At 40.0% G+C, this 72,089-nt stretch overlaps 2 protein-coding genes across 2 annotated transcripts; one reads left to right on the forward strand and one right to left on the reverse strand.

Moving 5' to 3' along the window:
- The first annotated feature begins 6,924 nt into the window (after positions 1–6,924).
- On the forward strand, positions 6,925–42,171 carry LOC128945479 (atrial natriuretic peptide receptor 2-like). The gene is made up of 23 exons (XM_054289248.1): positions 6,925–6,978; positions 7,982–8,078; positions 10,886–11,018; positions 13,413–13,536; positions 15,519–15,623; positions 16,205–16,307; positions 17,850–17,995; positions 20,576–20,648; positions 22,866–23,013; positions 24,412–24,498; positions 24,769–24,912; positions 25,628–25,749; positions 27,355–27,496; positions 30,386–30,420; positions 31,373–31,467; positions 32,453–32,566; positions 33,419–33,512; positions 34,294–34,381; positions 35,143–35,282; positions 38,036–38,188; positions 39,035–39,133; positions 41,366–41,457; positions 42,022–42,171. Exons 1-23 carry the CDS (start codon positions 6,925–6,927, stop codon positions 42,169–42,171), a joined length of 2,538 nt encoding a protein of 845 aa, XP_054145223.1.
- A 9,823-nt stretch (positions 42,172–51,994) lies between these two features.
- On the reverse strand, positions 51,995–52,844 carry TMEM215 (transmembrane protein 215). The gene has a single exon (XM_054288549.1). It carries the CDS (start codon positions 52,833–52,835, stop codon positions 52,113–52,115), a length of 723 nt encoding a protein of 240 aa, XP_054144524.1. The 5' UTR covers positions 52,836–52,844; the 3' UTR covers positions 51,995–52,112.
- Between the last annotated feature and the right edge of the window lie 19,245 nt (positions 52,845–72,089).

Raw genomic sequence — 72,089 nt, forward strand, 5'->3', positions numbered from 1 at the left:
TCAAGTTTCCATTCTGGAATTAGCACATCACTGGGAAAAGCAAAGACAAGTGCCAGGGATTTCAGTAAAAGTGAGTCTGAGCCCTAAATCAGATGGTAGTTGCATGTGGCTATAAAGGATACCTTATTTTATTCCCAACAGGCATATCACATCAGGTATTTGGGTTTCAAATCAAACCAGTTTTATTTTCTATCTTTTCCTTTCAGTGACCATTTTAGCCACTATTTCTTGGGTCAAAGCTACAATGCAAATGGTAGATTGATCTCTGTGTAAAGAAGTTCTTGACTGCCCAGTGTTTTCTGACAGAAGAAAGACATATCTGACTTCAGCAGCAAAAGTACTGTACCCAAAGAACCAGAGAATCCTGAACTGTGGAGAAATCTTTTCAGGTTCAGTAGCATATCAAAATCTTCTTCTCCCACTAGATTACTTCTGTCAACTAGTCAGTCACAAAACATTCTACAAAGTGGCATTATGCCAAACGAAGTTTGCTCTATTTGAGGCACAGATTAGAAAAGCTCATTGAGACAAAGTCTCCATCAGCAGAAAGACTGTGATGTTAAAGAAAGACTGATTTTTATGTTTCTCTGTGACTGACATTTATTTTAATTGCAGAATGAGAACACTTGCAGGGTAGTGATCCCAGGCTGCATTTGCAATCACTTATTTGCACACAATACTCTGAGGACAAAGTGTTAATTTTACAGGTGAAATATCTGTTCTGCTTTTTTTTTTGTGGGTTTTTTTTGTTGCTGGTTTCGTTGGTTTTTTTTTTCAAGTTTTTGGGTTTTTTTGTTTGATCTGCCTTTATTGCTGTATTGGGTAACAGAAAATAGGATGATCCTTTTTTCGTGTGAAGAAATGCAAAAATGCAAGAATACATTTCTGTAATGCATCTTGATACATAGTAACTGACAGAAATCAGAGCCATGGAGATTTTGAGCCTGTAAAAAGGATACAGAACGATCTGACTGTTCTTTGTGTAGCTGGGATAAGTACTGAACTGAAATTACAGCAAGATAGAAGCTGATGGGGCTATAGTGAAACCCTTCTATCAAGGAAGTGTACTGACGCCTCGGATGACGCCACAAAGGAAGGGATAGGGGCTCCATTTCCAATGGTTATTAAAAACAGGTTAGGCAAACATTTCTACAGCACGGCATATGCAGAAATTATCATGACTTGAGGAAAGTAAATAATTTGGATCTCTTTTTCTTTTTTGGATTGGTTGAAAGAGATGATCAATAAGGCTAAGTTCCTAAGAGATGATCAATGAGTTCCTTCAATTAAGAGACACCCTATCTCAGGGATTTCTCAGTGTCTCTTAGGAATTCCTGATTGTATGACATCCTGGAAACACGGAAGCAATTGTGGCTTATGAGGGCATCTTCCTGGGTGAGAGAAGGACTGTGTGTAATGTCCATAGTGCAATGCTAATAGTCCATAAAAGTGTGAGCTTCAGAAAATCATTGAAGAGTTCTGGAAAAAGGAATGACTAATACAGTGAGAGGTGAGGAGGACAGGAAAAACTCATTCAGGGAAAAGGCAGATTTCAGTTGAATGCCCCTACTACCAGTGGAATGCCCAGTGTATCTTAGGACTGTGATGCAGGCCAAGAACAGAATTGTCCCTCAGCTGCTGTATGTCACTATTACCCAGGTCCTCCAGCAGATCTTCAGAGCAGCCAGTTTCTGTTCTTAAGCACTGCAGACATCTGTAATGTTTCTGCCTGTGTGGGAGGACTGAAAGATGGGAGGAATTTGAGAACATCAGTAATGTTCTGCTCAGCTGAAAAATTCAAATTACTCTGTGCTGAACTGGGACCCACTCTTCTTAAGCCTCCCAGGCAGTCATCCTGATAAATTGAAATTGATTCTCACATTCTCAGACTTGCTGAATGCCCTTTGAACAACGACAGCATTGACATGCTATGTTACAGTAACAGAAACACAAAGATTTGTTCAGGAAAATCCCTTCTGCAGAAATTTGTATCTCGTTATGTAATTAGGCTAGATTTTCTTAAGTTTAACGCTTTGAAAATAAAATTCTTGGTGGCTTTTCTGGGAACTGAGAGTGCCTTTTTTCTTATCCAGTCTCCTTAGAGGCTTTCAGTGATATATTACATCAAATAACTAGCATCAGCAATATTTTCAGTTAATGAGATAATCACTGCTACCTGTTAAATTTTTACCTGTGAGTTTTTTTCCTTGCAGGATTCTAGATTATCATTGTTCTGTCTTGTCTTTAAAAGAAGAAAAATTACATGTTGTTTTACATCATGAAAATTCTTGAATGTTGGGTTTTTTTCCACAGTGGTTCATGTACTGGTCGGTCATCTAAACAGACAATAGTCTTATTCTTAAGGAAAAATGTTTCTTCGTCAAGTCTGTGACTTATGCTAGGTGACAGTATTCATAGAACCTGGAGGAAGTACACAAGATACTTTTCATTTCAAGTTTTGATGTATTTTATAACATTTTTGAAATAAATTAAACTTTAGGCTTGTTTAGTGACACAGATCAAATCCAAAGTAGAGCAGCACAACAAGCCTTCCTGTGATGCGTCACGAATTAGAGTGAACCTGAGGAATGCATCTATAAAAGCATTCATTTGTTCAGTATTCCCAGTAACCTGAGAGTGCAGGGAAAATTACCTGCCATCTTCACCAATTAATATCACTTACTTTTTTGAGGTTTCTCTGAGTTTCTGAGGTATGTACAACATTGTGGGTGGTCATCAGAATAAGCAGTTTCTTTGCTGTAATTTTCACTGGCTGTAGTTATCTTTTTTATCTGTTTTGCTTGCATACTGCCTCCCTGGTCTGTTCCTTTGTGTATGTATGTAACTGCTACTTCTGCTATAAGAAAACTGTCATAAAAGATTGATCACCTAACATTAACCTTTCAGATCCTTGAAAACCAATATGTCATCACTTTTTTCTTTAAGGTATGATTACAATTTTTTTTACTTGAGACCTCTTTCTTTGAAATTATCTCAAGCTTTCAATATTTGTAAAAATGTATTAGAGAAATGAAGAGGTACTACAGAGAGTGATGGTGTGTGTGCAAGACTCAGGATCTTGCTTACTGCTCTCCAGCATTTCTTCAAACCCACACTTGATTACCTGTTAAGATGTCCCAGCAGATTGAGGTCACTCAGTACCTCTGAAGCTACTAATCCCCTGTGCAGTTTATTAAAATGTTTAGTCTTTTAATTAAATTATCTGTAATTCTGGAGAAAATCAGGTGTTATTTTTTTTTTAAATCTGCTAATCCAGGCTCAGATGAGGTGTAAATCTCACTGAACCGTATGAGCTCACATGTGTGTTACTTGAATAAGTGCTTGCCGCAAGGATTATGAGAAAAAGAAAAACGCTGGGAGGAAAAACCCACTGAATCTTTTTAAGGTAATGCATAATAATAACAATCATCATCATCATCATAGCAGTTGTAACCAGATCAGGCTTCTGATCCAGTTGTCCAGTTCAGTTCATAAGCAGAAGAAATCTTGGAAGACCAACGCCCTGAGAAGAGAACAAGAAGCCCATACTGAAAGGCTTCTCGTGGCACATATAGCTGTCTGCTTCAATGTGGATTTAAAAGACAAAAGTCAACACCCTTTGTCTGTAGGGCTGCATTACACAGGTCAGCAAAACCCCTTCTCTACAGGCTGAAATGCATAAACAAATTATTAGGGTGACCCAGTGAAAGTGTGATCGCTTGTTGTGCTGTGGTACTGTGACCACATGTCTTGTGGCTGCACGGTGCATCCCTCTGCTCTTGGGAAGGGGTTGAAGGCCACCATCTGCTGCCTCTGAACTCCCTGGTAAAAGCCTGAAATTGAACAGTTCTGTGCTGCACTGTGGCTCTGTACTCCATTTGCAGCAGTTGGTCCATCAAGAGAGGACTTCTCTTGCACCAGACCATGCAGTGTGGGTGCGTCGAGAGGAGGATTTCCTTAAATCAGACTGGGTGTAGGAGGAAGCTGTCCTTGAGCCAGACCTGCCGCTGTGCTGCAAGGAAACCACTAGAGAGCAGCGTCAGAGTGCTCTGGCCATACCCGGCAAACGCCGCGGGCAGGGGAACCTGTGCTGGTCCCAGTGAGAAAGGCGCTCGGACTCCGTGTCGTTTAAAATTATTTTGGAGCTTTCTGTAAAATGAGAATGGCATGGATAATCATCCCTTAGACGCTAGGAGCCTGGAGCGATGTAGCATTGAGCAGGGTGCCAACCCTTGCACAGGATGAATATACTCTGCATAAGTGGAGTTTTATATACTGAGAACTAAGCTTTAGCTACTGATTTCCGAAATCACAGTACAGCCCTCATCAAATGGTGTCTTTGGAATGCCATAATTTTGAAATGTCAAATAAGCCCTTGTAGTGGCTTCTGAGGTTTTGTTTGGGAGTTTTTGGTTGTTTGTTTTTGGTTTTTTTTGATTTGGAGGTTTTGGGGGATTGTTCACTTTTTTGTTTTGTTTGTTTGCAGTTTTAGGAGTTTTTTTGGTGGGGGGGGGTTGGTGGTATTTTGTTTTGGCTTTTTTGGAGTGGGTTGGTTTTTTTGTTTGTTTCTTTGTTTCTTTGCACTTTTTTCTTTTGTTTTGGTAACTCAGTATCCGTGTTTTGCTTCCAAGACAAGAATCATCTGGAAAATTTGAATGTCAGAATAAAGAAATATTTTCAAGGATATCTGAATCTTTCATCACACAAATTTTTGACTTACTGCTGAAAATTACTATCCTAAAATACTTGAAAGAACACAAGAGGTAACTTTTGTTCAGCAGTATTGTATCCATTGTTATTATTTGCTACAAATATTAAAAATTTGTATGTAAGTTATATGATTATTGAAACATTAACAAGAAAACATGTTTTTAATAATATCTAAAATTTTCTTGGTCATAAATTTTTGAAATGTCTTTATTTTGCCTCTGTTTCTTTCATAGTAGAAGTTATTGTTGTGTTAATTACTAAAATGGAAATAATGTAGCTTAAGGGACTGCCGGAGTACAGTCAACATAATAGAAATACATCTGTAAACATAAAGTGATTTGATAATTTAATTTCAATCAGTAGAAATTACCTGGGGTTTTCCTTTTTTTCAGATTAAGTGATCCTTTGATGAGAAGAAGCCAAATAACTCAGTGTAATTGCACTAATCAAATCATAGAATTCACTTAATCTGTGCTAGAATGGGTCTGGCTATGATTATAAACTCATCTGTGATCATAAACTTATCTGTAATAATAAACTCTGTGATAGAATGTTAAGATATAAACACAAATTATGTATGTGCATATAACTTACAAACAGTAAAAGGGGCAAATGTAAAGCAATTACTATTAAGATGAGTACTTCACTTTATTAAAATGTATTTCTGATTTCTTTTATATCCAGAGAGTTGTGGATAGAGCTGAAGAATATATTGCTCGCTGAGCTGTCAGCCCTTTTTACAAAGGTTTATGTATTTGTATTGTACTGGTTTTATTTTTAAAATTTTCGATGCTTCTCCACTTTAATGCAGAAATGGTATGTGCATCTCAGGTAGCTGGGATAAATTGTTAAATCAGACAATTACCAGACATTCCTGTCTGTCCATCTTTAATCCAAGTCTCTCAAGTATTTGTGGCCGTTCTCCAGGAGTTCTGAATGAGGTGATTGACAAGTAGCTCTAAATGTAATGTATGATATTTACAGTCCTTGAGAATCATGATATCAATGTCATCTGAATATTTGTCAGTCCAATTACAGAAAATAGGATCAGTTGGGCAGTCTTTTGGCTTCTATAGTATCTAACAAGTTATAATCCTTAGCTTCCCTGCCAGCAAATTCCTTATCAAGCAAAGACATCCTAAAACACAGGGCCAATAAAACCTCTCCAAGATGTTATATAAGTGGGCTGTTTTAAGTAGATAAATGTGCCAAAAAAAATTCTAAAAGACTTCCACATAGTGAAGCCTATCACAGCACAGGAAGACAAAGCACACATGAGATTTAGCATCTCACAACAAACATAAAATTTCAACCTGAAACATATAGTTTATACAAATAGCTCTTTAATGAGTGAAGCCAAACAGATTTTTTAATTAATCTACAGCTCTTTCAAGATTATCTGGGCACACATTGCAGTTTTTCTCCTGCCATTTTCATGCAAGAAATAGTGAAGTTCAAGCAGTTTGACTAAGATTCTCAATATCCCATTGGGCTGAGAGACAGAATTCAAGAGGGAATATAGAGAAATATTCTGGAAAGCTGAATCACAACTGAAGGTTTGTATTGGCAGGGCTTCCGCGAACCAAGATATTCATGGTCACATCTATGTCTATATTGTATCAGCATAGCTGCAGAGAAGTCTGTTTCACCTGTGCACGTAGCAGGACACGGATAGAAGTTGTTCTACACCGTCAGGGACTGAGAAATTGAAGTGACAGGGTCTCATGCAATTCAGGTTGGAAGGAAGCTCAGGAAGCTGGTCAGCCTTACTGTTCATCTTGTGCTGGTAGCCTTTGCTTGCCTTGGTGTTTATGTGCATCTTCTTTGGGCTCAGCTGTGTCTCTGTGTTTATGTCCACAGCATCAATTCATCTGCCTGAGAGTCGGATGCTGCTCACATTTGACAAAGCGCTGCAAGAAAATCCCCCCAGATGGTTTTGTAGTTTTAAGCAGTAAGGGGCACAAATTTCAGGAGGATGGGGCTGCCCCTAAAACAAGCGGGACTTTTTGAAGGGTTTCAGCAGAGGGGTATTTCCACCCTGCACTGTGGAGTGGAAGAAGAAGGAAGGAAGTGGGAGAACAGCTGCAGCAGCTGGAGTTGCCAGGATCAGCTTGCCTAGCAACCCCCTTCTTAGAAGAGGGTATCTAATTCAGAAGCAACAGCAACATCAGAAGCCGCCCTGACACTTGGTGAGCTGGGTGCACACTGGGGAGCATGGGAGCTGTCAAATCACCAGCTGTAGAGCTCCGAAGCCTCCTCAGTTTTTTGGTAGGTCTACCTAGATCTGCTTTACAGAACTTATTCCTCTGATCTGTGTGTTCAGAAAGAACTGTATATGGCTTATTACAGTGAAACAGCTATTTATGCTAGTTGTTGATTTTTATTTTAGTAATGTAGAAACCAAGAGTAATGGAAGATATATTGGAAAAATAAGTTGTACCATTCCATCTTATTCTATTCACATTGTGTTGTGATAAGCAATTGCACAGTACAGTAGATGGTTATGCTTTAATTATATGTAGAAAAACAATAGCAGATTGCATGAGTAGAAACTATTATCTTTTACTAGAAATAGAATAAGCCCAGAGTACATTATCATAGAGTATTCTGATCTGTTAGCATACACCCTAAAGTATATTTTTAAATACATGACTAATATAATCTGTTTATATACATATATAATGTATCTTTTATTACTGTTACAATTCAATTTCTGTGCTATTATGATGCTGTATTCTACCTGTAATAGGCTTATGCAATTCTTATTTTATATGTCATTGTGCATATTAATATTTATATGGATAAAATTTATTGTGTTATTAATATTGTGTTATTAAAAGAATAACAAAAATTACTCCTTCATAAATTTTAGGTATGAAAGATTAAAAGAAACGGAGCATTTTGGAATGGGGGGAGTGCCATTCTAAAAGAAAACAAAAAAACCTTTGTTAAATAAACTGTCTCTCTGCAGATGGTCCTAGAACCATCTGATCTTTGCAAAGAACCATTTTGGGGGAGAAAGGTTAGTTAAGTCCACTAACTGTTTCATGCCAGTTTCTGGAAAAATCAAAATAATGTACTGGTTGTGTTTGTGTGGAATTTTTTTTTCTTTTTCCCTCCAGAAGTTAGAGACATCAAAATCTGCCAGCCTATGTTTCTGCATTTTGTTTGATTTCTGTAGAAGAATTATAAACTTAGGAGATGGAATCCATCCTTTCCTTCTTCTTATCCTGTCTTTTTTTGACTCTTTTTTTTTCTTTTTTTCTGGCAGGTGGTATTAGTGGAAGGGTGGCATGATTTAGATAACAAAGACTATGACTGTTGGCCCCTGGAAAAGCCAGATGAGTATAACATGCTGGACTGTGGAGGTGAGTGAGTCATAAAGACGACTGCGTATCTTACTTGGGGAATGGCTGAAACCCCCAAATTGAAGTATTCGTAATAATAGCTTACTCATGATGGATGTAATCCGTGATGAAATGCATCTAAATCAGTGACGACCTCTCTTCCTAGAGAAATAAGTGAAAGAAAACAACTAAAGATACTTCAGAGTAATTATTTGTCCAGTATACCTTTGTTCTAACAGAAAAGTAATAACAACAGCTGTATCCATTTGCCCAGAGAGAAACTGAAAACATTTTCTTTCTCGTTAGAAAACCAACTGGAATTTAATCCAAATGAAGCATGGAGGCAGTGCAACATTGTAGCAAATCTACTTGCTGAAACTTTGCATTGTAATTTCAAAAGCATACTGTGCTTAATCAGTAAACCAGTAAGCAAAATCACCAATTCTACATCACGCTTTTCCACCTGGCACAAAGCTCTTCCATGACTACCTAAAAAAACCCTGATACCTTTAATAACATACTCCTGTCAGTTTCCAAAATTAATTCATATGATGAGATAGCGACAAAAAAATACCCAAAAAAAAAAGTTGGTAATTTATTGAGTTGAAAAGCTATTTAAGGAGCTACTGATATGTGTAAAGCTCAATTTGAATATATAAATATAAAAGTTTCTTATACTCTAGGGGTTATAAAGCAGTAGAGCAGGCGTCTCAGAAAGGTTGTGTCTTCTCCATTCTTGGAGATTTTTAAAACTTGACTAGACAAATGCTAGAGAAACATCCTTGAGATGACCCTGCCTTGAGTAACACAGGCTTGGACCGAATGATTTCTGTGAATGCCTTCCAAATTCAACTCTTCGTGATTTTGTGACTTTGTAACAAATAAATAACTGATGTAAAGGAACACTTTGTTTATGTTGTAAAAGGTAGGACCAGAGACATGCATTCAATAGGGTTTTTAGAAAAAAACCCAAGAGCACTTCAGAAGGTGGTTCTAATAAAACACTTCAGGAAATATACTGCTGTGTCACGCTCTTAGCTCAATGTTACATTTAAACATTCTTCGATTAATTCTCTTGGAACTGTGAGGTTTTAACTAAGACTTTTATTCCTGTATGAATTTACTCTTGGTTTAACACTGAAACAGCTATTTATCACTACAGATGCCTTGTTTGAACCTATTTTTACTAAGTACAAGGAAAACTAATGTGAGTAGATTGCTAATTAATATGTACCCATTGCAATCAGTTGTAGAATGAACTTCCAACTCTATCCTCCCTTTCTTTGTAGGTTTTCTTTACCATTTTCTGGGCATTGCTAGAAACAAAGCAAAACACATATACTGTGGCCTCATTGCTGTGGAATTAGCAAAAGATTTTCAAAGCTTCTAAATGTGGGAGTAACTGTCATTGAAAAAAGAGTTTGGTTTACCTTTCTGAGACCTTTATAAGGAAGTAGAAAATAATTTAACCGAAATTTGTGCTGACCTTTTGTCTTCATTCTCATATATTCTTTGAAGCTCAACTCTCTTACCTTTTAGTTGAAATCACACTAGCATTTTTTTTACATCTTTGTATTATAGTTTTCACATAATGTTAGCAATTAAAATGGGTTTTTACTTTTCAAGGGAAATTATCAAGGGAAATCAAGGTTATTTTACAAATTGCCTAATTAAATCTGATAGTAAATTAGGGGGGAAATAGTGGTTTCAGTACTGTGCAAGTGAAGAATGTACTTGTTAAAACAAGTATGAGTAACAAAAGAGGTCATAACTGAACAACAAGAACAAAAAATGAGATGTCTTGTAAGGCAGGTTTACCAGTCCTCTGCAGAAGGAATTTAGTACTTCCTGACAAACTGAGTTACACAGTTTCATTATGTAAGTAATTTGATGTGGTGCAAATTAAAACCTTTATCCAACAATAGACAAAAAGGTAGGTTAATGCGCTGGGAAGATTTTGATGGTGTTAAGTTTATGGATTTAAGACTTCTCCCAACTTTTATCCTACTTCATTCTCAGGCACAGAGGACAAGAGACATGATGGGGGTAAATCATCTTTCCCAGTTTAAATTGTGAAAATGGAAAATGGAACAGATGTCTGATATACTCCTTCCACTGTTCTCTGTTCTAGATGCCATATGATTCCAGCACGTGATAATGCATTCTTAAATATGTAATTATTAGTATTTATGTTTCATGAGTTTAAGGGTTTTGACTGAATTTTGTGTGTGGTAGAGTTGTCTGTTCTCTTCCACAATAAGGTGTGTCTCAGTGGAAGCAGCCAAGAATTAAGGGTAATATTGTCTGGTCAAAAGAGGTAAGCAAATATACCAGAACAAACATCAATGCGATATAATGGAAGCAAAGTTAGTTTACGCAAGATGAGCAGATTTTTTGTTGCATTTATCCAACTGCTTGGTCTGAGTGTCAGAACTCTTCAAATAATGTGCATTTGTATTTACCAATACAGCCATTAAAATAAATGACTCTATTTGGCTCATAAAAAGCAATTGGAGAATACTGAGAGGGTTACTCATAGGGTTGTGAAGCACTGGAACAGGCTGCCCAGAGAAGCTGAGGATGCCCCATCTCTGAAAATGTTCAAGGCCAGGTTTGATGGGGCTTTGAGCAACCTGGTCTACTGGAAGTTGTCCCAGCCCATGGCAGGGGAGGAGGGACTAGGTGATCTTTAAGGTGCCTTCCAATCCAAACCACTCTGTGATCCTATGAATAGATGAAAATCACTACAGAGAAAGTTTTATATTTGTATGTATCTGTTAAGTAAAAAACTGTATCAAATATTATGACCCATGATTGCACTTTTCTAGGACTGGAGATGACATGGGTTCATAGGCCTCCAGAAAAGGCTGTGAGTGGGGAGTCCTTCAACGTGACCTATGCCGTCTTTGCTTCAGACAGTTTTTATCAATATGCTGTGCAAAATGGAATCCTTTCCCACAGGTATTACTTCTTATAAAAATGCTATAATGGTCATGAGTATATGAGGATTTTGTGTGTACATATTCAGTGATATAATTGGAGCAGACATTCTGGAGCTCGTCAGTGATATAATTGGAGCAGACATTCTGGAGCTCCTCATTAATTCCTTCCATGTTCTGAGATCTCTCATAGCTCTATTTGCCCTGCTGTTTTTCCCTTTGCTCTCAGACTAGCCATTATGGCATGTTTGCCTGCTAGGTCAGAGACAGGGCACATCACTACTGTCTCAGTGCAATGCTGGACTTCTTGCCTTCTCTACACATTGAATTTATGAAGTTGAAGTTTCATCATGAGTCACAGGCTCTCTGTATCTTACACTCATTTTAATCGTAAGTATGATTCAAGTGCACAACATGGATATGAAAAAGACCTGACTCCATTAAATTCAGTGGTCAACTGTGCTTGATTTCTGTTGGATTAAAGTCACTCCAAAAGCTTATATGTCAGCTCACACACTGTGTTAGTGACTGTGGACATGGACAGTTAGGGACTATGTAGGGGTGCAGCTCCAGATCTACAGATCTATAAACCTGGGGGGCAATACGCTCTGATTTCGTACTTTTGTCTGTAAGTAGCAATTCTCCATTCCTATATAGGAACACCTGAGACAGAGGGTGGGACCCCACTTCCTGTGCTGTTGTGTAAGAGATGTTTACAGAACATTTTTCTCTGCCTGAGAGTTCACATTGCAAAGTTCAATTTATAAGAGCTGTTATCGAGAGTTATTTTTTTTCATATTGAAAGATGATCCATAATCTATTTGCAACTGCAAAAAATTGATTTTTTTTAAATTTTGGTCATCTATGTACTATGTTTAAAAACTACTTAAAATTTTTTTATCACATCTTCTGAAATGTATGGCTGCTAATAGTTCTGGGAACTTAACCATGAAGCAGGTTTTTTGACTGTTTGGCATGAATCTCATTTTTCTAGTCTTCCCTGGGAGACCCACTCCCTCAAATCAGTAAGGAACTTGGAAAAGTCTCCTTGAAAATAGAGACAGATGGCAAATATTTTATAAAAAGGGAGATAAATCTATGCTTCAGTTTTCAAAGGGATTAAATTTGCTTCTCATTTTGTCTAGGTTATCTAGTTGACACTAAAGGTTACAGTGATTGACCCAAATATACCTGAGGTTGGCAAGTCAGTGTATGGGCATCAGTGTAATTGGATAAAGCCATGATGAAGTTATTGAATAAAAAATATAGAATACTGGAAAAATTTTGAAAAGGAAAGAAAAGTGCATGGTGGAATTAGACACTAAATTAATTAAGTGTTTTTCTTAACTTCCAGTATGAACTCAAAGGCTAGTAAATTTTAATATTTTATCTGTTTAGGTGTTTTGGAGGTTGACATATTTACTTATGTCATATTTCAAATATGCCTGTGCCCTCGTAAATCTGGCCATGAGTACAATCAATGTTAACCTAATCCTTTGTCGTTTTGTTTATTTATCATAATTAACAGTCTTCTCATAATAAACAAAGCCTACTGTTTTTGACCTAACCATTATTGGCTAATTCTTTCATTAAGAACAAGCCAAAAAATAAATCCTGTGTTCTGAAATTATTTTCTAAAGATCCAACACAAGTGCATAACATTTCAGCTGAATTGCAATTATTCTGGCTGTATCTGAGTAAATCATGTTTGCAGAAAACAATTTTATCTTACAGCCAGATTTATTAGGGTGATAACCACTGAAAGTGTAACTGAGGAAACAGTGTTGCATCACACATTTCGAGGTGAATACATGCATCTTTCAGGAATAAGTTTTCAAAAGTTGTTTTGCAGCACAGTCTGTTCAGAAAGTCTGCTCTAAAGTTGTGGTTTGGGAAATTGTATCTGGTGTATAAGACCATTATACTTATTTTCCTCAGCAATTTAGATTGTGAAGACTGGAGCTAAATGGTCTGTATGAATTTCATGCATAGATGAAGGTTTCTGATTGGAAACTTTGAGACTGGAAGTAGTCAGGGACACATATATCTGAGAGTGGAAGTAGAATAATAGTGTCTTTGCCTGTGCCAGATGAAGAAGTGCAAAGTAATCCCACCTGGTGATGAAGTCAGGTTGGAAGGAGTAGTGGAGGTTGGTCCCTGCTTGCAGCACAGTGCTAGAAGACCCTAGTGCATGGTAGTCAGCAGAGGTCGAGTTGACAACAATTTCTAGTGCTCCAGGAGCATTTCAACTAGAAGACAAAAAGAAAGAAATGGTTCAACAGTGTTTATTTCACTGCATATGTTTTTGCTGCTAATTTGTCTGTGCAGAATAAAGAGCAAGCTCTCATGTGTTTGTTGCAAGTTTTGTGAATGAGGAATGGACGTAAAAGTTTTTCTCTCTCTCCTCCTTGGTTAGCAATGCTACTGCTGCAAAGGAATTCTGTGAGGAGCATGACTGTCCTGCCAGTTGGAAAGACGCAAATGGGGACAACTGCTGTGTCTACCATGCCAACATTCATTCCTGTCCTTTGGCCTTCATGGTTAGTGGGATGGTGCAGCATCATGTGCTCTGTTCTTGCTGCTGGCTGAGACATCATTGTAATAAGCAGGTTCAAGTTCGTGAAGAATTTCTGTGATTACAATTAGTCACAATTTATATAGTTTGATATATATTCACAAATTATGGTTCACTAGAACCACTGTGGCAATGTCTGTCAGTTTTGGAATTTTTTTTGTGCTGGATGCTGAGGCTGCAAGGCAGCATTCAGAATCTCTCATTAGCGGGACCAGTTTCATCTGTCTGAGTTTACCTGAGCTGGACTACTGTGCAACCAAGAGAGAAAGAACGACAGATCACTGCATTCTAAAACAAGCAGGAGAAATTTTTAGTTAGATGTATTCCAGTCTTTCTGTTTTACAGAGTGACTGTGATTAATTTGCTTGGATTACTGGAGTTGAGGAGGGTGAGTATTACTGGCTGTGACCTGTAGAACTGAAGCCTATTTACCTGTGTCCTGAGATGGAATGATTTTTCTTCATTGTTTCAAAGCAAAACAAAAAAGAATCTAAATACAAGATAACAAACTTTGTTCATACAGTGAAGGCAAGATCCATTCTTAGCTTGTCTTCTTGGCCTGTCCCTCTTTGAACAACTACTTAAAGTTCTGATCTAAAAATACAGTTTGGAACACCTTTTTTTTTTTTTTTTTTAATCTGTGAGGTAAGTCTTACCCTGCATAAGAACTTTCACGCAGCTGCCCAGTTTTTCTAGTTAATCTCCCTTCTAGAAATGTGACACGTTCTTCGTGATCAAAGGTGGTGTAATAGGAAGCCTAGCCTACACATCTTGCAGCTGTTTCATATACCCATCTCTGTGAAGGTCTAATGACTCCACAACAGCTCTAGTTTGCTTCTTGGCAATCTGTTCTTGAGGACTTGTTTTATTAATGATTCCCCAAAAGCTTTAGCTGGCACCAGGATTTTGGTTTAAAATAGGAATCCCTGCTGGAAGCATCACGTCAAAATTTTTGTCTAGAATCATAGTAAAAAACTTGAACATCCCACTGCTTTGGTGACCTCTCTATTATTTCTATTTTCCCAATTATTTCTGCTTGAAATTATGGTGTGGAAATGACAAAAGCATGTTCACCAACATGCATCATGTGGTTTCTTCATAGTACTCTAAATGTTAGAGTTTCTGCCTAAAGGAACTCTGAGCTATTTGTTTGTTACAGAGTTGACTATCACTGCATAAGATTGAACATATACTTCTAAATAAGTTTTTCCGTTGTTTGAGAGGAGTTTGGGTTTTCATTGCTTTATTTTTTCAGTATCATGTGTTCTAAAACATTTTATTTTGGTTAATGTGCTCCATTTCTTTTAACCTGGTGTATTGCTTACAGTCCTTCAAAAGAAATGTCTGAAGAATTATCTGGAATTAGGAGACAAGCTTAATCCTTTCAAGTAAACAAAACAGCCAAAATTAATCCTCCATGTTTGCAGTTGTAGGAGGTTTACATTTTAATAGCTTTATTGAGAAGTGCTCTACAAACAGACTCAGAAGCAGTGCCTCCCTTCCAGAGGGAAAAGAATAAAAGACAGAAAAAAAGAAAAAAAGAAAAGCAAGAAAAAAAGCTGCTCTATCAAAAGTGACACTTCAGTAAAACCTCTTGAGAAAAATATTAAAAGTGGAATACAAATCTGGTTCTGATTCTAGCACAGGAAATCAAAAAAAGTGAACCAGCTTTATAAGAACACTCATTCTTCGAGTACACTACTGAGGCTCATCTTTTAAGAAATAACAATATATGTGAGATCTTAACTGAATATAGGAGCAATTGCTTCTCTGCTATTTTGTCACCAAACAGTGTTTCTTATGTTTTGGCAATTTGATAGTTTTGGTTTTAAAACAGAATTTTATTTGCTGTTAGAGAACATAAGTAATTTTGAGAAAGAAAGAGAGGAGGAGCTAGGACTTTTGTTGTGTTATGGTATGCTGACATAACCAATATGTCTTCTAAAGGCTAAAGGAGGAATATGTGGTCCATGGATCCCAGATGATGGTCAGATATTTACTCACACTTTGTCTACTGCTGGCAAAATGAGCCAAAGGAACTGGACTGCCAAGGTAAAGTATATTTATTGCATGTAGGATTTTACCTCATTTGCTCTTTTTGGAGCTTACTTGCTAGTAATTTAATGCAGTTCATGAACATGCTCCCCATTTCATTTATATGTATGTGTTACTATCTATGCTATGCATATAGCTGAGCTGACTCTCAATTCCCAACTGAGTTGACTTGGAAGTCAAGTAAGGTACCTTTACAGCTTGGCTAGTTAGTGGAGATGGCAGGAAAATGAATAGCATAATCTGTCCATTTGAGGTCCGCACTAAGAATACATCTCACTACTGACTGGATATGAACCTGTGATGCAGGTTCCTATGACCATAAGGGAACTTCAACCTGAAAGAAATAGCAGGAAGGCATGCACAGCAGAATGCACAGGGCTGATAGCCCGCCTGGTGAGAAGAAGACACATCAGGAAGGGAATCAAACCAGTCTTTCTCTCAAGAGCTATCTCTTCTGATTTTGAAAGAAATGCACAAATTCTTTTGACAGATACCACAGTCATTTAGTTCTTGTTATAAAAGCTTTCTGTATGCAAGTGAAGTTTTGATGCTTGGTGGTTTGTTCACTTGTTTCACAGGTTGTTTTAGTTCATGTGGGTGTGACTTCTCTCATTGCACACATCAGAGTGGGGAGAATCCAAGCTGCTCTGGAAGCAAAAACCACAGTCCTTCCTGCAGTAGGTATGATATAAAATGAAAATGTGAGCTAACTTCTTATTGACTGCAAATCTCAATGCTATTATCATTCATGCATAGTTACCAAGACCAAAAGCAATTGTTACCCCAGCCTTTGAAAATACACAAATGTCTTCCTAAAATTCTTCTTCACATAACACTGAAGTCTGAAAAAGTGTTTGAGCTTCTAACAGTTGTATTAATCTAGAACAGTAGAAAGTCACTCTTGTCAAATAAGTAGTCAAATACCATGACCAATGGCTTCAGGTACTACAAGGCTTGTCTGCAGTTCATGGGAATCTGAGAATATTCCTCCAGCTAGTGTTCTGAGAATCCAGACACTTTTCCCCTGAAGGGGAGCAGACTAGTCTTAAACATATTGGAAAGGTAGAAATCCATATTGGTTCCCTTGTTCACATTAAAAATTGCTCCCAAGGGCATCAGTCTTCCATTCTCTTTAGTATACCTGTAGGGAGGGAAGCAGAAATGACTGTAACAATTATCTTAGTGATGTCAAATTTTAAAAGTGGACTTCTTTGATAAATTAAACATGCAACCTGAAAAGTTATTGGCTAAAACAAAAGTGTCATCACAATACTCTTGATATCTACTCTTCTGGAAATGTGAGAATATATTTTGCAATGTTATGGGTAAAAAACACAAAGCAACTCCAGTGTGAATAGAAGTATTTATCTACAGAATTTTCTACTCATTTCAAAACAACTGCAGCTGAATTTTCCAGGAAACTTACAATATATCAGAGAAGAAATTTTACAAAATGCAGCTCTACCCCTGAGACAGAAAGTGACTTCTGTTATTATCTTGGTATTATACTGGAATTAGTGAGGCTGAAACAGAATTATTACTGAGCAGTAGAATTTTTTTTAGTTTTTTATTTAATTTAAAAAAAAATTACATAATGACAGAATAATACCTTCAGCTCACCTCTCAAGTCTGAAGTACAGCATGATATTAGTTTAATCACAGAGGTAAAATTGAAATACCATTCAAAACATGGGAGAGGGACTTTTGTTATTTAAGACTTTTGTTTTAAATTACATCTAATATTGCTGATAATTTATGTAAGACCTTGGAGTAAGTAAAGGAAATAATTGGAGTGTGGGTTGCAAGATTTTTTTCTGCAGTTCCCAGTGTCTTTTGCTGCTGCTGAGGAAGGGTCCCTGGCTTCCTGGAATCACAAGTGCTGGATTAAATACAAAGAATGTAAAGAAAATGTTGGCCTTGAAGAACTTAGAGTTTCAGGAAAAAAAGTGTAGATAATGAGAAACACAATAGTGATGAAGTGATTTATACACAAAACATGTCAAAGGCTCACATGTAATTCACATTTACCTTGATGAAAGAGACCCTGTATTACTTCAGAAATTCAGATTGTTCTTTCAGTTGCTGGGATGATGCCCCTGAATTCTTCAAAATTTATTCTTTCTGGGACTCTGAGGTATCCCAAGTCAAGAACCACATGTTTAAATCTGAATACAATCTTGTGGATGGATGAAACTGCCTTAAAATGTTTTGTTTTCTCATCAGTCTGTGGAGATGGCTTTTGTGAGGAAGAGGAAGGCTGCTCTATCTGTCCAGCAGACTGTGGGGAATGCCCTCTTTCTGTTGATGTTAGGATAGCAATTGCCTTACCACTATGTTTTGTCTGCACTGGCTTCATTTTGACAATAATGGTAAGTACCTGTTCTCTACTCTTATTTCCTTTCTCTTCAATGAATTTATTAGACAGAGTGGAGCTCTCTCTAAGTAGAGGGAGAGATTTTCTTCTGCCTTCAGCATTTGTATGCTATGGGAAAAAGCAGAAAGAAGGGAAATTATTTGTAAACCTTCCTTATGAGGGAAACCACTGTACTAGGAATTTTCATCCTGTACTAGGAATTTTCATTCCTGAGGTGGAATCTAACAGGGGAATGGGTAGATTATGGTAAAGGAAAAAAAATTTTCCACTACATGGGGAGCAGGGGATACCGGCAAAGTAAGAGTACTTTTCACTTACAGTAGAACTCTGTTATGAAATTAACAGCTTCAAAACCTTATAGAAGCCAGAATTATAAAAGATTTCAAAATCAAATTAGGTAAATTCATTTAGGAACTAGCTCCACACGAGGCCATTAAATATCAGAGTCCAAACAGAACTTTAAAGCAAAACATTCAAGTTGGGATATTCTCAAAAGAATCATGCAGAGAGGGTAACTTTTTTTTTCTGTTTTGGTTGCTTGATTTTTTAATAGGTTTGTTTCCTTAGTGTAACAAACAGCTTGGTTCCTTTCAAAGTGATTAATTTTACATAATAATAATCAATTATTATAGCAAACTCATGAAGGAAAAACAAAAAGGGAATGAGGAGAGAGGAGTGTATCAATATTGGAGAAGTAGTTTTGGGAGTCTTTGAATGAAAATGACTGTATAAAGAGAGAATGATATTATGGTTTGTTACTTAAGATGCTTATTACTTAAGTGCTTCTGGGAAAGAATATCTACAGTCCTTATGTGTCTGTGTCTTGAAAAAAATGCATTTTTGAGTTTCATAACAGAGGTTTATCAGGTGAATATGGCACCTGTAGAGTCATTGTATTAACTATGTTCATAAAGGGTAATTTATTTAGCCCTTGGCCTATATATCCTGTAAAACTGTAGGCTCCTACTTCCTCAGGGATTCCTTCTCGGTCCATCTTGTACTGCAGTTGCAGTGAGCATCTGAGGTAGGCAGCTGCACAGATAGAGAATGAGTAGGAGAAAGCTGATGGGCCACAAATTGAGGTTCTAAAGGAGGCCTGAATCACGTTTGTTTGTTTGTCACTGTGTGACTTTGTGAGTCAGGAAAGAAGTACTGTTGAAAGCTATTTGAGCATTCCTCAATGGAATCCTCAAGGTAGTTGTGACAATGAGTTTATAGCAAGTGTCCAGTAAAACTACATGATCTGATGGAAATAAGCAACTGGACAGATGAGAAGTTCAGACGATTTTAGATGACAGGTTTTCAGAAAGAGCAACAGAGATTCTTGGCCTTGCATATGTTTATTTAAAGTTCTTGTAGCAAAAATCTATTATTTCTGCTGGGTTTTTTGTATGTTTGGAGTTGTTTGTTTTCCTTCTTTCATTTCTGTAGATATATTCCTACTAAATTCTTCAAAAGCGGCATCATGGGGTTTTAAAATTTTAATGGTTTTACTGTAATAAGATAGGAGAGATTATTTTATCTAATTCAGGAATTGATATAATGTAAAAGGAACCATCTGGGAAACTAATGCCTTCTTTAATGCTTCAAGTACCAGAAAGGATTCCTTTGATATCAGTGTCAAAGGAAGCAAGCCTAGTACTCACTTCTTGCTAATATGTCTTTGTACAGTCACACCTTTGCAAGATAAAATGTAGGTTTCTTTCCTCAGAAGCCTTTTGAAATAAATGGGATGACTTAATTTTGATTCAGTGAGCTCTATATTTGTCACAATTTCAACTAGTATACCAACACAATCTCCACAACCTGTTCCTTGTTCATTATCCGGACTTTTATTACCTGTTTCAATGAATCCATCAGTCCTAATATTAAATTTTGGACTATAGAAAATGGTATAATGATGATAAAATGCTGCTTTGATTTGATGTTTTGGCATTGATTGCAGTTGCATAATTTAATCTGTAGCTCATTTGAAAGCATGTGTTTACACTTTGTAAATGTTAGCTTTGTATGTCAGTTCTACTGAAAATCAGCTATTAGCTCAATACCTTCTTTACAAAGTAGCCACAGAATCCCTACCTAATATTCTTTGTGATAGAGTATTTGACATAATATGGCCTAATTAGTAGGTCATGGGCTAATTCTACTCAAAATATAAGATGCATTGCTCCTTATCTCAGGGTTGGGATGAAGTTCTTGTCATGTACCTATACAACATAGGGCACTTCCATGAGATGAGATGATGTAAACCCCTCATCTGATGTCCAGGCTGAAATGTAAATGCAGACATGTTAAAAATAATGGAGAGCTTATAGACAGTGCAAAATATTACATGTAATTAGTTCTGGAACATAGCCTGTACAATTTTTAATATGTTTATTAGATGCTTTTTTCTTCCAGGCCTGTTATTAATACTTTTGGTTCTAATGTTACTTTAAGACATATGCTGAATGTTTACACTTCAGATTTAGTTTGTATACTTTTAAATGTTCATATTTTATAAAAATAATCTCTGAGTCAATTTCCTCAAAGAGAGGAGGGCTACATTAGGAATGATTTTTTTTAACTCTTGTAGTGGTTTCAATATCAGAAACAAAAGATGCTTTGGGATGAAAGCTGGATTATAGACTTCACCTGCATCAAACAAGGTTAGCAACTTGTAATCTTGATACTGTGATCAGTTTACTTATTAATTTTGAAAAATAATCTGAATTATATTGTTCCTATTTTAAGGGTCTTGCTAAAAGTGAGGCTGTTTTTGAAAGACATATCCAATATTTCATCCCTGTAATCTCTGTGAGCTGCTCACTCATATTTTTGTTTATCAAACAGTTTGATGACAAAGTTATTTAAAATAGTTTCTTTCTTTTTATTTATGTTGATTTGTTAGTCAAAGATGACAAGCCTACCCCATAATAAACAGATAAGCTCTGGAGCTGGATAAAACAAATTACAGTTGCTTCAGTGGAGATACCTTTCTGTATAATTAATCTCACTAAATTGTGCTGGAATTGCACAAATACATTGAGGGATATAGTACTATCTTAATTTCTCTCAGTGTATGCTGTCTGTGGCAGACTTGCTACAAAAAGTAATTAATTTTGGCGAGAGGAATGGAGCACTCTTTTTCTATTTTATCTTCTGGTATAAAATATTATTTCATTTGTTCTAATTAAACAGGTTAAGAATAAATTCAGGTGTTATTATATGCTTTATTATGCTGTACTTAAGACACATATAGATTATTTATTTTGCTGTTCCTTTTTTAGCATTCAGAAGGAAAACAATACCTATGTCCTCAGAAAGGGTAAATCTTTAGAAGTCTGCTGTGCTGATTATACACACACTCATTTTCTGTCTCTTGGAGAAATTGCTCAGCAGATGTCTGCTTTATCGGTGTTCTGTGGGGTTGCTAGTGTCAAGATGTTCTTGTGATAATATGTAGTAGAGATACTTTCAGGCTGAGACTTGAACATTAATTTCTGTATACTTTTGATAAGATATCCTTGTTGTTGTAAATAAGAGGTTTTGGCTTAGAAATTAATTTGATTACAGGAACCAAGATGAATTGCAATCCAGATTTTTGAAAACAGAAATGGAGAAAACAATATAGCAAAAAGTGACATGACCAAAATTTTCAGCTGAAAGTAAATTAGAAAATGTCATAAGCACCACATGTGAGGGAAAGCAATAGAAAGATACGGAGGGAAATTAGAAGCATGATCAAAAAATAACAGATTAAAATTACTTTGAAAACTTGAAGATGAAAGATGTAAGTTTCTTGGAAAAAAGCCTGCAATGCAGCAATGCTGTTTCAGAGTATTGCTCTAAGAGTGATGATTAACAACTTAATGAAGACTAATAACATTACAAGGTCACAGACAGTATGTCTTCTCTGGATGGAGTTGTTCAGAGCTACCTACAGTAGCCTGAAATGCGCAGATATCTAAGTGAAAACACATGAGCAGTGCTGCACCCTGGGTATGTAGCACTCTGTATGAAAAAATAACCTTATTTTTTTAAGATAATTTATTTTTTTGGTGTATTGGACCGTATCTAGACATATAGATATATATGCAGTCTTATTCTCAAAACTATCTCAGGGATCTGCAATGCATTTCTGGTGGAATGCTGTAGAAAGCTTCAAAAGTCAATGCAACTTTTAACTGCATATGGATAATACTATGGTGTGGGAACATGGCAGTCCTGATTCAAGGTGAAATATTGAACTTCCTCAGCAAGATATTTCTACCGGAGAGAGTTGAGATGTCTCAGCAATTCCAAGCCTAATTGGCTAAATCTGGATTTTGATTGGAGATTACGGCATGACGTGTAACTCATTAAATTTGTTTTGAAGTCCATTTTTTACTGTGAGCTGGTCAACAGACATTAAAAAATGTACATTGAAAATCACTGGGATTTTTTTCCTCTTACTGTATTGTTGCTCTTCTCTGACTTCTCTCTGGTGTCAGAATCACTTCCCACATTCCTGTACTTTTCAGTCTTCTAGGAGCTCCAAATAGACTTGTTAAAGTATGGCACAGGGTTTACTCTCCTTCCTTGGGTTCTGTCCTCAGCTTCTGTGTAGCAGCAGGGGCTAACCCTCTCAAGTGCAGAGAAGTGAAAGTTGCATAAAGCCCTGAGGATTAGTGAGAAGTATCTCTGGCAATGAATCCTCTTTGAAACATTTTTTACTTTTTATGCAGCAGTCCCATCCCAAGCAATAGCTTTCTCTCTTAAGTATTAACAAGAGCAGATGAGATGCAAGGTTTTGAAAGTTCTCTGCATTTCTTTGTGTCTGGAGTCTCCACCTGTGCATAAATAGGAACCTTCGTGTGCCTTTTTTCATCCCACGTCCCATTTAGATTGCATTATACGGACAGCAACAGGAAGCATGATGAGCGCTCCCCCAGCACTCAGTGACTCCAGTGTCAGTTGTGTTACTGCTCTGAGCTCCTGCACAGTAGCTGCCAACATGCCCAGGAGGAAATACTTCACCCAGACTGGGAGATAGTAAGTCAATATATTACTCATTTACTGCAGTATCTACTATATTAGTTTCACCTTGATTTCTGATTCTTGCCACTTTCAATTGATAGGCAGCAAAAAAACATGATTTTATCTTGTCAGGCCAAATTGGGAAAGTTAAGATCATAATCTGACTTCTATACTGCATATTGGCTGTGGAGTATTTTAACATTCCAGGCTTCTGGCTTGGTTTTCATTTCTCCTTAAATCTTAGGGTCTTGTTGAAAGGTTGTTGGTACATAAGATGTCCTGCATCTGTTAATGAATGTCCCTTGCTGTTCAAATGTATCAGTAATCAAGACTTTTATAAATTCCTTTTTTCTGAAATGCAGGCAGAGCAAACTAGGTTCTTTGCTCTAAAGAAGGGCATCCTCTACAGTAGCACATTAGAAATCTTGTCCTTTAATTAGTTGACACGACTCAAGATTCAGAGCATTTCACCTCTGAATGAAATTACAAAGCTGCATGTCATTTAACTGTAAGGACAAATGTTACAGATATATCCTGCCATCCAAGAAGCAATTGAACACATGCAAAGCTGGAAGTGGTACTTATCATTTGAATAAACAGAGATGGATCTGTGCTTTGCAGGACAAAGAAGCTTACTTGGGATCACTGGCTGGGGAGAAAGTGCCTTCAGCATAGATTGTGGAAAATCACAGCCACTTCATTGATTAAATACTGTGTTCAGCATTGATCTTTTTTGCTTCTTTCTGAGTGGTGATATTTTCATCATCATCATCATCCCCTTCCTCAGATGACTCAACATCAAAAGTATTTATCATGGATATAATGGGGCTTTCAGTCTCATTGGTGAAGCATCTACAACTGCTACACTAAATACCCCATACTCTGTATTTATATGGTTCATCACTAAAATTCCTGCAGGTATCTCCACTGAATTCCTTTACTCTAAAAAGGAAAATTTCTTTGTTCTTAATGAAACTCAGCTGCTTCTTTGCTGAGAATGCACAACCCCACAAGAACAAAACTTTGTTAAATGTCAGTGAAGAATCTGCAGAACAGTAGTCAGAAGTGGTGGATAGATGGGAGGTGGCTGTATGTATTTCTCTAGCTCTGACATTTCCTTTGCTGCTCCATCCTCAAACTGCCCCAACTGACTTTAACACTCACACTCCAAATGGTGTTCACAGATCCAGATTGAATATGATAACTAATGCTTCCTTTATCAAAAGAAACAGGATCCTGTTTCTTGTCCTAGATTCACAGTTACAACCACGTATGGGCATGCTTAAATTCTCTGCCTCATCTCTAGAGATGTGGAGCTATTCCCTGATACAAAATATATGCAGTCCCTTTTTGTAGTATTGCTGGCTTCTGAAGTTGCCCTAAAACTGTAAACAGCATTTCATTCTGTTTCAGTGATGGCAGAACAGTGGCCATAAAGAAAATAATGAAGAAGTCATTCACGCTGTCTAAAACCATACGTAAAGAAGTGAAGCAAGTGAGGTAAGAAGCAAAATCTAAGAACTGTATGTTGTTCCATTTTTACACTGATTTTTTAGGGCTTAAAATCTTTCTAGATGTGACTGTAAATTCATATTCCTCTTTCTTTCAAACTTTGCTAGAAAGAGAGCAAAGATTAAAATTTCCTTATGTCTGTTTTACTTTTTCTCTACATTGCGAGACAAGACACTTAGTTTTCCAGTTGCACTACAAAATCAGTATGGGCATCTGTGAAAATTACTGTTATGCTGTGATTTTTGTTGATTTTCACAGGGAACTTGACCATCCCAATCTCTGCAAATTCATTGGAGGTTGTATAGAAGTTCCAAACGTTGCCATTGTCACAGAGTACTGCCCCAAAGGCAGCCTTAGTGATGTGCTCCTCAATGAAGATATTCCTTTGAACTGGGGTTTCAGGTGAAAAAATCCAACTTTTGAAAAGCTAAATGACATAGACCTTGCTATATGCTGTTTGGGACAAGGTATTAGTTTCAGATAAAGTTCTTGTCTAGACAAGCCTGTACTGTGATATAGGAAGAGGGAGGGAGGGAGCGAGGGAGGAAATTTGAATATCCAGTCCAACTTGTCTTTTGGGTGTTTTGAGATTAGTCCTTGCAATGCTAAGGCAATGACTTGTCAGCTTTCTGTTTGTGAAGACATATGGGTGAAATGATTAGCCTACCTGCAAGTGGTTCATTATTCTTACGAATAGAGGAAATGAGTTCACATTGTCAATGAAACTTTCACAAAGGCAGTGACATTGTTTTTTGAGGTTGATCCTCTTGACATGTCCTTTCTGCTTCTGCTTTATGCTTGCCATCAGCAAAGAAAAATGGTTTTCAGGAAGGAAACCTTCCAAATAAACCAAGGAAGATAATAAAATTGTTTCCCTTGTAAACATGTGAAAGCACTCCGAAGGATAAAAAAGTACTGACAATTTCTAGAAGGAACTTTATTCTCTTGGCCTGTGAGCTCAGGGAGGTATGGGTTTTCAAGCAGTCACCTTAAGTGTTTTGGAAAAATGACCATGGGGACACAAGTTGAAAACTACAGTTTCTGTAAACCTCAGTAGACTTTGGAGCCAATTTTGAGGGAAATTGAAAATACTAGCTCACTGAGTTTTGATTTTTAGGTTTTCTTTTGCTACTGATATTGCTCAAGGAATGGCCTATCTCCACCACCACAAAATGTATCATGGACGGTTGAAGTCTAATAACTGTGTGATAGATGACCGGTGGGTTTGCAAAATTGCAGGTAAAGAGAAAGCTAGAAAAAATTTTCAAAACTGCCCAGCTAACCCTCTAATTTAGATTTCACATGTAACTCTTCCCAAGTGCTTTCATGTTGACATTTCATGTGGAATTGCTAACTGTACCAGACTTCACTAGCAAGTTTCATGTTCAAGTCAAGTAATTTAGTATGTGTCACAGATGCACACTTTAGATCCCACAAATGATTCGGCCTGTCAACATCTGAGCAGAAACTGTGCCTCATTCTCCCTTTTGATAGAGAGAGAACCCTGAGGCATAGAGAATGGTGTAGAGATGTAGTAATGCTGACTGATTGGTAAGCACAAGGTTGTTTAATGGGGAAAAGCAGACTCAACTCAGAGCTTTTAAGTGTTGTTCATGGCATTGAATTGTATTCTCCCAGTGATGGAGCTGCAGGTCAGGTCTACTCTTGGTACAGCAAGAGAGCTTGTGGGAACAGGAAAATCACTGGAGAGTGCAGTTTAGTTTCCAGCTGCCAAAGGGAATTAAGACAATGATCATCTCTTCTACTTTTTGCCCAGAGCAGTCATCATACTCTTTAACCCATAGCCATCCTGAAAGCAGCAGCAGATTGTTTTTTTAGTGGTATATCCTATGACTAAGTTCCTACATGGGGCCAGGCTTGCTTCTCCAACTCCTTCAGTATCCTTCTGCCTACTCTGCTTGGAGCCTGTTCTGGAGAAAAACATAGAAATTAGACATAGTTGGATTACATCCACTGCATCACCTTAGCACAGCTCCTCTCAATTGAATAGGATATCTGTGAAATCATTCAGCAACTTCTGTTTTGATTCTGTTCTGTGTCAAACTGTAGGGTTTTCAAATCTTCATGGTTTATCTGGATGCAATCATGTCAAACAAACCTCATAAATAACAAACGTGGGAGCTATTTTAAAAATGACCTCCACATAAACATTCAATCCCTAGCAACATCTTAATTAGAGGTCACTCCAGAGAAAGCCAGATGTCTGCATCCAGCCTTCACATACAGTCAGAAGAGCGCTGTTTACGTAAGAAAGAAAACAGAAGTCAGTTGTTTTTTTCTCATTCTTCCTGATTCTGAGTCATATGCTAAGAATTCCTTCTATATTAGGCTAGAAGTATAGATGGAAAGATGTTTCACATCTATGCTGCCTTTGTTCTCATGCTAGTGGTGCTCAAGTAACACCCACCATCTGATTTTCAGTTGTTAGTCTGTCTAACTAGTAATTACTTGAGCAACCTGCCACCAGAGATAAGGATCAAGGGACAAAGTAGAACAGAAACCTGTATTTACATGCTAACTCTTGCACTGAGGTGAAAATATTATCTGAAAATAATTTGGTAAAATTATAAAATAATTCTGATTGCAATGGGTCATGAAGTTCAGTTTGCCTGCTGTCATTCAGTCTTGCCTAAATATTTGGTTTTCCAGATGCTATATTTTAGGGAGGCAAGACCACACAAACCCCACCGTTTCTAGACTAAGATGTGTATTTAGAATAGGGAAAATTAATTTATTTAGACTAGCTGTGTTACTGTCTACTACTGTACTTGTTTCAGGGAAGTATCCACTGAATAGTTTGCTTCCTGCTTTCTTCCACTTCAGATTATGGCTTGCAGTCATATAGAAAAGAAGATTTTCCTGATGGATCAAATTCATCCCAGCAGCATTTGATACAGATTTACACAGCTCCTGAAATACGTACGCTTTCAGATTTTGAGCCCAATTCTATGTCTGATGTCTACAGGTAGCTAACTTTTCCTGATCTCACTTTTAGTAATCTTGAGTATTCTTTAACAACAGTTAGGCTTGGTGGAATTCTGTTGTCACTCCATGTATATGTTTGATTGTATTTTTAAAAGGATTGGTCCTGGAATAGAGAACAGCATAGATATCACAGGATCTTCTCTTTCAAGGTAGATAATCAAATAGTGAGTTCACTGACATTATTTAAAAGCAGAGTTGGCCCAGTGATTTATAAGGAGTCACTTGACTGGTAAGATAATAAGGCATAAGGATCTGCTATTATCTAATTATCCTTTTTCTTTTTGTTGTTGTTTCTTATGAAAAGTAGAATTATTTTCAACAATGGCAGTACTTTAGAAGTTAATAGCATCAACGTTCTAGAATGTCATAATGCACATATGCGCCCTGTAATTCTATTACTGAATGTCAATACAATTATTTGGGGGCATATACATGGTGACAATATTTGGTTTACAGTGGAAAAATAAAGAGAAGGGGAAAAAATGGATGCACTAGCAAATAGCTCAATTCCTTTCCTTTTGAAAGCCTTTATAGAAGATAGCTTTCCAGTGGCTTTCTCTCCTGGTGGTGGACTGCTTCTGTCCAATCACTTTTCAGATAAGTGGGAACACAACTGTAAACAAATGTCTGCATATGTGCTTGAACATCATTACTTTTTATCTATTCTATCAGATTAACTGAGCAAGAAGTTGAAGTCTCAGTAGTATTTCTGCCTATAGGACATTTCAATATGGCTTTAGAATTTTCTCCAAAATAGCTTAGCTAAGGCAGTTTGGGATTGTGTTGGTATTTCTGGCTACTGCCATTTGTCCTGTATCTGTACTTTTTCAACATGAAGTAGTCTTTGAAAGAACTGTGCTCCAACTAAACAATAATTTTAGGATTGTCTTATACATTCCAGTTTACCATTGCCCTGCAGCCAAAATGTATCCTCGAAAATGTTTCCTTGGCTTGTTGTTCTCACTTTGATCCTCTTCTGGATAGATATCATTATTTGACTTCACAGGCAACTTTGCCTCCTGAAGGCATTTCTTGCCAAGGGTTCCCCTTTAAATAGTCCTAAGATCTGATTTGCTCACATCCTATATGTCTACAATGAACTTTTGACAGATTCAGTGAATGTTTCCTGGATTTATTTTGCTGTCCCACCCACATGTCTGAAAAATCTACATCTTCTTTTGTGACACTGCAGTTATTAATTTCTTGATTTAAAAAAGTAAAAGCAGTGAGAGACCATACCAAAAAAAGGGAGAAGAGCAACATGCAGGCAGGGAAGATAGAGAAGTACCCTGTACCATTGAAAGAGTTGTCTTCTTCTCTGGGCCGTTCTTTAGAATTTGCATTTTAAAAAAAATTATTTTTGATGATATGAGCAGGAGGTAAGCCTTCCTGGTATATGTATTTGGCCTCACTGGCCAGGCAGCATTGATCCAGTCTTGAAATCCTTAGTTCTTATCTGTGCAAATAATCCATTAATGTTCTTGAAGGTGAGGCCCAAATAAAAAATTAGTAGAAACTGCAGGAGAAGGACTTGTAATTTAGTGTGCTCTTACAGATGAATCACTTTCTTTTAAAGTTCTCTAGGAAAGTGTTGGTCAGATGGGAAAGCTAAAATGGAAATGAGAACAGAAGTATGAACATAGCTCCTGTTTTGACCTGAAGAGGCTGTTTCCAGTCACAGTTTCTCCTAGATTTGTTGTTCTTGATTTGTAACCATCATATGGATTTCTCTATCCACAATGGATAGTGCATTTTATTGGGTGGTGCAGCTGAAGATTAATTAAATCAATGCTGCTTTATCAGAGTTACTATCATCTAATTACTATCTGTGAAAATCTGTTTCAGTTTTGCTGCCTTACCAGGATTGATTTTGCTTTCTCCTAACAAATCACCACAAAATTAATATAAAAATATCATCAGATTAATTTCTGAATTATTAATCATGTTTTGTATGCATTATTTTATTTTCCAGTGGTGGTCCACAGGTGGGCTGAAACATCCCATAGATAAACATCCTGTTACCAACAGAATGTCTTACAGAACAGTGCAACCATTAGTGACACAACAGATTGAAAACCAATATTCTCTACAAAAGTAAATGTTACCAAGCTGAGAGGCATGCAGGCGTAAATTTTTACATAGTTTTACTATACAATGAGACATCTTTATCCAGCCTGTTGGCTGAAGGAGGTGCTTGCTTCTAGGAGATCACTGTTCTGGAAGATCTCCAATGAGTTCAGATAAAAGACTAAATTCTCTGTTTTTACTGTCTTTTTCCACTCTTCATCCTTGATGAATGTATTAGACCTAATTTCAACTGAGAAAGATAATGACCACGAGAATATAATTCAGAAGAAACAAGAAGAAATGCTTACTACAGAATATCTTCTCTCGACACACTATGTGATCACAGACTTTATGAAAATTTTCTAGAACAGCAATCTTTTTGGTGGCTGAAAAAAAGCCACTTCCCCCATTGGTGATTCTGATGAACCTGCTCCCGACCCTTGATTGGAGCAAAAATCAGACCCTTTTTAACCCTGTTTAACTGATAGGGTTCATGTACATAAACCTGGACATATCACCTCTGGATTCCATTAATAGTTACAGAGAGAATTGCTTTGCTGTCCATCAAACTCAAACGTCTCTGGGGCCTATAACCATGAGAGGCAAATGCTATGAAGCATTCAGTAACAAATCCCTGAAAACACAAAGCAGTAACAAGTAGCAGCACCATTGCCATCCTTCCTTTTGAGATACTGGGATTTCAGCCATAGGATGGGGAAGAGTAAGAAATCATGAAAAGGAGAAATCGATGACTCAATTAACTATTATTGCATTAAGATTTTTCTTCATTTTTATTCTGCAGTTATGCCATCATTTTACTAGAAATTGCCACAAGAAGTGACTGTCTGGCAGTAAGTAAAGATGAACTATCTTTAGATAATAGAATTTGTAGAATTTGCACAACAACTTTGATTCTGTTTCTGCTGAAGACAAACCAAACTTTGAGTTACTGCACCTTTGAGTTACTTTATGAGCATGCGTTTTCCTCATGATTTTATGGATGCCAGTTCAGTTCCCATGGAACATCCAATCAGGGTTTCCTCATAGATCTACCAGTTTTCATTTCAGAGCTTTGAAGAAGAATATATGATAGAAATAATGTAGCTCCAAAACTGCCTTTTGATTAGTTTTGTGAGGCTTAATGGCTAGGTGGATGCAGCGAGAATATATGTATTAATATCTTCCTTTTTCTCCTGCTTCTTCCTTTACCTGTCTTTTACAGGCCCTTTAAGTGGAATCTTCCAGTAAAAAGAATAACCTAGAAAAGCAAATTAGCTGCTCTCCATGAGTAAAATATCTGGTTTGCATATGTCTTTTGATCAGTGCTAAATGACAAACACAAAAAGTATGCACCTTGAAATTGGAAACAGATAGTCTTGATATGTAACCACATTCTCTCTGAAATAATTACATCAAGAGTTGTAACAATAAAGACTTAAAACTACTATTTTTCCAGTTCTCACAGTTTGTGATAATAGACTAATATAGTCCTTGTGGTGTCCTCCCAATATCTTGCCAGATATTCGTTTCAAAAGTTGTTTATGTCATATAAACACTAAGATTGAAGCCTGTCAGCCATTAAAAACTTTTAGAAAAGGTGACCCATTTTAGACTGGGTTATATATTTTTTTATCCTTTCTTTTCCCTTGTGTTCTTAAAAAAGCTGACTTAGAAGTGATAGGGAAGATGTTATAAAAGTGGTGATGATAATAGTTATATATTTTCAGTGTCTGGCATGAGAACCGTAACACTTTTTTCAACATTGCTTAATCTCCTTTTCTCTAGAAAGATGATGTGCATTCTGGTGAATATTCCTGGTGCCCACCTTTGGCAGAATTAATTTCAGGAAAGACTGAGAATTCTTGTCCCGCAGATTATGTAGAGGTGAGTAAAATACAATAATGTAAATGAAGTACAAATTGCGAGTAAAGTACAATATTGCATACAAAAATCATTTATTGAAGTGGATTTACAACATGTCATAGTAGTTTTATGGCGATATTACCTTTGATAAATATAAATAACCCAGAAATCAAGAAGTACACCTCAAACAAGGCAAAATGATAATATCTAATATCCTTAATAAAAAACCTGTCGTTGTAACAATGAAAAATTCAGTTGTCCCCTCCATTTTTCAGTGTAATAGATTATGTTTTTAATATTCAATCATTGATTTTTGTGCAATTTCATTTTATTGTAAAGTGTTGAATTCCATACATATTTTATGTTGGTAATATCTAGCTTACTGACAGAGAGCTTTCACATAATGAAGTCTGTCTCAGGCAAATTATGAGTTTGGTTTGTTTCTTATGCAACAAATCTTTCTCTTCAATAGCCTCAATAAAGTACACCCCCTCCCACTTTAATTAAATCAGAACAAGATGGGGTCATCCTCATTTCAGTTGTCGTTTAAATGCAATATAATTCACCTTTGCTGGTTTGTAGCAACATAAATGTAAAAAACTTCTCCTTAGCAGCACTGTTTTTTAATCAGAAGGTAACATTCTTAAGGGGTACTTCAGCTCTTAATCTTTTGTGAAATTTATGTACAGACAAGTCCTCTGAAAATAGTATGTGACTCCAACAGCATAACTCTCTTACAGCACAAGACAAGAGCTTCAGCAGAAGGAATGTGCATATCTTACTCATGATTTCCCACAGCAGCATTTTCATGAACTAACATCCTTCATTCAGCAAAAGCTTGTAGAATTCCAGAAGCTTCAGTATCTCTCTGGCACTTCACCAGCTGCAGATAGAGCTTCACATAGGCAGTCGGCACCAAGAAAACAGAAGTATTAACTTAAAATACTGCTTGTGCCTGGAATAATAAAAGGCTGTTTGCTTTTCTCACTTTCTTTCCCTTCTGCAGTTAATTGAAAGGTGCAGAAAAAATAATCCATCCCAAAGGCCTACATTTGAACAAGTCAAGAAAATGTTGTACAAGATGAATCCTATTAGCCCTGTTGACATGATGATGACTCTGGTAAATTTAGCTTTTTAATCCAATCCAATCTGCTTACTTTCAATAACTTTCACCTCTATCCTTCAGGTTTGTTTTTTTTGTTTTTTTAATCTTATACCCCTTGTTTGGAAAAAAATATCCACAGTTATTTGTTCAGTTCTGTTGGGGTCACTGTAGCTTCAGTTCTGCTTGGAACCCTGCTTTTCTTCTCATTCAGTTTTTTAACTTTCTCAATTTCTTCCGGGCTGAACATTTTTTGTCTGTCAAATGTTGTTTGCAAACTATATTCCCCCTTTCCTGTGGCCCAACACTCTTACAATACCATGGATATAGAATCCTTGAATGCTACAAATAGCATGTTTATAAATCATTTTGAGCAGAGTATCTCAAGCTCATTAGCAGAGAAGGAAGATATCTGCCTCCAGACTATTGCCTCACGCAGAGGAGGGATGCAAAAAGCAAAGCATAGACTAGCATAGCAAGATAGTTTATGAAAGCATTGTGAGTTTTTGATAAAAGTTTGAGACTTAGATACCTTTTGTTTTGTTAAGATTTTGTCTGTAGGCTGCTCTCTGCATTGGATTTGCCCCCTCAAGTTTGCATGAAATTTGAAAAACCTGAAATTGCCTTCTGCTGTCTTGTGTGTAAGCAACAACCTCAAGTCTAAATTCATAAATTTACTTGAGGAGCAACCTGATCTTTGTATTTTGTAAAGAAGTGTTAGGTGTCTTAGGCCTGTGCCCTTTTTATCTCTGAATCTCTGAATGTTTTCAAAGCAGAATCATCCCAATACTTAAATCCTATCCAGCTAGGCATCTGTTTCAGTAAACAGATGAATTTCTGAAAAATTTTACATAGTTCTCTGTTATTTAGATGGAGAAATATAACAAACATCTGGAGATACTAGTTTCTGAGAGAACCCAGGATTTAATGCATGAAAAACAGAAGACTGATCGTCTGTTGTATAGTAAGTTATAGAGAAAAAAATACTGGATATTCTTCTCAATAATAATTTTATTTCAGCTTTCTAACTACTAAAAAGAACCCTTTGATAGGTGACAATTTAATAGGTAACATTTAGCTAGCAAAGAATAAATATACTTGTTTCTTGCAAAGCTGGAAAAATATTTAGCTACTTTCTGTATTTCCTCCCTAGAAATCAGTACACTCATCCGAGAGCTGTGGCCCAAAATCCATAGTGCTCTGACTTTGCAAAGCCATTGTTGTGGCAGGCCTTTTGCATAGTTATAAATGTTGTGGAAGGGTAGTTGGCTACTTTTAATGGCAGTGTATGTTCCAGAATTCTGTAAGAAAGGCATAAGGAGATGGAACTAGCATATAAGAAAGCAAAAAACAAAGAGATGTGAAAGTCCAAGACGGGGGAACAAATTAAATAAAAAAAAACAAATCAGGGAAGAGATAATAAACAAACCTAACACAGGTAGAAAACACTAACAAAGAGTTCACAAAGAGAGAATTAGTAAAATCCCAGATCACACCATTAGAATATAACCTTATTCCTTCTTGAAATGTATCCATACTGGTTTGTTTGGCCTAAAAGTTATGGGCCATGTGAAGAATCTGGATGTGTTAACAGTGAGATTTATTGTGATTTCTCACATTACAGCAGAGCAGATTTTGATGCCAAGGTGTGTTTTCACCTTCATAATATTTTGCCTTTATGAACACTTTTTGTGCATGTTCATTTATCATGTAAAAAGATTACATTGCTCTACTTTCTACAACAGGTATGTTGCCAAAACAAGTAGCAGATGATCTCAGACAGGGAAAACAGGCACAAGCTCAAAGTTACTCAAGTGCCACCATCTTCTTCAGGTAAATAAAAGATGAAAGGTAGGATTAAAACTGTCTCCTACAGAAGAAACTCCTAGGCTTCTGGTGGAGGTGAAGCTCCTAACCAAGTACAGAATTTCTATCTAAACTGCCACCTGTTGTAATAGGTGGTTCTGCAAAATAGTGTCTTTCAAAATTCTCACACTCTCTCCCTATTTTTTATTAGAATTACTTAAGTAAAAAATTACATTACTCTGGAGCTGTAACAAACAGCAGCACATCACTTTACATGTATTACACATGCATGAATCTATGTTTCATAAAATAGGTCTAAGTAAAGAATCTACCATTTAGCCTGCGTAAAGAAAATTTGCCTGTCCTTAGAGTCCACATGGATTTACAGTTTTAATATTTTTTGTGTGCAGGAAACAACATACAAATGGCATGCCTTCACTTGTCATAAAAGAACAGATATGAAGTTCCCCTTTTTTTAAAATTTATACATAACTCAAAGCAGAAGAATGCTTAGTCTGTTACAGATTTAAACTCTACCTCTCAAAATGTTTTACTGCATTGCTAAGCAAAAAAGACTTGGGTCAATCTGTCCTTTTAAATGGAAGGAGTCTTTTGTAAATTTAAATAAATGAAGGCAAAACTATCCAATAAGAATCTTAGTGAAAGAATTATTGAAAAGAGAAAGTTGATGTAATTGCATTGAGAAATGTTTACTGTGTGTTTAAGATTACTAATTAGCAACCATTAGGACAGTGGATGATTATGCTCTTTCTGTTGTGTTTTAACAGTGACATTGTTGGCTTCACTGAGCTGTCCAGCAGCAGCACGCCATATCAAGTGGTAGATCTCTTGAACAAGCTTTATACCATTTTTGATGAAATCATAGATAACTATGATGTCTATAAGGTGGAGACAATAGGAGATGCCTGTAAGTTCCTTGAGCTGTGGACTATGATGGGGCCTGGGTCAGGATAGAGACTCCCTGATGACGAGGAAGAACAGCTGAAGGAGATTTGGAAAGCTTCTTATGACTGGGAAGATCAAATAAAGCAATTAGGAGATGAGTTCTAGTAGAGCCCTAGCAAAGTTTAGGAACATTTTCCTGCATACATTTCATCATTTGTGTGGTTAACAAATGTGGTGAATGGGGCAAATTAATGGAGTAAAATACCACTGCTGTTTATTTGATTCTTATTACTAGTGAGATATGACTTTAAGTCTTGGCAGCAGATTAATCCCAGATGGAAACTTCTGTATAACGGGAACACAACTAAAAAAATTGTCTTCTACATGGGATCATACATGCCATACCCTAAGCTTTATTGTCTTTTTTGCAAAGACCATAGCAATCTTCTTTCTCCTAATACATTGTAGGGGCTTGACTGCCTCTTCTCTTTTTCATCTTTTCTTTTGTAGGAAAATAGCCTTGTATTTGCTACCATGGCAATCTGCTGCAGATAGACTATGATTAAAATTGAGATTTTCAAAACCTAAGGAAAATCTAACAGGGCTTTTGGAGACAGACAGACTTCCTATAAGAGATGGGGAACAAAAAAACCCACTCTTTTTTCTCCGTGGAACTGTTGAACACATTCTTGAGCATAAAATTCCTGAACAAATGCACCCCATAGATCCCTAGAAGATCAGTTTCTTGCCCTACACAGTGTCAGAATCATAGAATATACTGGTTGGAAGGGATCCACAAAGATCATAGGGTCCAACTCCTGGCCTTGCACAGGACCATCCTCAAGAGTTATACCATGTACCTGAGAACGTTGTCCAAATGCTTCTTGAGCTTGTCAGGCTTGGTGCTGTGACCAGTGTGCTGGGGAGCATCTTCCAGTGCCCAACCACCCTCTGGGTGAAGAGCCTTTTCCTGATATCCAACCTAAACACAACCCAGACACCACTTCAGGCCATTTCCTTGGGTCCTGTCACTGTCTCCAGAGAGAAGAGGTCAGTGCCTGCCCATCCTCTTCGCCTCATGAGGAATTTGTAACTGCAGTGAGGTCTCCCCTCAGTCTCCTCTTCTCCAGGCTGAACACACCAAGTCACCTCAGCCACTCCTCACAGGACTTCCCCTCAAGGCCCTTCACCGTCCTTGTGGCCTCCTTTGGACACTCTCTAACAGCTCAATATATATATATTTCTTATATTGTGGCAGCCAGACCTGCCCCCAGCACTCGAGGTGAGGCTGCCCCAGAGCAGAGCAGAGCAGGACAATCCCCTCCCTTGCCTGGCTGTGATGCTGTGGCTGATTCCCCTCAGGACATGGGGGCCCTCCTGGCTGCCAGGGCACTGCTGGCTCATGTTCAACTTCAACCAGGATCCCCAGGTCCCTTTCCTGCACTCATTTCTGCTTTCCAGCCTGTCATTCGTTTGTCTGTCTGTACATCCAGGGTTGCCCTATCCCAGGAGCAGAATCTAATACTTTTCCTTCTTAAACATGAAGTTGGTGATTGCCCATTCCTCTGATTCCTCAAGGTCTCTTGGCTGGGCCTTTCTGCTTATGGGGCAATTTAGTAGCATTGGCAGACTTAGTAACCCTTCCAGTCCTGTGTCCAAGCCATTTATGAAGCTGTTGAAGAGCATGGGGCTGAGCATGTGGAACCCCTTGGTGACAGGTTGCCAGTCTGATGTCTCCCCATTCAGGCACCCCCTTTCTGCCTGACCCCTGATTCAGTTGCTCACCCATCACATAATGTGTTTATCCAGCTGTGTTCCAGACAGTTTGTCCAGAAGGATCCTGGGAGAAGCTGTATAAAAAGCTTTACTGAAATCCAAAAAGATGACGTCAACTGGCTTCTCTTGATCACCTTTGTGGGTTATCCTGTCATAATAGAAAATCAGATGTGACAATCAGGGCTTTCTACTCATGAAGCCATGCTGGCTATGACCAATGACTGTGTTGTCCTTCAGGCATTTTTCATAACCTCCCAGAAAAAATTCTCCAAAATTCTGCTGGGCACTGAAGTGAAAGTGACTGGCCTGTAATTTGCAGGGTTGTCCCTCTTGCAATTCTTGAAATTCTTGGAAAAATTCTTGAAAGGTGGCAGATTTGCCAGCTTCCTGTAGACTGGAACCTCTTAAGATTTCCTTGACCATTTAAAACATATTTTCAGAAATCTTACAATGACTTCACCAGCTCTTTGAGTACATCTGGATGAATCCCATCACGTGCCATAGATTTACAGGGCTCAAACTAGAGCAGCAAATCCCACATAAGTTCAGGGTTTAGTGGAGTTTATAATTCTCACAGTCATGGTTGTCCAGCTCAGCACTCTAGGACCCCAGTATCCCATCATCAGTTTTTAGTTGGAGTCATTGCCTTTTTTTATAATATTTGCCCAATGACGGAAGGCACTGAACTGCCACATTTGCACTGCCTGTCCCACTTAAACCTTACTCAGTGGAGGGGAGGATGAAGAGAGAAAGGATTGGAGGGAACAAATCTCATGTCAAAATAAGAAGGAAATACAACATTTTTCATACCTAAGGTAATTCCACACATGAGCCATTGCCCTAGCATTAATTTGTTTCTGGTTTTCTTTGGTGCAATTGTGCCTTGGGATATGAAGGAATAGTGCTTCTTCCTTTTTTTTTTTTTTTATTATAGGCAGCATACTTTAGTATATCTATGTGTAATGGCAAAGGTTAACACATTTGCATTGTTGTGTTAAGATATGGTGGTGTCGGGAGTACCCAAGGAGAACGGGATCCTTCATGCTGGTGAGATTGCAAGCATGGCTTTAGACCTTCTGGATGTCTGCAGGACTTTCAAGATCCCACACAAGCCTAATACCCTCCTAAAGATAAGAGCAGGAATACATTCAGGTATGTTGAGAAAGCTGCAAAAGAGTCTTCTCTAGCCTTACAAATGCATCTGTAGTGGCCATTTCCTCTCCATTAAAAATAAAGTTAATTTTTTGATACGCAGTGGAACACAACATAGAGGTCACCCCAAAAGAATAATTTATTGGTTGCATGGGATATTGGTACCTCAGTTTTGAATACAGCATTGGAAACATCCCATAGCCCCTCTGCCTTTGATGATGTGAGTTAGAACTGCTATTCTGTGTCTGTAACCTGTCCTTATCAGCTGTTCTCTTCTCAAAACAGTGAGTTGTTTCTTGACAGTCTGATCTAGGCTTCACTCTCAGACTCCTAGCTCCCTGATTTAATCTGATGTGATTGCAATTCCTCACATGACTTCCCTTCAAGGCCCTTCACCGTCCTTGTGTCCTCCTTTGGATACTCTCTAACTGCTCAATATATATATATTACTTATATATATATATAAGTAATATATAATAGTATATTTATAAATATATATATAAGTAATATATAATAGCATATAAAATATAAGTATTACTTATATATGTATAAGTAATACTTACCTTCCCCAACTCTGGCTTGATAGACAGCCAGAGTTGGACATGTCCTGTGCAGCCCACCATCTGCCAACTAATCAGCGTACATTGTCTTACCAAGAAATCATATCTTCTATGTTTTAAATCACTTGTAAGACAGATTTGTAACCCATGTAAAGACAATATTGACACTCAGTCTTTATATGGTGAACAAATTAGATTTAAGGTAGTGTAGGAAGCAACCACAAGACTGTATGACTGACTATGTGATTTACAAACACAAAATATCTTGCTTTCCATTTCTTAACAGGGGCAGTTGTAGCTGGAGTTGTTGGAACCAAAATGCCACGGTACTGTTTATTTGGAGATACTGTGAACACAGCTTCCAGGATGGAATCTACCAGTGAAGGTAATAAGGAACAAACTGCAGATGGGGTTTTAATCATCCCTGAATTAGTTCTTAAAAATTGTTGGGCTGAGTTTTGAGTCCTGACCTATTCAAATAATTCTGAATCCTGTAAAGAGGTTCTTGATTTCTGGGTCCAGTCTGCCTAGGGACAAATTATTTGAGTGATATTCTCTAGAACTGTTTTTGCAGTCAGATCCCCTTATTTCTCAAATCTTGGGAAGGGATTTTTGTGGCTTTGAAGTTCTCTACAGTAAAAAAAGTTTGGACTAAAACAAAATGAGAGGCAAGTGGTTATGTTCACTGTTTCTATTTGTTCCTGGCACCCAACTGGATTTATGGTAAGAATATTTTCATTACTCCTCTTTTGCCACTGATAATTTTCTCTAATGGAGAACACAAGAAACAGTAGGATATCATGGGAGCTGTGTCTGTCTTCAGCCAGAATAGAAGACTATGTATGTGCCCTCTAGAAAGGAGTTTAAACAGAAATTTTGTGGAGGTATTCTCACTGCTTCTTCCTAAGAGATAACAGAGCTCCAAGTCTACTTAGAAAACTTTGTCTTTAGCTAACATGAACATTTGAAACTCAGACTCTGAAATATTTTAACAGATTTAGTGATTCCATGCCACAGAACCTTGATGGCTTGTTTCCTTACAGTCATGAAACGAAGTTAAGTAGTTTTATGGCCCACATTTTAATGCATTGTAAATGAGCTAGGCACATACAAGATTCTTAAAGTTTAATTTCATGGGAAAAATGGATACTTTCAACATCTATCATGATCCCCTAAAAACAAGGAAGAAAGGTAGGGGAATGGTCCTAAATTATGGATTTGAAACTTTTGAAAGGATTTGAAAATCACTAGCATCCATTGCTTCTCAGCGTTTTTATTTTTCTAAAACAAATGCTAACCTGGATGGAACACATATAACTTCATTTTCGTTTTGTCAGTCTCCCTGATAACACCATTCATGTTCCTTGTGTCATCTTATCTGAACTCCTTTAAAACTAATACCTCCAAAATCTGCTTCCATCATTCATAGGTTATCTTTTGTTCTGTATGCCAGTCTCTTTCTCAGATGGTGCATCAGCACTATAGACTTAGAAATAAAGACAAAGTATTTATCTTTCAAGCACTTATTTTCTCTCCCTTTTTTTCAGGCCATATACATCTGAGGACCTCAAATTATATTACCAAGTTTTAACCCTGAGATGATTGCTTTGACTAGCAATGCACACTAAAAATGCTATCACTTGGAATTTGAGTGCTAGTGTCTTGTTCTCAATCAAGATGACAAGCTGAAATATAATGTCTCTTCAAAGAATAGTTCTGAGATATGTATCTATCTGAAACTTAGATCTCCTGATCTACAGGCAGTGTTCTAAGACTCTAAAAAACACTTAAACAAAAAAAAGTGGACATTATAGAACTGTTGTTTTCTGATGTAACAAAAATCAGTTAGACAATCTTAGCCACTCCTACTATCACCTAGGATGTTTTTTAAACAAAAAAGCATAATGATTGGCTCTGTGTCACAGAATGCTACAGGTAAAAAAAAAAACTTTTCTTAAATTTTTTTAAATTTTGGCAAAATTTTGATTTCAAGCAAAAGTAGAATTTCTTCTGTCTGTCCTTCTTGGTCCTTCCTCCATCATTTGCAAAAGGCAAGACAAGTGAGGTTTACATGGTTTACATGAAGATAAAATTTCAACTAAGGAAAAATAACAATGTTTAAAAAATTATGCAGTTATGTTAATATCATCTCTTCCAACTGTCTTAAATTGATAGGTTTGGAGTCAGAGCAATGGTGCTGTTTCTTTAGTGTTTAGACTTTGCTGAAAACTAAATGTGCTTAGAAAGCACTGACTCTTTATTGACCAGGAAGTAGAACAGTGTATGGTTTTCTTCACCACAGGCAGAGGATGCTCATTCAGTAGCACAGATAGACAACTGCGAAGAGTACAAAAATATTGTTAGATGCAGAATGTGAAGAGTAGTGTTTGTTGACAGCCTCATATTTACCCTGAGATGCTCTCACAAACAGACCAGGATACTGGAACTTGTGTGCAAACATTTTGAATAACAAATAACAAGGAATGGAAAGAAAGACTTGGAAAAAACCCCCAAGGGACAGTTCATTAATGAGTCTTTAAATGTTTGGCACATTTTGGGAGATGGATCTGTCTTACATGTATAAATTGTTTAGCATGATATTTACCTTTCTTTCCAGCTCTTAAAATACAGTGTAGTTCAAGTGCATACCAGCTGTTGGAGCAGATTGGAGAGTATGTCTTAGTATGCCGTGGGAATTTACAAGTCAAGGTGTGTATGCAACATTTATACTCAGCTTTTCAGAGAGGAGAGTGTGAAAGTACTCTGGAGTCCTTGAATTTTAACCCATGCAGTCTCCTATATTTCTAGTCCTCTAGTATTTCACAGTGCTTTGGTTAGACTAATTCTTGTACCTGAAGAGAGCATGTTCAGATTTTAAGCCAGGACCAATTCCATGGATTTGTTCATGGGACAAACCTGGTAAGTCAGAGACAAAGGACTTATTCAAGCTTGGAAGTCCTGTATGGCACATTCACGGTCATAACTGCTTGAAATCAAAAAAGGTCCTTCAGAGACATTACAAATCATCATGTGAGTTCCACAAGAGAATTAACATACTTGTGGATCCAGTTTTGCATGGGACTTCAAAGAATTTTTTTAACTGATATTACTGCTATTATCTTTTAAGGAAAGGTTTTATGCCTCATTTTTCCTCTATGTAAAGTGGCTGACAGGCACATATTTCTCCTTTTGGGACTTGTTTTGAGTTGTAGTAAAAAATTATTTCATAAATAACAGATAGTTTATAACCCCATGACTAATATTCTTTCTTAGGGGAAAGGAGACATGGTCACATACTGGCTTGAAGGTAAGAAAGCTTCTGTCGCCCAGAAGGCAGTCACCAGCACTTCTGTGACTCCTCAAGATGCCAACAGATTTTCATATAGTCCGATACCAGGTGTCCTTCTCAGTGATCCTCTCTGAAGTTCTGCTTCCTAGTCACTCATTAACTCCAGTATCCCTTCTGCTTTCAGTCTGTTAGGTCATCGTGCTGAATTAGAAAATTTGAAAAGAGATAATACACCCCTTTGGCCTTGTGAATGTATTAGCTCAGGCTTTATTTACAGGTGTTTCTCCCAGCAGTGGCACTGAAAATAGAAAAAAAAGCAAAAACTCATCTTAAGGAATAATACATAGAAATGGCCCACCAGGTACCAGAGCAGAAAGTAGCTCTCAGTTTTACTTCTTGATGTGGTTTTGATAGGAAATGCTCAGCCAGCAGCCACCATGACCTCAAAATCAGCTGGTCGGACATTCCAGCCTGTGAGGTGCTCCCACAGGAAAGGATATGGAGCAGTGTTGATGTTTAGTGGTATCATAAACCCTGTGGGCATGGTTGGTTTTGTGCTGTGAAAGGGACAAATGAGGTGTGTATTGTGTGAGGAAGCAAGATCCATCAAAAGAGAAGGATGAAAAAAAGAGCAGAGAAATTATAGTGGATACAAATTGAAACAAGAATTTGTACTCTTACTTCCATTTAATCTCCATTTTCTGGGCCATAGAAAGAGGAATTAAGAAGAAAGTCTGGTGTGTTTCCATACAGGCAATTCCTCGTGACACCTGCATCTTGTTGTGGAAAATCTTGGTAGAGAAATGCAAGATGTATGCTGTTGCTAAACAGGGTAAAGTTTGCTACAGCTTCTCTGGGATTTCTCTGAAAAACAGCTCTTAACATTAGTTTTTGCTTTGACTAAAGTGGTGGTGAACCTACTGTTGCTGGATAGCTGTCTGTCAGTGAAATCAGGCAGCCCTCTGAGTCACTGTGTAATTTAGGACACAGTTTAGGAAAGGTCATTCCTGAGCCAGCATTTCCTGTAAAGAGAGAACTACATCACTACAAGTGGAGTAATTTCGAGATGAGCATGATTCTGTGAGCATTGCTGGTGTTGGCTTTCTTTAAAGAAAATAGACTTACCTTTCGGGACTATTTTGAAGAGTTTAGCCCATTCAAGTTCAACTGGTTAACAAACAATCTAACAGAATAAGTGAAACTGAGAGACAAATGATATCAAGGGTGAAAGCATTTCCACCATAATGTGAGCTGCCGTGAATAAAGTTAATTGGGAGGAGATGAAAAGGAAGGACTTTGAGTGACATAGCACCACTTAATCCTGCTTATTCTTCTCCTTTACCCTCCAGTCTGTCCCTGATCCTAGGTACAAGTACAAAAACATGCATGTAGTTGCAATATTTCTGGTTTAAATTTGTGGAGTTTAACCAAGCAGCTAACTACTTGTTCATGTTTCTGTATAGCTAGCATAGCTAGATAGCATAGCTACAACTTTCAAATCCAAGCATGTGCTGTGTGATAGTGATAGGAGTGTCACACTGCAGTCTTTCTTCAGCTTCTGTGAGAAGTAAATGCAGCCGTAATGATAGATGTTTCAGGGATGCCTAACAAAGGTAGAAAGTTAAGTACTTCCAAATTATGGGAGGTTTTTTTGAACTATACAGAAAAGATGTATATCTTTCTGAGTGAAAGTAAGTCTCAGAAGTCTGTGTATCGCAGTGAGGGACACAGACAGAGCTGACTTTGGCACATGAGATCCCAACATAAAGTCCAGCCAAATTTTCTTAAATCAAAATTTTTGATTAGTCTCACATTTTTTCTAAGCTTAAAACTTCCTTTATCTTTTTAAATTTCATAGTAGAAGGTATAGTACAATTATTAGTTTTGTAATCTTAGCAGAATAAATCTTTCAGTTATCAGTAGCCCAGAGATACCCTCTAATACAACCATTTCCTTTATCCAAATGGTATCTAGAAATTGTGAAACTCTCTGCTTTATGAGTTTCCTGTGCTTTTTGATGTATTAAATATTTTACATTATTATTTTAATGAGTTTGCATTTGTTTACATTTTTATTAAAAAGGTTGATATCCTTATCAAATGTGGATGTGAAAGTGTATGCTTTGTCCATAGTATTTCAGTTTTAACTCTTCTGCTTTATTTTAATGTTGTCTATAGAATTAAAAGATTTTTTCAAAGTGTCTTATGAGTTTAAAATCTAAATAGAAACGAGCGATGAGTGACAAACAGCAAGTTTGCTGGATTGGCAGCTTTAACCACTGACATTTTATTGCAAAATGGGTAGTTTTCAAGTTCTGCTGAGGACAGCAGAGACTCTTGCTGACTTCAGGAATCTTAGAGCCTGGTAGTTTTCTATAAAAGAGGTACAGCCTGAGGAGTGCCTGGGTCACCCTACCTCAGTTTTATTGTTACTTCCTGATCCTCTCCTTCAACAGAGCATCTCCCGAGAATTATTTTCTACTGACTGTTGAATCTCTCATATCTTTCCTGCAACTTCAAGCAATAGTCCTTATTAATGTCAGTTTGTCTGATGACTGTGATGATATGACTGACTTTGGAAGATAGAAGTACAGTAGTGAATATTACAGACACAAACAGAAGTGTCCTCAATCAACTGACAAGTATTTTAAGATTAATCTCAGGCATTCTGACAGATGTAGTCAGTGACAACAGCCATATTTCAGAGGCAGGAAAGCATTTACCAGCCTGTAAAACTGAAGTATGATAACCGGCACAGTGCTTATCTGTGAGATGCTTTAAATCCACAGATTCACATCCCAGATTTGGAGCTAGTCAGCTAATCTAGCAAGCATTCTTTTCTAAAATGGCACTATATACTAGAAATATGTGATGTGTTCTTCCTTTTCTTGATGATTTTATCCATGCCAGAAAATGGGAAAGCAATTGCAATAATAGAGCTGAAGAAGTGAAGGTGAAATGTACTTTATAGATCACTTCACAGAGTGGCCATTCATTTTCTACAGTCATGCAAGATAACACAGAGGATACTAAGACTCTATTCACAATGTGGTGGTTTTATTGGAAAGATTGTGCATTCTGATTATTGTTTATTACAGCTCCATCTACCTGGCAGTGAGAATTCAGGCAGGAACATAAAAAAAAAATCACACAACACAGAAACTGACTTATGAAAGTATTTTATTAGATTGATAAACCTTCACTATATTGTTTCAACTTGAATATTGAGGAACAGACTGACTAATCACAATATTTTAAAAAATCACGACAAGTAAAGCCAAAAATTCATTAATGTATTTCCAAGTGTAAAACTTCCTAGATTTTATTCAAACCATGGGCATTGGAAAAGACCGTGTTTTGCCACCAGAAGTTATTCTTTATCCCCTAGAAGAGGTAGCAAACATATTTTACTTAGCTTGTTATTGGGGGGGGGGGGGGGGGGAGGGGGATCCCAATTCTAAGGTTCTTTTTTTTTGCAAACAGAAAAGTTATCTGCTTCTTTGTACAGCCAATTATTCAAATGAAATAATTTGTTTAAATAAAAGGGAAGTGAAATCAGGTGTCCTTTGCAAACAATGCAGGGGCATAAAATGAGAGTTGAACCTGACTGTGCAGTCAAAGATGCAGTGTCTCTTTAAGATCAATGTCTGATTAATATGAGATTTTCCCAGCTTGTAGAACATCTCTCCCACTTACTCAGACCCGTAAAAATTACTAATAGCCCTTCCATCTTAATTGACCTCAAAAGTAGAAATCTTTGGTTTTTTTAAGAGTGTCTTTCTGGGGCTGTCCTTTAAAACCTTCAAAAGACAAAGCTATGCAAGATTGTTCTGCTTATACTCCAGCTGAGCACCATCTGCGTTTCAGATAATGAGCACTTTGTCCTCCTAATTCCTCTCCCAATTCTTCCCTTCCCCACAGTATGAAACATTGTATTGTACAATTTTATGCATTCTAAATTGGAATTCAAAGATAAAATATTTTGCAATAAAATGTTCTCTCCAAATAAAATATGGGAAAATTGCTTTTCCTCCTAAGGTAAATTTGGTTTTAAATTTAAATGCACTTTCAGATATAGAGATATAAAACAACCAGAGTTTGGAAATGTGATAGAGTGGGTGTTCAGAATTTCTTTGTGTGGGAGCCCTAATGACTGAAACTTCCAAAGAACACACATGCGTCTACATGATGTTATTTAATGTCCCACAGCATAATAACCACAGTCCTCTGGTTCACACAGGGAAACAACCCACTCCACCCTTATTTTTTGTACATCATCTTTCCTCTGCACTATGTCTTAAACACATATGTGATCCTTTCTGGAACTAAATTGCCAAGACTGGATTCAACAGTTTTCATACATCACTAAGCTTGACCTGGAAGCTCCAAATGAAATATTTAGTGTTACACCTTTGCAAAATTTGCCTTGGATTTCAACAACAAAATAAGTAATTCTTACCAAGAGTGCCAAATATGAAGCTAATACAGCAGCATCCTTGTGTTCATGACTGTGCACAATTACTGATTATTACTGCATTTCATACTAAAATAGAGTTGCGTGAAAATAAGTGTTTTGATGAGATCTAAAATCAGATCCCCACTACATGGTAATTTTTTTCTTGCAGTTCTTGTGTCATGCCTTCAGGCAGGAAAACATTCTCTGTCCCTTCTTGAGGAGCCATCTGGGTAAGCTACCAAAGATACAATACACACATGGAACAGTGCACTAAACATACTGGTTTTGTGACAAGAATTCAACACAGTTAACCTGACAAAGTAATGAAATATTGTGTGTGATGCCTTTTTGGTCTCTTTTGCTTTTATGAAGCTCTCTTCTGTTCTACTCTCATTAGAACATGTACACAGCCAGATTTTCAAAGTGTTTAACCCTTTTTTCACTCCCTGAGGAGTGAAAAGGATACTTTAGGTTGAAAAACTAAAGCTAGAAATGCATTTTTTAGAATTGACTAAAGGTTCAGGGCATTCATCAATGGTTTGGGGAAATGCTGAATGCAAAGCACTGGAAAAATTCAGATTTCAATTTCCAAGAATTCACAGGGGCCATACTGAAACACAGACAAGGAATATCTTAACTCTGCTAGAAGAACTGTGTGTTCTTAGAAAGCCACAACAGAGTTGTTCTTCTAAGAAGGTTTTTCTCCTAAAGAACTGAAGGAATTTTAAAATTTCAGCAATAGACTTGAGCAGAAAAGCTGAGTAAGGTGTTGGAAAAACACCTCTGAGCAGATCTCAAATTACTATTGTGTTATGATTGTGCATTCTGTTTCCTGCCCTTGCAGACAAATGTACAGCATATATACACACACCCATCCAGGGTGCAGCTTCTAAGTAAAACCATTAAACATAAACACTTCCATGTATCTGACACAAGGCTAATCTATGCAACCCTTCTGAGCACAAAACACACAAAGATTTAAAAACTAATGAAAGCTGAATCTCCGTGTCTAGTAAAGACAATAGAGCTTCTGGAATTCCAGCACCAATAGGACTGCTAAATTAAAGGTAACGCTTATCTATGAAAGTTGGCCAAGGAGTGAGAAAAGTGACTTCTCAACCCACTCTCTCTGTGGTTTAGAGCCATAAAAGAGCCCATACCACAGAGGAGTAACCAACCCACTGACAGTTCTCCCTGCAGGGATTGTATGTTCAGACTGGCTCAGAGTGGAAACGGGCTCAGCATGAGCTGCTTTGCAGCTGATGCCCCATGCCATGTGTCAAGACAACACCTCTAGCCTATGTATTAGGAAACTCCTCTACAAGTTTTAAAACAATTTATATTAGAAGAATCGACAGAAACCTTTCAGGACTCAAAATTTTGTTTCCTATGCCGTGACTTTACTGCCAACATGCTGAAAGTCAAGGTCTTGTGTGCTGATTGTGCTCTGCAAGTAAATAGGTTGGTCCCCACACACATGAAAATCAGGTTGCCAGTGCTTGGTGGCCTGACAGCAACCCGCCTCTGACCCATGGCAAAATCCCAAGCTTGTGCTGCAAGAACTGACAATATAACTGAATGTCTCAACATAACAGTTTAGATTGGATGGATGATGTAGTGTCAAATTCTACCACCCTGGCCAAATGCAGAAGCTCACTCTGTGAAGTCTGGTATGTAGCAGCAGATATGGTGAGAGGGGGTCACAGTAGCTGTTACTCCACTAAATTACAACATAATAAATAGTTACTGGAGCCAGGACTGCAGAGAGTTTGGATCAGAGCGGGAGGAGCTGCCTCTGCAAGAGTATGACACTTCTACAGAATGCAGATCAAGAACACAACACAGTCCAGAGGGACACATACTCTGAGCACACTCACCTCTTGCTTATTCAGTTCCAGGCCGAAAGGACCAGCTATTGTTTTGCACTGAGAAGGACAAAGTGCACACTGATTGAAAGTTCAAATTGTCTTATAAAGACTCTGCAGAGATCAGCTTGTATGACTAACAATGCTACTTATGACAACAGAAATTTAAACAAAGCAACACAAAATTGCCTTTTGCTGATCTGCATATCATATTGTCTCTTAAAAGAAGATAAACTACACTGTGGCACTACGATAACTGCTATTCCAAAAAGAAAGTTTATATATCTTAGGAAACTTCTCTAAATGTCCAAATTACTGTTTTCCATTAAATGCTTTATACAGCCTGCCACTTTAGGACTAAAGTGGTTCACAAGACATTTATCCCCCAAGATATTTATCCCCCAAACTGAGCCCCTCTACAACTTCATGCATTGTTTGGAAGAGAGCACTGAGAAGAGAAGTGGGACTCTGACCTGAAGGTTTTTTAATGTAGCAAGAACAGAAAGAAGCTCTCATCTCTGGTCACAGCTTGGAATCACACCTCAAGCTGTGGTATCCTTAAGCCAAGTTCAGACTAGAAGCTGCCTCTGAAAAGCAAAGTGATTATTCCTGCTTGTTCTAAGATCAGCACTGGTACCACAAGTTCTAGTGTCCACTTGAGCTGAATGAAAATAAAATCCCAGGTGCTCTCTGATCTGGGCATGTTATCTGCATAAAAAATTGGAAAATGATGTAATGATGTCTGTGATGAAATATGCATTCGATTTCTACTGGCAAAACTATAAAAAGGTCACTTTATTATAAAATAAATAGAACCAACAGAACCACAAAACCCCCAAAACAACAAAACCAAACAAAACCCAAATATTAATACCTCAACAAACAAAAAAATCTAAACCCCCTTCATTTTCAAATTTTAAAATCCATATTTTTAATGCCCAAATTAATAAATTTCCATTTCATCCTCTATTAAACTAGCAGGGAACAAAACAGAAAAATAAAGAGGCTTCAGAGGCAGTACCAATTGATTTCTCTAATTTCAAATTCTCACACTTTCAATAAACAAATCTAGAGGATTATGGTATATTAGCCTAAAAATATTGCTAAAGTTGTATTTTATTGTGAAATCTTAGCCAAATGAATGGAGGGATGACATTGCCTGTAAACACTAAATTTTAAACACTTTTTTTTTTTACCTCTTTCTATATTGCGAGAAGTTTTCACTCTCATTAAAATTTTGTTGAACACAAGCATTGTCTTGTTTTTACACTACAAATGGAATAAAGCACGACTCAGATCTGCATGTCTGTATATCAAGTTATAAATTTACTATTCCATTTGTCACTAGAGTTTGCTGTCTTGTCTTGAAAAAGCCCATGTAACTTTTGACAGAGAACATCTAATCCTAGACAAAATGGAAAAACTTGACTTCTTCCTATATATATATATATTTGCAGAACTGTACAAATCTAGGTTCCCAGTGGGCTGGTGCTCTCTTATGCAAGGCAAGTGATTACTCACAACCCTGTCAAAGGCAGCAGGCAGGACCCAGTAGCCTGTTTTCTCATGGTGGGTCTGATCTCCAGGGATGCCGAGCACCCCTGGGCATGCAATGAGAACCTTCACCTGCTGTGCTTAGAAGCAGAAAGCAAAAGACCCTGTTTGTCATCATGTTCATCAGCAGCGTTTTATCTGTTGGCTTCACAGGTCATGAAATAAAAGTTCCTGGTGCCACAAAACACTTGCTCTGCACATTGCAGAATCAGGTCCTGCAGTGACTAAGCCTAAGCAGAAGGCAAGCTGCTGACAACAACTGAGTGCTTTTATGAGGAAGTTGAACGTGTCAGGGAGAGGGTCTTTTTTTGTGGAATTCCTTTCCTCATTGGATCAAACCCGGGCTGCACAGAGTGCAGGTGTTCATTTACTACCACAGTACTGTTGCTGCATGCCTGAGCAGCACAGCTGCCTGTAACCACCTATTCAGAGTTTCTGTCTGACTTCAACTAGCAACTGTTTTTTTAATTCATCATAGTAGTATCCAGATGCCCCACCAAAGCCTGGCCAAAGGGTTAACATCTTATTTGGTCTGAAAGACAACAAGCTAGCCAGAAAATTGTTTCCTTCTTCTGGAAACATGTTCAGAGACTCACTGTCTGTTACGATTTCACATAAATTTCTCAACAAACAAAGAAATACACACATTAGTATATGTATAAAATTTACATTCACTTTCCAAACAATTCCATGGGCAGGGAAAGCCTCATTTAAGTGCAAAATTCCTCTTCATTTTCTACACAACATCTCAGGTTGCTACAAATGATTTATTTCCTACTCTGGTAACTCAATGCATTTCTCTGGTACAACCTATGGTTCACAAAAATTATCTAAGCAGCTATTAAGATTTTCACCACACAGGAACTTTTTTGGTGTTCTGGGAGTTTGCTTACAGGAACTGAGGCTTTGTGAGATGTTAGCAAATTACTCTATGTTTCAGCAACCGTTACCCTAAGACCTGAACACCGAGAGTAGCTGCTTTGCATGCACATTATGTTACACCACATCTCTGTTCCCTACACCTCCGAGGTCAGGTAAGATGTTTCTGCACAGCATGGAACACGCAACTTAAGAGTTGGACAGAATAGCCAGGTTTGTATTTCAGTATGTAAACTGCAGGCTCTAAATTTGAATGGTTAATCTTCATTACCCACTTCACATTTTCTTGCTATGTATCCATAAGCTGTGAAAAAACCATCTGTCGGTCAGGTCCTCTGTTCCCTTCTCCCAGCAAAGCATGGCTTTGAGACCCCTGAGTGGACTGTCACCATGCATTCCCCATACAGAAATATCTGGCATTTTAGAAAAGGCACAAGAAAATGGCATTTTCAGAAGAGTCAGATCCCACTCAGAACATAACTCACAGAAGTCTGTTCCTGAAGTGATTTTTGAGGTACTGAAATATATTTTAAAGACCTGAGTTCACTGACATCTGCTCCTAGTCTCTGCAAGAACTGTGTCCTGTTCATGTTGCATTCTCCTCGTCAAGCGCATACTCTAAAATCCAAAAGTATTAGAAACATTCCAGTGAACTCTAGACCAGTGGAAAATTAAGCTAACACATCTATGTTCGCGCTATTGATGAAGGGTTAGTCTTTGAAAACTCTCCTGAGCCTATATGGTTCCTAGGAGACTTTCAGAAGAGCCCACGGGGTCAGGACACCTATTCCTTGACACAAAGGAAAAAAAAATCCAGCAAGGACAAAGGGAGACAAATGATTTCTACACTCCCTGACATCAGGCAGCTATTGGAGTTCATGCTGACATCTCTCAATCCCTCCCAAAATGAAGTGACAATATTTCAAAAACTTATTCAGCCATAGAGCACCACATTCTTTCCTACAGTCAGCTCCAGAGTTTCATGCAGCTCTTGATCTCAGCTGACAGCCACTGCTGCCCTCCTGCCAGTGTGCCTACAGGCTTGGGCAGCAGGAAAACAAAAGGGAGGGAAAGGGAGAAAAGAAAATTAAAATCAAATTTCTTTTTTTCCAAAAACGAAAAATTGAATTCTTTAACCTTTAAACATGCTTGTTTACTTACAGAAAGCGTACTTCAGGCACAAAAGGTTTGAGTATCAGTCACATACCACTTTAAATTGAAATAGTATCAGGATTGTCCCATGCAGTCAGCTATATTATCCCCTATCAAGAAGCTGAAGTTGCAGTTTTTGTATACATACATATACATAAAGTATGCTTCTTTCACACAATGGTCTCTTGGTCTGAATTGACTCCAGTGGGGTTTATGTAACAACAGTACCTGTCATAAGGGCTGTTATCCTTGTAAGAGCAGACAATGATACTATCTTTAGGAGCCACAAAAATGTTGTCTTCAATGTCAGGGCAAGGAGTGCTGTCCCTGCTGGGAGAAGAGCTCTTCTTCTCCAAGGCACTGAATGTGGAGCCATCTCCCACGAACACGTTCTCTGGCATCTCTGGGTAACAGCTCTCCAGGTATTTCAGCATCTCCTCCTGCTCCACCTTTTTGGTGAGGCTCTTGCACTCTGCCGCGGCAGCGGCGGTGGTGCTGGTGGTGCAGATGAACACGGTGTCCTCTCCCCTCAGCCCTCTCCTGTCCTTGCGGTAAGCTTTCCTGGCCAGCTCGTCACAACTTCCCTTGCCAGACTCCAGGTCGGAGGGGGTCCTTAGCAGCTCCAAGACATCCCGGTCCTTGACTTCCTTACAGCACGGACGCATGTTCTCGGGACATTTGGTGCAGCCGTCGGTCTTCCTGGTGAGGGCGATGGCGGCGATGCCCGGCAGGCAGATGGCCGGCCCGATGGCCAGCAGCGGGATGTCTCCCAGGGTCTCTCCCTTGATGCCAGACACGGTGAACATGAAGCCGAACACCAGAAAGACGCTGACCAGAGCCACCACCAGCCCCGTCCGAGGGTTGATGTCGTCGGGTCTCAGGGTCCGCGCCATCCAGCTGGTGCGCACGGGGACGCTTCCCTCCACCGGAGCGCCCCTCGGGGCAGGGGACAGGCGCTCCCCGGCGAGCTTCCGAAGTTTCCCGGGCAGCGAGGCACGGAGCACCCCGACAGCCGGTGCCGCTCGGCTTCCCCTCGGCGGAGCCGCAGACGGAGGGCGGGCCGGGGCCGGGAGCTGTCCTGCCTCCTGCCTCCTCCCTCGCTCCCTCCCTCCCGCGCTCGTTCCCTCGCTCCCCGGAGCCGGTCGGAGCGGCTCCCCCGCCTGCGGCCCCGCCGAGCCCTCCCACGCCGGCGGCGGGCGCAGGGGGCTCAGGCCCTGCGGAAGGCCGGGGGTAGAGAGGCCGGGCGGCTTCCAGCAGCAGCGGCCAGGGAGACAGCTGCCGCGGGGGTTCACCTGCCCGCTCTCCGCCTCCTCCTCCTCGTCCGGCCCCTGTGCCGGGGCCCCGCACAGCCGTGAGTACGCGCTCCGCCCGGCGCGGGATGCTGCGCGGCCGGCGCGGGGGCTCGGCGGGATCGCCCCTACCTGGTGGCCGCCGCTGCTTGGCCGGCTGCTGCCGCCGCCCCGGGCAGCCTTTCCCTCTTGGGCCAAGGGGAGAGGAGCCCCGACGGGCGTCCTGCCTCGGGAAGCCGGCATGTGCATCCTCCGCACGGCCCCCGCACCTAAAGCAGCTTCTTCGGTGAGGACGGGGCTTGCGAAGTTGTTGAAAGGAATTGTCTCCTGGGCAGACAGAAGTCCTGCCCCGAGTCTTCTCCTGAGTCAGGCACCTGTGGAGAGCAAGGCTTCAGGAGATGCTCTGCGGCAGCTGGATTTCATCCTGAAGGTGGCCCTTAGGGAGAAAGCCTCTCCTGGTGTTATTCCCTCCCCAAGAATGAACATAAATGTTGGGATCCCTCGGTATCCATGGCCTGCCGATTGTGATGGTGACGTCCTGTCCCTGTGATTCGATGCACTTCGGTGATGGTAATTTGAAGTAAGCACCACCAGCTGAATGAGTATAGAAAAGGATCTCAAACAGGTGGGAATGGGAAAGGCAGCAGCATCTTCAGGCAGGTTGCCAGTGATACAAAAGAGTAAATGCTTTCCACCTGGGGCAGAGATACTGGGAGACAAAAAGGAGTGATACCAGAAAGCTTCCAAGAAAGTTAATGTAACAGAAAAGGACACACTGAACTACAATTTTGAAACCAAGGTTTCTTTAATCATGCCATTAACATGATTCATTTTCCTTGTACTACAAACTTGGAAAGCTCATAGAAGACAGCTTAGAAAACACTCAGATGTTTCTCAGGTCATGAAAAGCATGTGTTTTATTTACCCCCCCCCATACACTACAACATCAATAGAGCATCTCTGTCTTGTAGATTTCAAACTTGCCTTGAAGAGACCAAGTCCAAGAATATAATTTTGCAAGTGGGAACAACTCTTGCCTTACAGGACACTTTGTAAATGGGCTGTCAAGTTATAGTATTTACTGTTTCATTTGAAGGATGAGTAAATGGGAGTAGAAGTACACAGTCGGGAGAGTTTTTAAATTAGTGGCAATGGTCTGGGTTTGAGCTTAAACGTTTGTAATGGACCATGATCATTATTTCAACTTGTCCTCCAGAAAATTGTCCAGTAAAATTCACAATGAACCTCTCACCTGTTGCAGAGTGGGCAGAAACAGGAATGTTTTGGACTCTGTTAGAAATACATACCTTTCTTGACTGAAAGATTTAAATATCAAAACCTTCCAGCCAGCACAAGTTAATTTCTACTTTTGCCACTCTGCAGGATTTAATAGTATGAGAAATGACAGTAGACAGTAGCGTTCTCAGCTTCTATTTTCCAGAGTGAAAATTTGCTGTTTCTTTCCATCTGCTGTTATTTAGAGACACAGCTTTTATGTCCTTACTTAGGAATGAATAATGCCTTTTTTTGTCCATCAGCTAGATTCTGGATGAAAGGAAGTGATTAACCTTCAGCAAGCCTGTCCCACAGAACTAAAATGTTGTAAGTTATGAAGTTATGAAGTTATGAGTATGTTGGTAACTAATGCTAATGAAAGTCACTGTTCCTGCTCCTTGACCTTCCTTCAACTCCCCTACTGCATTTGGATAGTTTTTCAAAAAATTGGAAATAGTCCTTTTGTTGAAAAACAAATTATGATGCCTGGGAAAAGCAATTACCTGAAGCTGTACTCATCAACAGTCCTTCAGAGATAGAAAAAGGACACAGAAATGTAAATATTAGTGGCATTTGTGGAGGGGAAAATTGCTGTAAGAGCTGAAGTACATGTCAGAGTATCTAACAGGAGTAAAAATGGCCCTTCAAATTTAAGCGACAGGCTTACTGAGATGGAAGAGGGAACGTCTACTTTGGAACAGAAAGCTGTTAGTGGACAGAAAAACACAGAAAATGTCAGGACAAAGGTGGAACTAAATGTCTTCAATTTGTCCCTTTGTGAGTGATTTCAAGACAAGATTGTATGCTTCCAGCAGGAGGGGATAGAAAGGGAAAACAATCACCCAGTTCCAGGAAAGCATGCCACGATTGTTAAAATTGTCTTCTCAAGGTAGAAATCAAGAGATCAGCAAGTGCCACTTAACACAACTGAGCAACAATGCAAATGGTTGCATTTTCTATCCTGTTCATGACTAGAGAAGAAAAATGACTCCTTTGAGGTGAAGTTTCTGTTCCAGTGCTGTACGCAAAAATTAGGTACTCAACCATGTTTTTACCTCAGTTTTCAATGGCAACCTCTCTTCCCCCCTCTTGAGTGGATGGGCAACAGGATGGGGACTGAAGGAAAAAAGTGCTCTCTACTGTAATAGATCAGGGTTGTGATCACCTGAAGAACCTGAACATACGTGTCTATGGATCTGATGAGATGCTGTGCTGGTTTTGTCTGGGGTAGAGTTAATTTTCTTCAGAGTGGCTGGTATGGAGCTGTATTTTGTACTTGTGCTGAACACAGAGCTGATAATGCAGAGATGTTTTTGTTATTGCTCAGCAGGGCTTACACAGAGCCAAGGCCTTTTCTGCTCTTTGTTCTTGCACGCTGGTGAGGAAGCTGGGAGGAGACACAGCTGGGACAGGTGACCCAAACTGACCAAAGGGATTTCCAGGCCATGTGACTTCATGCTTGGGACATAAAGTGGGGCGGAGAAGGAGGAAAGCTGGGACATTTGGAGTGATGATGTTCGTCTGCCTAGGTCTGTCAGGTGTGATGGGGCCCTGCTCTCCTGGAGATGGCTAAACACCTACGTGCCCATGGGAAGCAGAGAATAAAATCCTTGCTTTACTTTGCTTTGCTTGTGTGCATGGACTTTAGTGTCCCTACTAAACTGTCTACACCTCTACCTATGACTTTTCTACCTTTTACCCTTGTGTTTCTCTCTCCAATTCCAGTGGAAGAGGGGGTGAGTGAGCGGCGGCTGGGGCTTGGCTGCTGGCTGGAGTTAAACTGTGACAGATGCTTCCTGAGTCCCAAAGGAATTACATTGCATAATTGCCAAGCCAATCTCCACGGTGGTTGAAAAGTCCTGGCCATCAGGTGAAGTCCCAGGTGATTAGAAGAGTAGAAATATTGGACCCATCTTTAAAAAAGGTAGGAAAGAGAACTGTGAACCACTAATGTCTCAGCCTCCCTGGACTGACATTTCCTATTAAAAGCTACCCAGTAGCTCTCTAAATTGTCTAGAGAAGGATTTGATGGGTGTGCTGTTCAGTGGGTAAGGAATCAGTTGAACAGTCATATCCAGAGTATACCATATACCATACCCAGCTCAATCTTCACATGAAGATTGGTAATAGATAGTGTCCCTTAGGGATCTGCCTTGGGACAAGTGGTGTTTAATGTCTTCCTCAATAATGGAGAGCCACTGGCAGGTTTGCAGCCAGCCTGCTTTGAGTGGTTTGAGTGGTGCTGTTGACACCGCTGAAGGTCAGGTTGCCATCCAGAGGGACTTGGACGTATTTGAGAAGGGAGCACATGGGGATCTCACGAGGTTTAACAGGACTCAGTTCAAGATGCTGAACCTGGGTTGAGGCAACCCCCAATAACAGCACAAGCTGTGAATGGATGGAGAGCAGCCCTGTGAGAAGAATTTGGGGGTGCTGGTGGGTGAGAGGCTGGGCATGACCCAGCCATGGGCACTCCCAGCCCAGAGAGCCAAACGTGCCCTGGGCTGCATCCAGAGCAGCGTGGGCAGTAGGGCAGGGAGGGGATTCTGCCCCTCTGCTCTGCTCTGGGGAGAGCCCACCTGGAACCTGCAGCCAGCTCTGGGCTCCCAGCACAGGGAGGACATGGACCTGCTGGAGTGAGTCCAGAGGAGGGCCACCAAGATGATTAGAGGTATGGAGCATCTTTCCTACAATGAAAAGCTGACAGCATTGTTGAACCATGAAATTCCCATGGGCCCACTTCTCCTTCTCGCCCACATCTCTCTGTATGACATCTCATCCTTCAGGAGTGTCAACCACACCACTTACCTTGGTGTCGTCTGCAGTTTTGCACAGGGTGCATGCAATACCCTTGTCTATGTCATTAATGAGATATTAAATAACACTGATCCCAATACCAACCCCTGAGGGACACATCTCTTGTCACTGATGTCCATTGGGACTCTGAGCTGTTGACCACTGCCCTCTGAATATGACAGTCCAACTAATTCCTTATCATCTAAAAGTCCATCTCTCTCCAATGTAAAGAGCAGGATTCTGTAAGGGACTATGTCAAAGGCTTTACAGGAGATAAATGACATTCATAGTCCTTCCCTTGCCCACTGATGTAGTCACTCTATTCATTCTCTATTTCCAGTCACTGGGGATTTCTCCTGACTGCCATGACTTTGCAAATATGGTGGAGAGTGATTTGGCAACTACATTAGCCAATTCTCTCGGGACTTTCTGGGATGCACCTCAGTGGATCCTGCAGACATATATGTTCTAGTTCCTCAGATGACCAGGAACCTGATCTCTTAAGAAAGGAAGCACTTTTCTCATCCAGTCCTGACCTTGCTTTCCATCCACTCAAGAGGCGTGCGAAGAGAGACTGACAATGAAAAAAGTTGCTGAGTATCTCAGCCTCGTCTCATCTGTTGTTTCTGGTTTTCTAGTCATGTCATCAGAGGAGTACGTTTTCTTTGACCTTTCTTAATAACCATGGACCAACCAAAACAGCTATTTGGATAAGCAGCTTTAGGTTTATTACATTCCTTTTGGTTTTTTATGTAGGTTTGAAGATAGAGATCAGAAAACGATGGACCAAGATGGATGTGGTGGAAAGGGTACCAGTTGAATGACAGGTATTTTTTCGTGGTACTTCTTTCTTAAAGCCTTTTCTGAACCTGCTCTTTTGCAGATACAATTATCTGCTTCAGACAATGGCTTTTTGCAAGAGCAAAGACTTTCTCTGACCAGGCAGTACTGCAAAATCCATGGAAAAGTGTGTGTGCCATAATTTTTAGTATCCTAAAAATTAAAAGATCTGGCAGATGGAGTTTTGAATTAATACATTACAATTCACAGCTGGCTTACTTATAAGACCTCATACCAAGAACTCCACAGGCCCTTAATAACATCATAGGTAAAATTAGGCTCTTGTTTTCACCTCCCAAGCCCTGTGGTAATGCTAAAACTTGGTACTGTTTTTGAATGTGGGATCATGTAGGTCGTATTTGTAATCTGGAAATGGAACATGGCACTTTGTTTTGCTAGCAAGTTCTGTGTGGATTGTGATACTCAAATTTCAAGCTTTTACTCTAATGCACTTGTGCACATATTTGAGGCACCCCATTAGCTTGAGGAGACAGTCAGTCATTCTGCTGAGGTCACTGGCAGGCACTTCAAGCCTGCTCAAGAGCTGCTTCACAAAAGTTCTTCCTGTCTGCACCAAGTACTCCTTGCTGAAAGTGGATGCTGAATGCACAGCATCCATCTTCAGGCCTTTTTGTACATTGTGTTTTCTTGGCAGCATATACAAAAGAAAATACTTGACAATTTTCAATTTTTTGTAATGTGCTGCTATGTCCTGTGATACTTATATGCCTCTGCTGAAAGACTTTTTTTTTCCCCCCTATTTGAAAATGTTTGTTGTTTACCCAGCTTCACATTTACCTTATTTCTGGTTCTTATGCGGTCTGTGTAGCCACTTCTGATGCCTCTTCCACGCTTCTGGACTGCTCTCAAAAGTTCTCTGGGCCTTCATGTCCTCAAGCACAAGTTCACCTGAGGGAGGATTTTTGGGCTCTGACTGTTCACTCAAGCCCCTGGGTCCTGCTCTTTGTAGACAATAATTTGTGCTGGACTGCGGCTTGCTGGCCAATTGGCCGGATGTGGAAGGACTCTGCTGATGAGAGCATCTGATCAATAAAAAGGGGCAAAAGAGAATTAACAGATGCCTGAAGGGCTTGTGTTTTGTCACTGAGGCATCACACCAGGAGTGGGATTCAGAAACCCTGGTAGTGAGTCATGCATCCGTCTTGAGGTGACCTCGGGGACTTAGCAGGATTGCTGTGGAAGAGGTACAGGCTGCTGTGTGAGTCACGGCATCAGGCAATAAATTAGCCAATATAATTCACTGGGAACTTTATCTATCTGCATCGCTCTGCCTGATGTGCTCTTCCCCTTTGGGAAGCTCCTGATTAAATATACTTTATTTCTTCTATCGAAAATTGCTCACACAAGATGCAATAAACTCAGGGGAGTCACCCACAAGTACTGCATGTTATGCACAACAGTGAATAATGGGTAGCTTGCTTTGTCCCAGAGAACTTAGAAAACACTTCTTAAAGGGGGTCTCTAATTGAGTTGCTTGTCTGTGGAGAAAGAGGAAGGGAAAATAGGTTGTCTTGACCTACCTCTGCAGAAGAAGCTAATAATTTTTGATGTGCTGGAACACTTTTAAAGCAGTTTTAAGCATAATCATGACGATGTATTAGGGTACTTGCAATGACTAATTCTCTCTGTGAAGCTTGCTGACATCCTTCCTGTCTGTTTAGGAGAATTTAGTATAAAACTAAGGGAACTGATCAAAAGACTGTGCATGTTCCTTGCAGGCTCTGGAAGACTGGAACTTCCCAAGCCAATTAAACTTGAACCTAATTTAAATGGGGATGGATATCATCAAAGTCTATAGCTCATTTAAACAGTGCAAATATGTCTTTTAAAAAAAATCATCCTATGCTGTGGATACAAAAGAAGAAATGAAATCTTTGTCATAGCAGTCCTGATTTCCTGACCCATGATTACTTCATACCACATCTGCACCTTTGCTAAGACATACCAGCTAATCCAGGAAAATATTTCCAGGCATATGAATGACAAGAAAATAATCAGAAGCAGTCAGCATGGATTCACAAAAGGGGAAGTCATGCTTGATCAGCCCGATAGCTCACAGTGAAATGGTTGGCCTGCTGGATGAGGTGAGTGTGGGTATTGTCTGCTTGGGCTTCAGGAAGGCCTTTGACACTGTCTCCCATAAGATCCTCCTAGACAGGCAGTTGCCGTATGGCTTAGGTGAGCAGACAGTGAGCTGGGCTGAAAGCTGCTCGAATGGGCAGACCCAAATGCTGACGATTGGTCATCATCATCATCTAGCTGAATGATGGTAACTAGCAGTGTATCCCAGTGGTCAATACTGGGTCCTTCAACAATCTTCATTAATGATCTGGATGATAAGGCAGAGGGCACAATCAGGAATTTTTCAGAGAACATAAAACTAGGCTGATATCAGAGAGTCATGTTACCATCACAGGGACATCAACAGCCTTGAGAAATAGGTTGACAGGAGCCTAATGAAATTCAGCAAGGGGAAATGCCAAATCCTGCACCTGGGGAGAAAAAAAATATAAATGCTAGGTACTGCCCAGCTGGAAAGCAGCTTGACAGAGTAGGACCTGGGAGTCCTGGGGGACACCAAACTGAGCATAAGACAGCATGTGCCTTTGTGGCAAAGGAAGAGAATGGTGTCCTGGGCTGCATTAGAAGGAGTATTGCCAGCCAGCTGGGAGGTGATCCTGGCCCTTTATGCTGAGCTGGTGAGGATATCCCTAAAGTACTTTGTCCAGTTCTCTGCTCCTCGATCGAATCGAGCCATGAACATATTGCAGAGAACCTGTGCTCCAATTGACCATTCAGTGGAGGAGTCCTTAGGATGACTGAGGGGCTGGAGCAGCTTTGCTATGAGGGAAGGCTGAGGAGCTGGGCCTGTTCAGCCTGAAGAGAAGAAGGCACAGGGGGGTGTCATCAATGTCTGTGAGTGCATGAAGGGAGCTCACAAAGAAGACACAGCAAAGCTCCTTCCAGTGGTGCCCAGTGACAGGACCAGAGGCAGTGGGTGCTAACAGAAACACGGGAGGTTCCCTCTGAACTTCAGGATACACTTTTCCATTGTGAGACATCCCATCTCACCTCAGTCCCGCTAGCTGCTGCTGGTGGCCACTGTGAAGAGCTTTCAGAGCCCCTTTAAAGACCAGGGCAGAGAGGTGAGCTGTGAGACAGGTACCTGCCAGTTCTGCTGTCCCAGCAATCGATACCCAGCAATAAGCACTGCTGGGGGTCAGAACAAAGTACATATACACTGTGAAATTTCCTTTTTCTTGTTTGGCTTATGGGTACACCAGAGACCAAGATCAGGGAGTGACAGAAGTCTGTTCAGGCTTCCTTCCAGCATGGTGAACATGCTGCTGAAGAGTGCCTTCAGAGGAAACAGTGTTTGAGTTTATACCCAAAGGTACCCTCCAAGAGGGGTTATGGGGAAGAATATGCAGAAATGGTTTTTAGGAATATCTTGCTGTTTTCCTCCATGGATAGTGCAATGAATGGGTAGGAAGTGATAGTAGTGGTAAGGCCTCTGTGATGGAGTGGGGAAAAATTATATGTTCTGTTGTCCAAAGAAAAATGCATGTGAATCACCATGGCCCTTGCATGCCACCATGGTCTAAAAATTAAGAACTGACTTGTGCAGACATCACTCGTAAGAGTGGCTAAATGTGTATTTGATTAACCTTATTGCCCTACCAACTAATTAGGCAGCTTATGGGGACAGCTTCACAGATGGTAATATTTGTTTCTGTGGACTTGTTCCCTTCTCCCATAAGCTGCACCCATAAGTATCCATTATCTTACTAAGCATTGCAGATGGTGAGATGACAATCAGCATGAGTCAGTCATGGTACTGTACTGTGTCCAGGAGCAGTATTAAAGGAAGGGTTGTGTGTTCATTGTGCTGGGAGCACAGCTCTGGGCATGCTTTGTGTATAGACCAGATCCTGGTGTTTCCTACATGAGGAGGTGTATAACCACAAAGGTGTGAAGGGCAATGATGGGGGAGGACTTTGCCAGCATTACACACATTTCAATGCAGTAGGGTGTTCTTGTGTTTCAAAGGCATTTGATGCAGGGGTGTAATAAAGTTTTTATTGCTGTATACTTGGAGTGCTTGCAACATTTAGAGTTGGTAACAACCTTGCATGCTGATATCAGGGGATATCAAGTGGCTCCTGATTGTGAGTGTGGGTGTAAATACACTGCTTTTCACTCCCTTTCTGTAGAACAGACTTGTGTCTCTGAAGAAACAAGAAGGATGAGGAAGGATGCTGTAAAAACAGCTACAAATGTTGCAGAGGAGGAGCAGAGCACATGAAGGTCTCCAGCCATCCTGCAGGAGTGAGGGATTGATGCAAACCAAGCCTTGAGAACAGGCTCAGAAGGGCCAGACCCGTTCCTCTACCCACGCTCATTCTCCCTGCACTCTGCCTGGAGCAGAGACAATGCAGGCCACTTGAGGCAGCTCCATTTGAGCAGGGATGTTCCTTACTACATCCCAGAGATAGCAGGTTTGGAGGGTGCAGAGAGCATTTACCCAATAGAGTGTTTACTATTGCTGGCCCTTCAGAGCCCATCACCAGCCATTCCCTGGTTGAGGCTCCATCTCTGCATCCAGCATTAGGCATCAGGTACCCTCCATCCTCTATTGAGGGATCTCCAGTCAATAAAGAGGGCCACATGGCAGGTTCCTTTTTTGCTCTGTGGGTTGTGGTGAAATACTGTCCAAAGCGTGTACAAAACTGTTTAAATCACTTCCACCAAAAAAAAATTTTTTCATTGGTATGGTGGTAGGAAAGACATGGTAACAGAATTTTGGTAACTTTTTGCTCCTTCCTCCAAAGTGCAAGTGGTTCCTTCCTCTGATGGCATTTTGGGCGCCCAGGGTGTGTGGGCACTGTCTCTTTAGCTGGCCCATTCCCAGAAGCCCTGTTACAGCAGGACAGCTGTCAGAGGGGCAGGAGAAGGACACTGCTGCAGGAGAAGCCAGCGTCCTTCCCGCTTCCCTGACTGCCACCCCACAAGCAGATGGGCACAACTCATCAGTGTCACCCTGACACAGGGCAAAGACCCTTGCCTGAGCACATCCTTGGGGCTTCCCGTTGATTCCAAATGCCCCCCCCTCCCAAGACTAACTTTCATTTTCCCTCCAGGAAGCAATGTCCAGCTGAAGCAATGGAATGTGGGCATCAGAGACTCCTTGTCTAGACAGAGAGTTTATCCCAGGCACAGTCACCTGGCTTGGACACACCCTCAACCCTTCTCCCTATGGAAAGTGAGCACAGGCCAAGCTGGAACCCTCTTCTGCTGCTGTCATGGTGTCTGGAAAGGAGCAACCAGCCATTGGTGTGTTTTGAGTCTTACCTTGTGCTTTGACAGGAAGCTGCCATGTGGCAGGATGAGAAATTAATTAGCCTCATGCTGCTGCAAGCATTTCCAGTCCCAGCTGACAACAGACTAATTAAGAACCTCCCTGTGGTGTCTATTTTAGATAACCATTTACTTTGATACAATTTAACAAGGGCTTTTCTAATGGTTTATTTCACAGGCAACTCATTAGATTAATGTGTGGCAAACAGCAGGATCTTGAATAGACATTTTGAATTCCCAGCCACCAAAAGTCAATACAATTTTGCCAAAGAGTGCACTAATTTTATCGAGGCAAAACATATGCTTCCTTCTGATATTTTGTGTCATGTCATTTGTTTCCATATGTCGCCTTAACCTAAGTCCAGAAGTTTTGAAAACTGAAGGTGACCTTGTAAACGCAGGTTCTTAGGAGCCAATTAATGCTCCTGAATGAGATTGCCCATCAGAGTCATTTGTGGTGCTTGCAGACAGAGCACCAGGGCTGCTAAGTGCACCACCGTGTCAGTGCTGTCTGCTTCTCAGTGAGGACTGAGGAACCAAACTTCCTGCCAGCCCAACAATCCCTGCATCCATGACTATGGAAAATGCTGATACATGTACAACTCCAAGGTTTTCACAGGATCTCCCACAAAGCCTAACAGAATCAGAAAAGGGCCCTAAATCCTTGAAATGGCAGGAAGGAGTATCCTTTCTACCTTAACTTTCAAATGTTAAAGCTTGACCCTACCTAACTGCACCACCACAGTTTGTCTTTAGGAGCCTACAGGAGTGCCAGATGTAGCCTGGACTAAAGTAGGGACATGGGTGGAAAATGAATCCAGAGGCAACTTGGTTATTTCTTCACAATCTGTCCTAATGGGAAAACATGCAGGAGGATTTTACTTTCCCTTTCTGTCTCTGCACTGCCTCATGTTCACAAGTTATAATTGTGAGGGTGAAGTATTTGACTCCAAATTAAGAGGGGATGACAGCAAAGGCGGCAGGCTGGACCTTACATTGCATATGATCGCACAGCTTGGAAGGAGGACTAGGGCTCTGGGTGGGGAAAGAGAGCAAAGAACAGGAGCTGAAAGGGCTCGCCCGGGGAATAGGGGGATGCCGCAGCAGCAACTAAATACTCTGGGTGATTTTCAGCAGGATGCAGTTCTCCACATGACTGAGATCAGGTTTTTCGTTGTCGCTAGAATTAATTGGGAAAGTCTCTTTGAAATGAATCTTCGAACACCTGATGTGTTTTCTTTTTCCCTGGGGATACTAACTAACAGTTCCCTGTTTTCAAACACCATCGGAAACTTAGGTTAAAGCCTCAGGGATTAATTTTGCTTCCAAGTTTGGTTGAAATTGGCTTGTGGATTTGGATACGTAATTTCATTGAATAAATTGCTTAAACTGGAACTGCCCCCCTTCAAGACATTTGCTCAGAGCCACCTGCTCAGAGGCCCGCAAATCATCAATGTTTGTTGATGAAGAAGAGTGTTTCCGTGCTTTTCTTTCTAAAATGCATTCCCAAACTAAAATCCCTATATTCTTGTCTAGAATAACACATAGGAAGTGAAAACTGGAAACATTAGTGAGGTTATCAGTTTGCATTTCTCAGCACCTTATTGTTTGTAATTCTTGCCTCACTCTCCCTTGCTCCCGGAAATTCTGTGTGACCAGAATTTGGAACACTTCCCCTGTTTCATGGCAACAGAGCTATGCTGTAGAGGCTCCACAAAGCCACACACATTATGATTTTTATCCCTTGTTGCAGTCTGGCTGAGTGTAAACACTTCCTTCCCAGTCCTGTCTGAGCCTTTTTGGATGCAAGCAGCTACAGCAAATATCAAGTGTGACTTCATTTGCTGTAGCTATCTGCTCTCTGCCTCCTGATCCTTGGGCTGTGGCTGCTTTCCCCCTTGGCTGCATGCTGGGAGGCTGGTGACCCACTTCCCAAGGCTGAAGGCCCCGTGGAACAGAGGGTGGCTGCAGCACCCAGCAGCTCTGCTGAAGCCGAGTGCTGACAGCCAGAAGGCAGTGAGGACTGAATGCAGTTGCCTCTGAAATGCACACTGTGCACTTCCCCCAGCAGATTCCTCTGCCGCAGCCGTGTGACAAAACGTGCTCTTGACTCACTCCTCACAGGTAAATACTGGCTCAGTGCTATCAGCTTGTGTTTCTTCCTGCCAGGAGCCTCCAAGGGCGCTATTAAGCAGAGGGTTCTAAAGCTTTTTTTCCTGAGGAGTAGCTTTATACAAGTAGCCTGTGTCACTCTGATGAAATTATTAGTTCTGTCCTTTCTTGGCGGTCCTTTGGGCATTTCATGGTGCCTTCCTGAGGTCACTGGCACTGCTCTGCTGACTCCTACCTGGCATGCTACTCTATTGGCGAGCTCAGCCTGCCAAAAAACAACTTAGTCTACCAGGGTGCTCATGTCAACAGCTGGGTGCAACTGGATGAGCTGCAGTTTTCGTTCCTTTTCAAACTATCAGATGGTCTTTTTTTTTGTACTCTTATTTACTATTAAATATCTGTTTCCAGTAATATTGTGTGGTTTCCAAGGATGCTGTGTGTAAACTCATGTGTCCTTTGTGCTTTGGTGTTGTGGTTTGAGAGGAAGTGAGTTTTTTGGGATGCTGTGGTCAAACCAATAGGTGCTCAGATTTGAATATTGGCACCTGGTGTGGCCACTGGGGACATGGATATGCCTCTGAGAACACGGGGGTTAAAAGCAGAGAACTCCCAGGAAAACTCCTTTTGGGTTCGGATGGTGAAAGAGCTCAGAGCTCTCCCTGCCCGGCTGCTGCGGCTGGGCCGGGGGGAAGCCATGCGGCCGGGTGAGGTAGGCCTGGGCCCGGAACAGAGAGGAGAGGTGAAGCGGCCTTTGAGGATGGAAGGGTGGAGGAACATTGGAGAGTCATTGGGCAGCCACCCCTTCCCCTTTCCCCAGCAAGGAGTGAGGGAATGAGACAGAGAGCGAGAGCCGGTGTCTGTGCCTGTGCCACGTTGAAATTTGATAGCAGGGCCGGCCGAGAAGGAGAAGGGGAGGGATGCGGCGAGAAGGTGCCCGGCAAGGCAGCCGTGGGAGTTCTGGACAGGCAGAGACTGAGATATTTAACCCTTTTCTTGGATGATGGAAACCTTGCAAATGCTAATCCTCCTCCTGAATGAGAAGAGAGATAGGGACAAATAGCAGGAAATGGGCAAGTGTGATGCAAGTTTGTGCAAGTGAAAGATGTCTGAGAGAAGTTGAGAAGAATTCTAGGTGGCAGGAAATGATGGAGTGGCCTTTGGCTGGACTTTTCTTGTATAGCCATGGACAGAACCATTTTTCCTATGACACAGAGACTGCATTTAGGGGGAGGCAATGGCTCGGAGCCAAGGGAGTGCAGTGATGTTCTGTGAAGGAGTGCGTGAACAGAGACAACGGGTGAGGAGGGTGGTTGGTGCCCTCGATCTTCAGTGGAGGAGAAGATCTCTGTTCTTGAGACTCCTTGGCCCCAGGGGGTGAAATCTGGGGGGGACAGGTGTCCCAAAGGTGAGACTGTGCTCTTTTTGGAACGGGACAAAGCACCCTTAAAAGGAAAACCCTAGAAGCAGCTCTGGTCCATGTGCAGTGGTGAGAGCACTGGGCATGGAAGGAAGAGGTCACGATGGCAGATGTTCTCTGGGCAGTGCCACGAGTGACATCGAAACACATGAGGTTTCAACGGTGTTTGCTGGGGAATCCTATGGCACAAGAGGGACTCCTCTCCTCTTGATGAACTGAGAATTGATTGTCTGAAGGGTGGTGATGGACCGAGAGTTGGTGATCTGAGGGGTGGCAACTGAATTGAGAGTCCAAGGTTTTGTCTTACTGTGATGCATTGGGAACTTGGTTGGCGGGAGGAGGAATGTTTGGAAGGTTTTCATCCTCAGTTCTGTGTGTTTCTTTTATATATTGTAAGTTAATAAAGTTTTTCTTTCCTTCTCTTCCTAAGTTGGAATCTACTTTGCTCTATTCCTGGTCACATCTCACAGCAGACACCAGGCAGAAGGTATTTTCATGTGGGCACTGGCATTGTGCCAGCATTAAACCATGACAGGTGTATTAGCAGATGGAGTACTTGGGCATGTTGCAGTACCGGAGAGTCTGTCTGGCTTCTGAAGCTGACCTGATATCTGCTGATAATTTTCCAAAGCAGAAATTCTTTATGGGAACATGAAATCATGGCAAGGTCTTGTGGATGAGCTACATCTGAAGACCAAGTGACCACAGCCCCCCATGCTACATATTTCCTTGCAGAGGCTTGCTCTGCCCCATCAATAACACTGAACAGCACATTGTACGTGGCTCTGAAGTTTTGATTTTCAGACTCTCACCAAATGTGTGTCATTGATTCCTAGGTGCTCTCTTGCCCTGGGTCCCAGGCATAGCACTTGGTTCCTTCTATACTCCTAGCTCCCTTTAGGGCCAGGGCTATCCTCAGGGATAACATGGTCTCCTGTTAAATACACTGGGAACAGCCCACGAGGCATGGAGTCCTTGGGCTTAAACTGTAAGTATGATCCTGTGTCTCTAGTAAGAGCATTGGTTTTTCTTTTGTGAATTCCTGCCCTAAATCCCACCCTATTCTGCCAAGGGGAGCCACCAGCTGCCATGTTATCCAATGGCCTTTGGCAGGGTTGCTGTGTCCAGCAAATAAAGTTTCTAGTAGTGTTTCAGCATTCATTCCGACCCTACATCCCTGTCAGGATCTTTTCAACATTTCCTATTCAGGTGCTACCTGCAAAACATATAATCTGTCACAGGGACAAAGACTGGATTAAACATTCCTCAGCAACATGTATTAGAGAGATTCATCCCCTGTGATCAAAGGCCCCATCCTTATCCTGTTACATTTAATGGAAATTTTACTAATAACCTCAGAAGACCAACATATTATTCTCCCTGATTAGTGGACAAGACCATTACAACATTACAGCTTCAAAAGAAATGATAAATCCCTTTGTCTACTCTTTGGGTGGGGGAACAAGGCATGTTTATGCTTATGTTAAGCATGTGTTATGCTTCCTCTTTGGATGATGTCTGTTCTTACAACTAGTAATCATCTGAGAGAGGAGATGGTGTCCTGTCAGAGGAGTGTGCTGTAGCAATTTCTCTCATCATCCCATATTTAGCCCTGAGTTTGGAAAATGGCTCCTACTAGATGGGAGCTGAGCTAAGTTTACATCCATGGTTGTAGCTGTGCATTTCCAGTCCCTGTTACCACTGGTGCTGCAGAACCTGGTGCTGAACTGCCACTACTTTTTATTCGTTCCCAGGAGATTTGGTGAAAGGGTGTTGAGATAATTGCTCTGTCTTCCCCTGAAATTTTTATTTTCGGAGTATATCTCAAATGTATGTAGAGAAAAGGAATGAAATTCAGCAGTATGACTGTGCAAGCAGAGCAAATATTTTGCTGGTGGTAGCTATTTCCCCTGTCATGTTAGCACTGAATTTGTTCTGGTATTCCTGAAATGCCTTTAAACACTTCATTTCTTCTTAAATGCTTCCTTGTGTGAAAGCTAGCTCTGGGAAGACAGTGCTAAGCCTCTTAGTAGAGCAAAGTTGTGCCTGTGTTTAGACTTATTCCATCACCCTCTGTGGCACTTGAGCTGATTCTACTTTTTATGCCTATCACTTTCTCATTTCCTTTGGCTACGATCCCTCTTTCTTTCTGCTGAAATGTTTGGAGGGCAGGCAATTCCATGGCTGCCTGCAGATGAAGCCAGATCAGCTTTCAGCACTGAGCTGTGTAACAGCTGCCCAGTGTCACTTCAGAGCCAATTTTGGGACAGTGTCATCAGCTTTGTCAATCCATATGTCCCAGGGAGATTTTTAGTGGATAAAATCTTAAGTGTCTATGAATTGGATCAAATTCTTAAATGTATATCTGAGACATTAAGTGTCAAATGGAACACCCAACTTTCACGACTAACTGCACAAAACTGTAATTCAATGATATCAGAGTTCCATGAATTCCAGCTATCCATAGGCACATGATAGCTAGAAGTTTGTCCTGTGCTCACCCGAGCCTGTATATGAATATGTGGGAAAAATATTAGTAGCGTTTTTGCAAATTTTGCCCTCTTTTTGGTGTTTTGTTAAATAAAGGTTTTAATTGCCAGGTTTGTGTTTGTCAAAAGCATGTGACAATAAAAGCCAGTATGAATAGTATCGGAGTTTTAGTTCCACAAAGCAAGTGTAAAACTTGGAAGTGGAAGCTTGCATATATATATATATATATATATTTCTAATATATATCTTTCTAAGCTTGCAAATATAAAAATAAGCTTTCTAATACTAAAACTGTCCCACTCGCCTTAGATGTGGGACACTGTGTCCTGGAAGATGTCCTCCTGCTCAGGGTTAAAACTTGGTAATATAATTTGAGGTCCTCAGATGTATGTGGCCTGAAAAAAAAGGAGAGAAAATAAATGCTTGAAAGATAAATACTTTGTCTTTATTTCTATGTCTATAGTGCTGATGCACCATCTGAGAAAGAGACTGGCATACAGAACAAAAGATAACCTATGAATGATGGAAGCAGATTTTGGAGGTATTAGTTTTAAAGGAGTTCAGATAAGATGACAAAAGGAACATGAATGGTGTTATCAGGGAGGCTGACAAAACGAAAATGAAGTTAAATGTGCTCCATCCAGGTTAGCATTTGTTTTAGAAAAGTAGACTGGATCTCCAGCAATGCATGCAGCTCAGCCAGCCGGTGGTTTGCATAGGTTTGCATAGACAGCCCCATAACTGAAGTACCACATGCTCCAGGTGAGCTCTCTGCAGAGACCCTGACACTGAAAAGTAAGTCTCAGGACTGAGTTTGGATATTTTTCTCTTTGTCTAAACACAAAAGCATGATCAGTTCAGCTTGGCTCACTTGCCTTGTTTGTACTGGTTAAATTACTCACTAGCCTAATAGTGGCTTTACTTCATCCATTACCTTAATATTTCTTTAATTAATTAAATTTAAATAAGAAACCAATCATATCTGGTGCAAAATTTACTGAATGATAGAGAATTGTGGCTGCTCAGAAGCTCACAGTCTGACATTAACTCCAGATCATTTCTCAATAGACTTCTCTGCATCTACAACATGACAGCTGCCTTCAGGGTGGCCAGAGGAATGAAAAAAAAATAATGCTTATTTATTTTATTTAAGTAACTCATATGTTATAAACAAACTAGTAAGCACACCTCAGCCAGGCATGGAGCATTTATAAATCAGTGTAAAGAGCTCTGTTACTCTGATAGTCAATAGGTATATATTGATTTGCATTTTTCATTGATCAGACCTGCCTGCATGAGATTAGCCTCTTACAATTATCTTATATTTGAAAAGTGAATTTCTTTACAGCACAGGATAACTTTCAATAGGACGTAATAACCTGGCATCCTGGGTCCTTTTAAACAATGGATTTCACTGTGGAAGGTCACATAATACTTTTTCCAGGAATAACCTGGAATTTTTTCAAGTTGGATAAATTCCAGCTCTAGTAACTACACTTTGCCTTCCCCAGCTTCCCCAAAGGTCCAATTAATTCAGGCATTCTTAGCATAAAACTGTTACACACTGCTACTGTACATAACAAGACAGCTGCTGCACTTCCCTCCAGTGACAAATACATCTCAGTGGTGCGTGAGCTGATTCCCTGCCACCACTCTGATGTGGTGTGCCTGAATGATTCCAGTTCTCACAGTCCTCCAAGAAAAACCACACTGATAACACACACTTTTATCATGGTCTTCCTAGACCTGCTAATCTTGATCATCCTTTTTTTGTCCTGCTGGTTAAATTCACTCCTGGATCTTAAACTCGTACAGGTGGGGAGGGTCTCAGAGCAGGGGATGTGCCAGGGGCACTGGCAGGCTGTACTCACATAGCACATGTTGTTTTGAATACCTGAGAAGGCACCCCCACTGAGGTAATTGGTTACCTCCCCATTGCCTAACAGGCCTGTGACACCTGTGTTGGCTGATGTTTATCTGTAGTGAAAGAAAAGTTAAAACCTAAGACAGCGAGTGGAGATAGAAAGCCCATAGCTGCAGTGGTGCCTGTTCTGCTTTTCCTTTTGAATGTGTTTTTGCATCTGTTTTTTTGACCAGGTCTCAGTCCAATCCTGGCAGCAAGAGCATGTTGCTTTGAGACCCACTGGTCCTTAGCTCTAATGGTCTGGTGTGACTCCTGTGGATTGTAAAATCAGCTGCAGTGCTCATGTCTGACCCTTGCTGCCAGACTGCAGCTGGCTGTCACATCAGAGTGTCAGAGCTTCTGAACAGGGGGCTTTCCAGGCCTTCAGAAAACTTGCCCCTGTCATAATCACTGAGGTAGTGAGGATGTTTCAACACCAGGGTTGAAAGCAGTGGCCTCTTGCTTCTGTAGTTCTGCTCAAAAGCAATGTGAGGCCCAAAGGTAACCCCTGGCTACACCACCTTGGAGGGACCTCTGTCCTGCTGGAGCAGCAGCTAAAGGCAGCTGGGCTACAATGAGAGATGGTCTCACAGAAAGAATGCTGAATATGACAAAGATCAGAAGGGGGCAGCTTCTCTACTGTGTG

This window comes from Melozone crissalis, unplaced genomic scaffold (genome assembly GCF_028551555.1).
Source record: "Melozone crissalis strain CALT ecotype California unplaced genomic scaffold, PUWL_Pcris_2 ptg000005l_1, whole genome shotgun sequence".
Taxonomy (NCBI): Eukaryota; Metazoa; Chordata; class Aves; order Passeriformes; family Passerellidae; genus Melozone; species Melozone crissalis.

What these genes read in the sequence shown, in the direction of transcription:
- TMEM215 (XM_054288549.1), bottom strand. Translation starts at nt 52,835, where the DNA reads ATGGCGCGGACCCTGAGACCCGACGACATCAACCCTCGGACGGGGCTG.
- LOC128945479 (XM_054289248.1), top strand. Translation starts at nt 6,925, where the DNA reads ATGGGAGCTGTCAAATCACCAGCTGTAGAGCTCCGAAGCCTCCTCAGT. An exon ending in TAACATGCTGGACTGTGGAG is followed by an intron (nt 8,079 to 10,885) that starts GTGAGTGAGTCA and finishes GCACTTTTCTAG; the next exon opens with GACTGGAGATGACATGGGTT. An exon ending in GTGGGTTTGCAAAATTGCAG is followed by an intron (nt 25,750 to 27,354) that starts GTAAAGAGAAAG and finishes CTTCCACTTCAG; the next exon opens with ATTATGGCTTGCAGTCATAT.